This window comes from Brassica napus, chromosome C5 (assembly GCF_020379485.1).
Source record: "Brassica napus cultivar Da-Ae chromosome C5, Da-Ae, whole genome shotgun sequence".
NCBI lineage: Eukaryota > Viridiplantae > Streptophyta > Magnoliopsida > Brassicales > Brassicaceae > Brassica > Brassica napus.
The window spans coordinates 6,772,884-6,833,831 of NC_063448.1; the positions used below are offsets into that span (position 1 = coordinate 6,772,884).

The 60,948-nt window shown below is 37.1% G+C and overlaps 5 protein-coding genes and 3 long non-coding RNA genes across 8 annotated transcripts in view; 3 read left to right on the forward strand and 5 right to left on the reverse strand.

Moving 5' to 3' along the window:
• The window catches only part of LOC106401960 (2-oxoglutarate-dependent dioxygenase DAO-like), a 1,896-nt gene extending 197 nt beyond the window's left edge, over positions 1–1,699 (reverse strand). The window contains exons 1-3 of the mRNA XM_048758053.1: positions 1,107–1,699; positions 349–670; positions 1–254 (exon numbers count right to left, since the gene is read on the reverse strand). The exon at positions 1–254 is cut by the window's left edge and continues 197 nt beyond it. Of these exons, the coding sequence (XP_048614010.1) occupies positions 9–254; positions 349–670; positions 1,107–1,450 (912 nt within the window). The 5' untranslated portion in view covers positions 1,451–1,699 and the 3' untranslated portion in view covers positions 1–8. The remainder of the gene's footprint in view (positions 255–348; positions 671–1,106) is intronic.
• Positions 1,700–14,445: 12,746 nt separating this feature from the next.
• Positions 14,446–16,785, forward strand: LOC125587041. The gene is made up of 2 exons (XM_048757149.1): positions 14,446–15,363; positions 15,463–16,785. Exons 1-2 carry the CDS (start codon positions 14,446–14,448, stop codon positions 16,783–16,785), a joined length of 2,241 nt encoding a protein of 746 aa, XP_048613106.1.
• A 60-nt stretch (positions 16,786–16,845) lies between these two features.
• On the forward strand, positions 16,846–17,404 carry LOC125587475. Its single transcript, XR_007323764.1, has 2 exons — positions 16,846–17,222; positions 17,359–17,404. It is a non-coding gene; the product is annotated as an uncharacterized LOC125587475 (long non-coding RNA).
• A 13,170-nt stretch (positions 17,405–30,574) lies between these two features.
• Positions 30,575–32,546, reverse strand: LOC125587476. The gene is made up of 3 exons (XR_007323765.1): positions 32,256–32,546; positions 31,175–31,241; positions 30,575–31,085 (listed from the first exon to the last, which is right to left on the reverse strand). It is a non-coding gene; the product is annotated as an uncharacterized LOC125587476 (long non-coding RNA).
• Positions 32,547–34,885: 2,339 nt separating this feature from the next.
• On the reverse strand, positions 34,886–37,882 carry LOC125587042. Its single transcript, XM_048757150.1, has 11 exons — positions 37,879–37,882; positions 37,643–37,768; positions 37,190–37,425; positions 36,715–36,964; positions 36,423–36,537; positions 36,229–36,353; positions 35,930–35,999; positions 35,734–35,815; positions 35,515–35,658; positions 35,313–35,432; positions 34,886–35,221 (listed from the first exon to the last, which is right to left on the reverse strand). The coding sequence occupies exons 1-11, from the start codon at positions 37,880–37,882 to the stop codon at positions 34,886–34,888; spliced, it is 1,608 nt and encodes a 535-aa protein (XP_048613107.1).
• A 2,434-nt stretch (positions 37,883–40,316) lies between these two features.
• Positions 40,317–41,564, reverse strand: LOC106430970 (2-oxoglutarate-dependent dioxygenase DAO). The gene is made up of 2 exons (XM_013871767.3): positions 41,126–41,564; positions 40,317–40,968 (listed from the first exon to the last, which is right to left on the reverse strand). The coding sequence occupies exons 1-2, from the start codon at positions 41,473–41,475 to the stop codon at positions 40,404–40,406; spliced, it is 915 nt and encodes a 304-aa protein (XP_013727221.2). The 5' UTR covers positions 41,476–41,564; the 3' UTR covers positions 40,317–40,403.
• A 2,803-nt stretch (positions 41,565–44,367) lies between these two features.
• Positions 44,368–44,936, reverse strand: LOC125587477. Its single transcript, XR_007323766.1, has 3 exons — positions 44,816–44,936; positions 44,658–44,715; positions 44,368–44,524 (listed from the first exon to the last, which is right to left on the reverse strand). It is a non-coding gene; the product is annotated as an uncharacterized LOC125587477 (long non-coding RNA).
• Positions 44,937–54,790: 9,854 nt separating this feature from the next.
• On the forward strand, positions 54,791–55,884 carry LOC125587478 (photosynthetic NDH subunit of lumenal location 2, chloroplastic-like). Its single transcript, XM_048758055.1, has 2 exons — positions 54,791–55,370; positions 55,622–55,884. Exons 1-2 carry the CDS (start codon positions 54,903–54,905, stop codon positions 55,718–55,720), a joined length of 567 nt encoding a protein of 188 aa, XP_048614012.1. The 5' UTR covers positions 54,791–54,902; the 3' UTR covers positions 55,721–55,884.
• Positions 55,885–60,948: the final 5,064 nt, after the last annotated feature.

Sequence of the window (60,948 nt, forward strand, 5' to 3'; positions counted from 1 at the left end):
TCTTATAATTATTTGAGGGTTATAAACTGGAAAGATTCGCCGTCATGCATGTTGTTGCTTAGCCTAATCTTCCTTAGTTCTCCATCGCTGATAGGCTTGTATAGACGTGGATGTTCAACATCCACAAATTCACTTGGAGGTTTAACAACTTCATCCATTGGTATTAATAGGAAGGTGGAGATGGTAATCCTCATTTTTGCTTCTTTGCATTGCACTCTATGCTTCACATTGCACAGCCTCCCATTGCTCCATATCTATTAAGAAAGTTACAAAAACCAACAACTAAAACCGAGTTTTTGTGGTTTAAAGTCAAAACATTATTATTAGTGATGATTTTTTTTTTCTTACCTTAGCCATGTCACCAAGGTTGACAGTAAGTGTGTTTGGTGACGTGTTTATGGGGTAATAGGTTCCTGAAGAATGGTCCATGGCCTCAAGTCCACCAACATTGTCATCACCGTGAACAATTGTTAAAAATCCAGGATCCGTGTGTGTTATCAAACCATTTTTACCAACTGTTTCAGGATTGAAATGATATTTGCTAATCCGAAACTGGCTCGGCCATTCTTTGCATATATCGGGATCCGCTAATTCATAACTCTTTGCTAACAACCTTGTTAAATCTTTTGCAAGACCATCCATAACTTTGCCATACTTCACCATGATCTCTCTACAACCAAAAAAAAAAGAAAACAAAAATCCGAGAACCGTCAAGACATATAGGATCAATGATCCATCATAAACCGGATATTTATTTAACAAAACCATTGAACCGAAAAGCAGCTTAGGTACACATAACAAGAATCCTTGGAGGCAAAAAGAATAAAAACAAAGAACAGATGTAAGACCATCTCATATTATATATATAGACAAAGAATTTTATAATAGAGATCTCTAACATATATTATAGTGTATTAATATATTTTATATTTAAAATGGAATATAGAGAAATATTATTTGCTATTTAAATATAGAGAAAATAGAGATTACTATTTTTGTAAAAAAATGGTTTGAAGTAGATTCCCTTTATTATATAGATAAATATAGAGAAGATATACTAGAAATATTCTAAACGACAGTCATATAGGAGTGAAAAGCAAACGAACCTTTGTTCAGCAGAGGCCTCAAGTTTGTCACAAAAAGTGTTGATCGCTTGTGGAGAGGCGACGTCAAAAAGACCGAATGATTCATAAAGAGGATTTAACTCACTTCTAGACTTGTAACCACTTGCTAGTATCACATCAGTGTTTCGTATTTTCACCTCGTGTGGACGTTCATGGAGATCTGTAACGGTCTTCTTCATCTCAGACAGCAAAGACGAAGAAACTCCATGGTTCATCACCTTGAAACATCCCCATCTCTCACTCGCCTCACGTATCTGCTGGTTCAGCTTCTCATCCGGAACCCCTTTCAAGTCTATTGTCGGAATGACTTCATTGAGATCAGCCATTATGTTTTCTCTCAGTAACTATAGGATAGGTTTTGTTTTCTGTCTTCAGGACAAGCCATTGCACAAACTTATATAGAAGACCATCCTCCAAGAGAATGACATAACTAATGATGTACGGTGTATGAATTAAAGTGTATGAACGGTGACATTGAATCCAGTACCGTGCGAAGGCTAGGAGGGGCATGAAGCAAAAGTAATTTATTTTATATCAAACAATAGTATTAAATTTTTTAATATGAACTAGAAAATAGATTGTTTTCTATTTTAAATTTGACATTATATTTAAGAAAAAAGTAATCTTATGAAAATTAATGGCAAACATTAAATTTGGTTACAACTGAATTTTTTATATATAAACTCAAATTATATACAGAAAAGTGTTTTCGACATTTAAAAAATAACGAAGAAGAAATTCATATCCGCAGCAACTAAAAAAATGATAGTATTATTAATTAAAAAGTATTACTATGGTTTTTCAATTATCATATTATCATTTTAATTGTACGATTATTATGAACATGGAGTCTCCAAAATGTAGTGATGTGAGAGGGGTCCAATGCCTCAAAAATGATAAGGTAAGCACGGCTCTGTTTGAATCTAATCAATGAGGTTGTTGGATTCGTGATCGGACTTTCAGCAAATCAGAGGAAAAATGTTTATAAAACTTTATGATCGCAACTAAATGATGAAGTGTCCAAAAAAAAAGAAGAACGTGGTTCACGTGTTCGTGATCGGACTTTCAGCAAATCAGAGGAAAAATGTTTATAAAACTTTATGATCGCAACTAAATGATGAAGTGTCCAAACAAAAAGAAGAACGTGGTTCACGTGACTTGGACAGATAATAACCCATCAGCCATGTTAGGGCATTTCCAATCCATACCTATTTTTTTTTTTATAATTTCCACAAAAATAGAGTAACTCTATTATACGGTAAGTTTTGCTTAAATGGTTTACTCTATAATAGAGTTACTTTATTATAGAGTAGAAAATAGAGGGAATTGATTTTTCCACTTCAATAAGGAGTGGAAAAATGAAATCCCTCTATTTTCTCTATTACTCTATTATAGAGTAAACATTAGAGCAAAACTTACGTTATAATAGAATTATTTTATTTTTGTGGAAATTGTAGAGGAAAAAATAGGTATGAATTGGAAATGGTCTTAAGTGCACGAGTTGGCACATGCGTGTGGATCAAGACAGAGTTACGATAATTTAACATAATCGCATGTGGTTGGTAGGTGAGTGCCACCATCCCTAATATTTAGAGCACCTCCGATAGGGGTTTTACCCATTGGAGTTCTAAAAATTCATATGTGTATAAGTATATGTTGTATATGTGTATGTAGGTGTGAGGTCTATTATTTTGTGGAGAACCCCACCCTTAAGGTTCTTAAAACAAAGCTTTTAAAACCTTAAGGGTGGGGTTCTCCACAAAATAATGGACCCCACACATACATACACATATACAACATATACTTATACACATATGAATCTTTAGAACTTCAATGGGTAGAACCCTCCATTGGAGGGGCTCTTAGTGGCTTATATTTTCAAATGTGACCTTATATTTTTAAAATAATGGTATATATTTTATAGTCTTACTTTTATTAATATTTAAATTTTGAAAATGATATAAAATAGAGGAATTTGAGCACATATACATAAGAAAAAGAGGAATTAAGTTTATACACATATCACCACTTTGGCTATGATATGTTATATATTGTTATGGAAAGAGTCAAAAATACCCCTTCTTACGCGTGTAAATGTGAATTATTACTTTTTCTCTTTATTCTGCAAACTGAAAAGTGTTTTTTTTTAAAACTCTTGCTAGCGACAAAGAAGAGGAATTTGAAGAGAGTGCATGAAAATCTGAGTTCGAAAATAGAAAAGTTGAAACTAGCGATGAACGATTCGGTCGTGCATCGTAACTACGATATTGAAAGTTAGGGTTCCAGTGGTTCTTTCAATTTCACGCCAGCAAAATTGAGTTTTCAAAACCAATGAATCAAGGTAAATTTGTTTTGATTTCATATAGTCTAAGTTTCAAACGATCTCGTCCTGTATTGACAAAAATTAAATTGGTAACATCTGTTTTTTTCAGATCCTGTCAGTTTAAGTGTTTTCTTCGTTTTTTCCAACAGAAAGTTCAGGTTAGGGGTTAAGGAGACAATGATGTCGTGTGATGATAGGACTATACTATATGAGAGATGTTCATAGTATAGTTACCCAAAAGAATTTAAAATAGTGTGATCTAGATACGTTGTGCTTCCATGATTGTGTTGAATGGGGTGAGTGATCTGCCCTATGTTTCCCTATGTTAAATAACACATAAGAGAATATAAACATATTGTATTGGAAGTCATTTGTGTGTTTGTTAATGTGTGACCATACTACATTGAATATAATATAGCCTACTGTTCGCGTTTTCTCATACACCACCATTCCGTCATATATGTTTTGTTTAGTGAAACCACGTTCATGCTTATTATGTTGCACATGTTATGCATGCATCAACCATGCAATAATGCTGGAGGATTGCTTGCCGGATCTGGAAATCCATGTTCCATCAACCATTTCTGCCCCCATGTTATGGTAAGAGGTTATATCGCTTGGCATATGCGACATCAAGTGCATCCATTTCCAAAACTCCATGGCCTGCCAGTGCGGATTTCTCAGACAAGCACTGTCTTATAGTTCAAATACTGTTCTTATTCCCCGTAAATGAAGCTTTCCTAGTTTTCATCTGTGGGACAACCTTTTTGGACCCGACCTTATGCATTTCTTTGTCATGCAACACCCAAGCTTTTGTTTATTCTCTTGTCTTAAAAGTACATATCTTTCGTAGGTTCCCTATTTGATATGGTTCAATATCTCTCATACCAGACATTCAATACGTGGGAACTTATTCACCTTTTCATAGGAAAGTGAAACCTAAACAAAATTGGAGGCCAATAGTTTGTTTGGCAAAGTGCCCATACTATATTGACGATAGTATAGTCTATTTTTATTTATTCACAAACCAGACATGGAGAATTATCACTTGCGGTAACTGCCACCACGTTATTCATAACTCCGTTGCACTTGTTACTGATGCTTATAATGCTTGCAATTTACAGCTTACATTCAAATTGAGCGAATAATTACAGTGCTTTAAATGATTAAGTTTGGTGTTAAGTTATAGAAGTGGCGGACTATTCTATGCATAGGCTTAGTACAACAAAATTAAGCGCATGGTTATTACCTTTCGTTGGCTTCCACAAGCGCACGCGCTTGCAGGGCGATTTTCGTCAATTTTTGACGAAACCTGTCACTTCGGTGGGCATGTACTGTAGCATGGCTATATTGTACATTTTGTTGTCTCTTATGAATATCCCACAAATTCTCCCTATAAAATATATGAATAATTAATTAAAATTGTAATAATAAACTCGATCCGCTCAAGAACCGTAATTCCGTCTAGTTTGTAACTTATAAGAGAAAAGCGAAAGCCTATGGACTCCAAGTAAACCAATTAACTAAGTCAAAGAGTTCGAAAACGAGCCCGTAAGAGCATGATTATTGGGGGTTCTGAGGATAGAGTTCTTAACGGAATATAAGAACCCGTCTCTTAACTTTTAACTAAAAAAACTAAAAACCGGTTATTAAATATCTTATTTAAGAACCGGCTCTTAGCTTTTTTAGTTAAAAGTTAAGAGACGGGTTCTTATATTCCATTAAGAACCCCACAATAATCATGCTCTAACGGAGACAGCCAGGGTAAGTATCGTGTCCACAAAGAATTCAAATGCAATATTATTCATACATATATATTATAAAAATCGAAGAGACAAAGACACATCTTTGTTTTACATTCTTTCAGAAATCCTAACAACATACTGTCGTTAGGTCATTTCAGTCCTTCGTGAGTTATATAAGCTTGAGAGCTTCTTCGTCATGCAACTTCAAAGTGATCCTAAGCTTTATTAGTTTTTTCATAGGTGACAGGCTTGTCTAACCGCGGGTGTTCAGCTAGCATCCACGTCCTCGTTGTTGCTTCTTTGCATTGCACTCTATTCCTTAGGTTGCACAGCCGCCCATTAATTACTTCATTGTAGTTGTTTGATAGCAACCGTGTTTCAATATGTGTTAATGGGAAAGAGCATTCTTGAGAACTATCCGTGGCTTGAAGTCTACGTGGCTAATGATCTAAACGTGAATCGCGTGAAATGGCTAAAAGAATTAGATAGGAGTCATCAAATTCAAACACAGATGAATAAATTATATAATCATTTTTCTAGAAAGGGCCTGAAACAATATATGCATTTCGTTTTCACCAAAATCATCAATAGAGAGTCAAAGATTTTCTTGCTTTTGACGGGCCATTTGATATACGTATAATTGTTATTTTATCAAAAAAATATATATATATTAGTATATACAAACTTAACATATCATATTTGTATCTTTTGAAATATTTTATTTTATAACATATTTTTCTGAAAAATTGCATATGATTAATTTTTTTTGTATATGTGTAGTAGTTGTTTTATATGTTTAGGATGATAATTTTTGAGATATAAAGGTAATAATATATAATCTAATACTAATTTATAATATATATATATATACATATGTATATATATATATTTATAATTGAGTCGGTTTCAAAGTGATTGAATATTAATTTTAACTAATAATAGCTACCAATATAATCTATTCCAACTTGTAATTTATATTCTAGAATGAGTTATATGTTTATATTTATTAATTGTAAATTTGACATTTTAATATAATCTCAAAGGCAATGTGTAATATTTTGATAAACTCATAATCTAAAATATTGAAATAATTAAGGCAAAGCCCATACACTACAAGAAAACATATTTTTTACGAGGGCGGTATTCGTTGTAAATTCGTCGTAATAGGGGCTTTACGACGAATTAACATCGATACGCGTTTCGTTGTTAAACGCTCGTCGTAACGGAGGTTTCGTCGTAAAGTCCTAGTTACGTTTACGAGGAAGTCAATTCCTCGTAAAGCGGAAGGAAACTATTCGTCGTAATGCCCTCGTAAACGACGATGTAAATACCTCGTAATAGTTCGTTGTAAAAGCCACGTAAGGCTTCCACGTAAAGTCGATGTAAATTTTACGAGGACTTTACAACGACTTCATGTAAATTCCTCGTAAACGTTACGAGGACTTAACGTGGAATTTTACAACGAATTTACATCTCCATATTTAAAATATTAATTAATTATAATAATTATATAAATTTTATAAAACAATAATTTTAAAATTTAAAATATTTGAAATAAAATTAAATATGAAACCAAATAATTTTTTTTTTAAACTATAAATTCATTAATTAAATAGAATTTAAATTTTTTATACAAAACAAAAAAATTAAAAAAGGAAACTAAAGGCCAACATCATGGTCATCGAAGTAGTTGGCTGAGGGGTTCGGGTCTGTAGACGTTCCTGCTTCGGGATCCGGCTGGCTCATCCCGAGAGCTGCTCGTCTCTCCGCCAAAGCTCTCTGCAAAGTTGGATTTCCCACCGCCATCACATCCAGCAAACCCTCGAGAGAGTCCAAACGCTGCTGCTGGGTATCCATGCGAGCCTGCATCCGGTCGTTGTCCTGGTCCCGTCTCGAATAGTATGACGAAGTCGCCCTTGCAACTTCGTTAACGGAACCTATTCCAACCGTCCTTCCCTTCTTTCTAGGAGCCACCTATATGTATATATATAAAACCGTATTTAGAGTTAATAATAAAATAAAGAAAAAAAATTAAAATTATTAAATTTTACCTCCTCGAAGATCCGGTCGACCTCTACGGTTGACAACTTGACGGGTAATCCATCTGCAGACTGTTGGGTAAGTTGCGTCTCTTGCTCTTCAACCCGAGACGCCACAGCGTTGAAGAGTTTCTCGGATGCAGGATCCACAAAAACCCCATCTGGTGAGGCGTGAGTCATCTTGAATAAGTCCGAGAGAGATGGCAAAACTCCCGTCTTCTCCAACTAATAAACAACAATAATAAATAAATTAAATATAATTAATAAATACAAGTTTAAAATAATGAAAATTATAAATTTAAATAAAACTTACAGCTTCGAGACGAATTCCGGCATGGGGTTTTTGGCCGGATCTATGAACCATGGGCAAATGGCCATCTTTATCCCTCGTTCTTCGGGAAGCGGAGCAGGAGTTGGCTTTGCGGATGGAGCTGGGTTCGTTCCAATAGGTGATGAGGCCATCCCATGCTTCCTTTGTGACCCCGCTCGGCTTCCCCTCATAGCCGTAAATCTCCCACTTGTCCTTCCAATCGGAGACGGTGTTGCAAAGACGAGTTTTCGCCTTTGCAATAAATTCGCTCTTCACCCTCTCGGTGATTCCTACGGACCAGTTCCACCTTTGCTGAAAAAACAAACATTTTAAAAGATTAGAAAAACAAAATAATAATTATTTAATTAACAATATAAATATTAATAATATGTAAATATAATTACCGCAAAACATTTAAACCACGTCGTCTTGACGTGATCGGGAGTCATGGTCCAGTTGGGATAAGGGCCGTCATAATATATATCCTTTCATCGTCTCTGAAACGCTCCGGCTAAAACGGTTGTTAGCCCCAAACCTGCAAATATAACAAATTTGTTAAAAAAATTGATCAAAGATTTTAAATTTAAAATTAATAATTTTATGTACTTACCAATAAGTACCCGGGTGTCTATCGGGGTCCAGAACGTGTAAACCCTCTCGTCCGGGCTGGGCAAGCAAATCCTCGACGGTGTATCTTGCGAATGGTGCTGGCACCCGCAAATCGGGATGAACTGCAGCCGGTGGGGCAGGCTGATCCGGGGCGACAGGTGGAGCTCGTGGGGGAGGCATCTGAGATGGAAGAGGAGGAGGGGTCGAAGGAACTCTCCGAGATGTGTGAGAGTCTGGAACTGTCCCGGAAGAAGACGATGGACCGCTAGAGGAAGATCCATCGCCAAACAAATCCGCATATGTAGGTGCAGGAGCTGCTGGTCTCGGTCTAGGAGCCATCTAGAAAATTTAAAAAAATTAAATTAATATATATCCTAAACGAATTGTTTAAAATAATTTTCTAAACTAATCATCTAAACTAATTCCGTTAACTAATCACCTAAACTAATTCCCTAAACTAATCACCTAAACTAACAACCTAAACTATAAAAAAAAAAAAAAAAGATAGAGAGAGAAAGTTACCTTAGAGGGGGAGAGGAGTTAGGGAGGAAGATACGAGCAGTGCTCGTATCTTCGACTTCTCCCATATATATAAAAACGGTTTCCTCGTAACATTACGACGAAGTTACCAGGCCCGTGTTTTTCCATTTATGACGAAGTTACCAGGCCCGTGTTTTTCGATTTATGACGAAATTACGTCGAAACATTGGTTTACGACGAATTTACAAGGCCCAGGTTTACGACGAAGTTACCAGGCCCGCGTTTTTCCATTTACGACGAAATTACGTCGAAAAATCGGTTTACGACGATTTTACAACGCTTAACCCTAAACACCGAGAATGAAATCCCTAAACCCCAAAGTCACATATCATCTAACATCATATCTCTTCTTCTCTACTACTTTGTGCTCTTTCTCCAACTTAAACTCTAAAACCCTAAAACTCCAAATAATTTTTTAAAATTAACACAAATACATATTATATAAAACAACATTTGTTACACATACATTAGGATGGTAAAAAAACAATATTTCTTTAAACATACGTTACAATAGAGAAATACAACATCAGAGACATATATTACATCACTCTAAATCGTTTTCGTTCTCATCAATATTACATCACTCTAAATCGTTTTCGTTCTCATCACTATCATTACAATCATCATCGTCGCTTCTCTCGAACTCGTCTTCACGTGCTTCATCTGTCGCATCTTCGGGAATATCTTCATATTGAAAGTTTTGCGGGTCGATCAAAAGGATTTCATCAGTTGGTTGTTCTGGTACCTCAACTTCATTGATAGCGTCTTCTTCTTGCAAGGGCGGTTCTTCTCCAGCGACAATGCGTCCACGAGGTGTAATTTTGATAGCAGCTAACCAGTTTATCCCGGAAGTTCGAAGCCGAGGATAAGGAAGGAAGCTTACTTGCTCGGCTTGTGAAGCTAAAATGAAAGGCTCAAATTTGTTGTATCTTCTCCCAAAATTGACATCCACAACACCAAATTTGTTATACCGAATCCCTCGGTTCACAACAGGATCGAACCATTCACATTTGAAGAGGACGCATTTTAGCTTCAATAACCCCGGAAATTCCACTTCAATAATCTCCTGCAAGATCCCGTAAAAGTCCGTTTCACCTTTCACACATATTCCGTAGTTACTCGTTGCCCGATGTCTCCCATACTCGTATGTGTGAAAGGTAAATCCTCGTGTGAAATACATAGGTGATGTGGTGACCTTTGCAACTGGACCTTGAACCAATTCGTGAAACCATACGGGATAATAAGGATCGTCGTAATCAACCTGCAAAAAGCAGTTATTCTTAATTAATATTGAAGTATCAAAACACTTACTTAATTAATCAATGTATGAGATATATTACGTACCTGTGATTTTAACCACTTGACAAAGTGCTTATCTTTACGTGTCTCCACATCAGTTGCAGATATTCCTGGTATTGCTTCTTCAACTTGAGATACAAACATGCTGCAAATTAAACAAATAATCAAGTCATACATAATTAACTGCAATTCATATAATTAACATTCACAAAAATATTTACCTTTCAAAGTAACGGGTCATTGCATCCTCGCAGTTGAGCAGAATATAAGTGTGGGCACTATGTTTATCCTCTTCACATGACCACCATACTTCTTTCGTTTTACCACCAAACCTTGCAATTTCGCAGAAAATGTCAGGAACACCATCAATTGGATATGATGTCGGTACTCCACCATCATCATATCTTCTAGGAACTCTTTTCCTCGTACGAACAGTTGGAGCAAAGTAGTATGATGTGAAGTTAGATGTTTCGGCTGTCAAACTTCCCGCAACTATTGAACCTTCCACCTTTGCAAGATTTCTTGCTTTCCCCTTCAAATGTTTCATCTGTCGCTCATACGGATACATCCATCCGTTGTGAACAGGTCCACGAAGCAATGCTTCATATGGTAGGTGGACAACTAGATGCTCCATGACGTCAAAAAATGAAGGAGGAAATATCTTCTCCAGGTTGCACAATATGATCGGAATGTTATGATGAAGTTGTTCGATGACTTCTTCCTTGAACGTACGTGTGCTGAGATCTCTGAAAAAAGCGCCGATGGCTGTATATTGCAAAAGTAATCAAATTAATAACATTTCATAACATATGTATATATATTAACGTTTTATAATTACCTGCAAGTGCTTCATGGACATTTGCTGGAAGGAGCTCGGCAAAAGCAAATGGAAGAAGTCGTTGCATAAACACATGACAATCATGACTCTTCATTCCGGAGAACTTTTGACCTCGTTCAACACATTTTGACAGATTTGAAACATAACCATCAGGAAACTTAACTTCTGATGCAACCCAGTCAAACAAGGTTGTTTTGGCTTCTGATGACAACCGGAAGATGGGAACAGGAACGTTTCCATTGCTCTTGATATGTAACTCACTTCTTGAGCAAATATCAGGTAAGTCCATCCTTGACTTTTTGTTATCTTTTGTCTTCCCAGGGACGTTAAGTAATGTATTCATGATGTTCTCAAAAAAGTTCTTCTCAATATGCATGACATCCAGATTGTGGCGTAAGAGAAGATCCTTCCAATAGGGTAGCTCCCAAAATATACTCTTCTTATGCCAATTGTGAGACACACCATATCCATCAGGCATATTTCCAGGAACATGCCAATTTCCTCCAACTTTAACTGTTTCCTGAGCTCCGTAATAATCAATGTCTGCTTCGATCTGCTGGCCGGTGAGATATGGAGGAGGACCGTCTCTGACAATTTTTTTGTGCCGAAACAATGTCTTATTTCTTCTGTACGGATGGGCAAGTGGAAGAAAGCGACGATGACAGTCAAACCAACAACTCTTCCTACCATTCTTCAGTTGAAAAGCATCCGTCGATCCAAGACAATATGGACAAGATAATCTTCCATGTGTTGTCCAGCCAGACAACATCCCATAAGCAGGGAAATCACTTATCGTCCACAGCAGAACTGCTCGCATCGTAAAATTGTTTTTCAAGGAACAATCGTACGTCCACACCCCTTCTGACCACAATTGCTTTAGCTCTTCTATCAACGGTTGAAGAAAAACATCAAGAGACCGTTTTGGATGCTTCGGCCCAGGGATTAATATGGTCAAAAATAGAAATTCTTGTTCCATGCACATATCCGGCGGTAAATTGTACGGCGTAAGAATGACTGGCCACAAAGAATATTGTCTACCAGACATTCCAAATGGAGAAAATCCATCGGTGCATAACCCAAGATAGACATTCCGAATATTTGTAGCAAAATCTGCGTGTACCTTGTTGAAATGTTTCCACGCTCTTGCGTCTGATGGATGTGCAACCTCACCATCTCTCTGGACATGTTCCGCATGCCACCTCATCGATGCAGCAGTCCTCTCAGATTGATATAATCTTTTCAATCTGTCTGTAATTGGTAGGTACCACATCCTTTGGTACGGTACCCTATTCCTCCCACGGCCTTGCGGTTTGAATCGTGGTTTTTTGCAGAATCGACACTCTTCTAACTTGTCATCTTCTTTCCAGTAGATCATGCAGTTGTCGATGCAAACATCAATCATCTCCGAAGGCAACCCAAGACTATAAACCAATTTCTGAATCTCATAATAAGATTCAGCAGACACGTTGTCTTCTGGCAAATACTCTTTAAACAACTCCGCCCATGCATCCATGCAATTCTCAGGTAAATTATGATCCGTTTTAATATTCATCATCCTAGCTGCTAGAGACAATTTAGAGAGACCTTCTCTACAACCAGTGTAGATTGGTTGATTTGCAGCATCTAGCATTTCATAAAACCTTTTTGCATCCAAATTAGGTTCTTCTACATTTCCAGTTCCATCAGCTATTGTTGTAGTTGTTTCTAAAAATGCATCACTAATCATATCTTGAACCCTATCATGATCTACCATCTGCTCATGATCTTGATGATAATTATATCCATTATGCAAATGATTCGGTTCTTCACTATGATGACCATCCTCAAAATTATTATTACTACTACTAGCTTCATTTCCCCCATAACCCTCTCCATGTTGATACCAAATGTAGTACTGTGGTGTAAATCCTCTGTTTACTAAATGCTTCCATACAGTTTCACTACGTGCAAATTTTGAATTCTTGCATTTCCGACAGGGGCAGAACATCTTACCGCTTTCCTGTGTGATCGGTGTACAGCCCGCCTGGTGCATGAATGTCTCTAGCCCGCTCAGAAATGCGTTTGTCACCCTCCCGTCGGAATCTTTGTGCAAATACATCCAACTCCGTAACTCGTAAATACTACCGCCACCGGCCATTTTTTCTTAGATTTTTTTTTCAAATCTTTTTTTTTCTGATTTTTTTCGGATTTTTTTTCTCCCGTTTTGTGTTGTGAGGAAGAGAGTTGTGGGAAATGACATATATATAGAGAAATTTTCGAGTTGGGTAGTTGAAAAATAACAACGATTTTACAAGGAATATTTTACATGGATTTTACATGGTTTTAACATATTATTTACAACGAATTTACGACGAAATTAGGTAAGTTAAAGCACATTGAATACACGTTTTCACCTAAATATAACGGTAACATGATTCGTTGTAATGTCGATGTAAAGTTTACTTTTCGACGTACTTGCGTCGTAATATTACATGGCGTTTACGACGAAATTTGGTTTCGTTGGTTTCGTCGTAATTGCGTTGTTAAGCCACCAGTTACTATTTCTAAGACGACGATAAGGAACCTGTGTCGTTCGTCTGTCTGCCAATTCAGTGGAATGACAAGGAGAAAGTGGACGGAAGTGCAGCTGGTTTGTACTTGAGAGGAACCTTTGACGATGGTTGGAGGTTCCTTTCAAGTATAAACCAACTGCACTTCCGTCCACTTCTCCTTGTCGCTCCACTGAATTGGCAGACAGACGAATGACTCATGTTCCTTATCGTCATCTTCGAAATAGTAATTGGTGGCTGAATGAGGAACATAGTCTAAACGCCATCAGGTTCGAGAGGAAGAGAGTTGTGTGTTGTGAAGAAGAGAGTTGTGGGAAATGACATATATATATAGAGAAATATAACAATGATTTTACAAGAAAAGTTTTACATGGATTTTACATGGAACATTTACAACGACTTTACAACGAATTTAGGTAAGTTAAAGCACATTGAATGCACGTTTTCACCTTTATATAACGGTAACATGATTCGTTGTAATGTCGATGTAACGTTTACAACTATTTCGCATTCCACGTACTTTCGTCGTAAACTTACATTGACTTTACGACGAAATCCTTTCGTCGTAAATTACCATGGAGTTTACGACGAAATAATGTCTCGTCGTAATTGCGTTGTAAAGCCCATGAAAAGTTACGAGGAAATAATTTCGTCGTAAACCGCCGTTGTTACTACTACGTTTTCTTGTAATGATATACTTAAAGATAGTTTAATAGATATTAATGAATGGAACCCCAACAAATTTGCAAATAGAATGGGCCACCAAGAAATGGTTCATCTCATTTGTAGCCCAACAAAACTGAACATATATCTTTGGTCTTTTAGACCGCTCGGATTTAATGGGCCACCAAGAAATGGTTCGTCTCCACCCTTGTGCAATGTTTATTAAAAAGTGATATCCAAACTCCTCTCCCTACGCCTGAAGCCTGTCCTCAAAGAGATCATCTCAGAGAATCAGTCTGCTTTTATCCCTGGCAGAGCAATTACAGATAATGTGTTAATAACGCATGAAGTGCTGCAGTATCTCAAGACCTCTCAAGCCAAAAAACAGTGCTCAATGGCAGTTAAAATGGATATATCAAAAGCATATGACCGCGTCGAATGGGAATTTGTGCTACAAGTAATGACAAGACTAGGCTTTCATTCAAAGTGGATTAACTGGGTGATGCAATGCATTTCGACAGTATCATATTCCTTTCTAATAAACGATTCAGTATATGGGAAAGTGAAACCTCACCGTGGTATAAGGCAAGGAGACCCGATCTCTCCTTATCTCTTCATCCTGTGTGGAGAACTCCTCTCTGGCCTGTGTAGAAACGCTGAGCTTGATGGAACTATGAGGGGGATCCGCGTTGCTCGAGGCAGTCCCCGGGTAAATCATCTGCTGTTTGCAGATGACACTATGATGTTCTGCAACTCATCATCGGAGAGCTGCCTGTCTCTGTCCAAGATCCTAAATGAATATGAAAAGCATCTGGTCAGAAGGTCAACATATCCAAATCTTCTATTACCTTCTCTGTCAAAACCCCACAAGAAACAAAGTCAGCAGCAAAACACGTCAGCAGCAAAACACATCTTGGGGATTCAAAAAGAAGGTGGGGTGGGGAAATATCTAGGGCTCCCGGAGCACTTTGGTAGAAGGAAGAGAGATTTGTTTACCTCAATAGTCGACAGGATCAGACAGAGAGCCTCCAATTGGTCTACGCGATTCTTATCACGAGCTGGCAAACTCACCATGCTCAAGTCTGTCCTAACAGCTATCCCAACCTACGCCATGTCGTGTTTCCAGCTTCCTATGAGCCTCTGCAAAAGAATTCAATCTACTCTTACTAGGTTATGGTGGGACGACACAACTGACAAGAGAAAAATGTGCTGGGTTGCTTGGGATAAGCTAACCAAACCGAAAGCCTCTGGAGGATTAGGATTAAGAGATATACAAATCTTTAATCAAGCACTACTGGGAAAGGTTGCTTGGAGAATCTTAACTGTACCTAATTGTCTACTAGCTCGCGTACTTACCGGTAAATATTGCCACAAAAGGAGCTTCTTAGAGGCCCAACTCCCAGCGGTATGCTCACATGGTTAGCGAAGCATTCTCCATGGCCGTGACTTACTCCAAGAACACCTGGGTAAAGCCATTGGAAATGGTCAAACCACAAAGGTCTGGAAAGATTCATGGATCTCCCTAGACAACAGCATCAAACCAATGGGACCAGTCCATGAATCTGCTCTCGACCTGAGAGTATCAGATCTCCTCACGAGTGATCTCCTTTGGAATAAGAAAAGGATTGATCAGTTCTTACCAGCTTTCAGTACGCAAATCCAAGGCCTAAGACCAAGTAGGAAAGGAGCTGAGGATGCCTATGTCTGGACCCCTCTCACCACGGGAATCTACTCAGCAAGATCAGGGTACAATGCAACAGCACAGGCTAGTCATTGCCCTAGTGCTCCCATCTCTCAACCTGAGGCAGAGTTTAATTGGTTAAAGGACATTTGGTCAACAAAAACATCTCCAAAGCTCAAGCTTTTCTTGTGGTCGACTATTCAAGGAGCTTTACCTTTAGGGGTAGAACTACAGAAGAGAGGATTAAACGCTGCAGCCCTATGCCCTCGGTGTAAAGAAGTTGAAACTGCAATGCATACATTCTTCCTCTGCCCCTTTGCCAAAGAAGTCTGGAACCATGTCCCTTTCAAAACGCCAGTTCACATAGCTGAGGATATGGACTTCAAATCTGCAATAGTCAAATTCCGCCAAGCTCTCTGCCTCCCCCCCATAGGGGTCCGATCCCCCCTCCTTCCATGGGTCTGCTGGTCCCTCTGGACGGCCAGAAACAAGCTCATCTTCGAAGACAAAACCAACCCTCCCATCGAGATCGCCATAAGAGGCCTAGCAGCAGCACTGGAATGGGATCAGGCACAGGCGGTAATGATATCAAAGACTAACCCAAACATACCGCAAAGAGCTGCTCCAATCAGGTTGATTAGTCTAGATACTGAGAACCCCTGTTTCGTCGACGCCGCCTGGGACTCCACAGCTAAGCGAGCGGGAACCGCATGGATTCTTAACAAACACCTCCCGCACCATGCCCGATCAGGTTCACAGATCTTCGACAACGTCAACTCTCCCCTTATGGCTGAATCGCTCGCTCTCCGAAACGGCATTGAGGAATTGATCAAAGCGGGAGTACAATCCACAACAGTCTTCTCGGATTGCCAAACGCTCATCAGAGCTATCGTCAACAAGAGTCAGATCAAAGAGGTTTACGGCGTTCTCCAAGACATCGATCGCCTCTCTTCTCTCTTCGTCTCTATCTGTTTCCAGTTCATCCCTCGTTCTCAGAACAGGGAAACTGATTTCTTAGCTAAACAGGTCCTTCAGGCCCACTGCTGTTTAATTCCCTATGTTTAAAACCTGCCTACGGGCCCAACTCTTTTCCGTTTTTTAATATGATAACCGTTGTTCAAAAAAAAAAAGACCGCTCGGATTTAAAATAAAAAACAGTAAAGGCAAGAAAAAAAAAAGACAAGAGATCTAGAACGGTCTCTTAATCGACAAAGGATGAGATGAAGAGAAATTGTTGTCGATGTTGAAAATCAATGATGTACGACTCAGATTTAGTAAAGAGGATATCAGAATCTCGAAATATTAAGGTATACCATCGTTTACTCATCCGCAATTTGTTTTCTTCTATATGTAATAGAAAGAGTCCTAATCGAGTTATTTGTTGACAAATCCTAACATGCAGGTGGATATTAGATCTGAAATATTATTAAAGAGAACAGATGAACACCATCACTGTTCACCTCTTGGAGATGTCGAACATCTGAAGAAACCAGGAACATAAGGTGAGCATTTAAGAAGATTCTTCTATATTATTGTCAAAACTTGGTGACTTGTTGAATTTAGCTTAGAAAAGTCATAATATAAGCATATGAAGAAAATCGATTTCTTCACATACCTGATATGTTGTTACTGTCGCAGATATCGTTTACCGCTTTGAGAGGGACAACACGATAAATCTAAGCCTGTGCAGGTCTCGCAGTATAATCGTTTGAGCCATTATTCAGTTGGAAGACATGGGACAGAAACATGAGCATTAAAACTTTATAGCTAAGTATTGATTCTGGAGAATTTAGACTGTGTATGCACTGCAAAAGCCGAAATTAAAAAAAATGATCAAACACTGGTCACGGACTCACGGCACTGTGATCTTTTCGTTATTCCACTTTTACCCTTATGTATCTATCAATCTATATCCTATGAGATATATTTTGTGTCGGAACGTAACCTATCTCACACGCCTAATAAATCACGAAAACTACTGAAGATAAAAAACCCCTTGGTAAATAAAACGTAAAAGCAGCAGTTTTATATCTGAGAACACAGTTACTACGAGTGAAGAGGAAAAGGGAAAACAACGGAACAATACTACGAATCCACCACCACCACCTTCTCTTGTTTCACCATCACCACCTCCGGCTATAGAAACCTCAACTAATTGCATCGTATTTTAGCCGTCACTACAACGTAACCAAAGAAGATATTTTGCCACCAATCACCTTATCACCATCGTTATCTTTTCCTCACATGATTCGTTCCTTTTTTTTTTTTGTACTGATGATTCTTTTTTTCTTTTTATCAATTATACTGGTGATACAAGTATTCATGCGTAATGGAATGTGTTGATGTGAAAAGTGTTTGCTTTTGTGGTATATGAAATGGACGCGCTAAACTAGTGAGGTTCCTGAGAAAATTATTTGTAGTACCTTTTTCACCCAGATTTGTATGATAAAGACAATCTATGATAAATAAAAAGTTAGTTGTTAATAGTTATTGTTATACGTTAAGATCTAGACGAAGAATGTCAGGTGTGTCATAAGTTTCCAATTATCATTTTCTTAGTTTCCAGGTTGAAGTTGTCTTTCGTGTGTAATTCTTTTCAGTCAATGATATCTACTTAGTTAGATGTTAACATATATTGTGCATGTTATTAATAGCTGAAAACATAAGACGTTAATTTTTATTGTCTCATTTACATGTTACTAACATAAAATACATTTTGCATCTTCTCTTAACAGTTAACTGAAATTATACATTTTACATCTCTTAACAAATTATTATCCTTTGAGAATAATCTCTGTAAGCAATCCATCCTATGTCTGGACCAATATTTCAGCTGTTCGAAAGCTACTGCTATTGGAAATTAGGCAGAAGGTACATTATGGATATGAGGTCAAGGTGTGGAAGGATCCTTGGATCCCTACAATACCATCTAGACCGGCTCGCTCTGCAGCTCCAGTTTTGCACCCGAACATGAGAGTCAGCGACCTTATTGATCAGGAATCAAAGGAATGGGATATTCGACTACTGGAGGATTATGTTGCCCCTGCGGATATACCTTTTATAAGAAGCTTGGCCATAAGCTCAGCTCATCGTCGGGACACTTTCTGTTGGAGCTACACTAAAAATGGTCAGTACACCGTTAAATTTGGATATTGGGTAGCTCGGAACTTATTGAAGGCTAAAGAAGAGAAGGAAGTAATGGAGCCCAGCATAACAAAGCTTCATGTCTTTGCTTGGAAGATAAAAGCGCCTCAGAAAATATGTCATCTTATATGGCAATTGATAGAAGGTCATGTGGCAGTAACGAGAAATTTGATACGGCGTAATATGAGATGTGATAACTATTGTCCGCGATGTGGAGAACTAGAAGAGTATGTTACTCATGCAATCTTCGAATGCCCACCAGCCCTACAAGCTTGGGCCCTATCAGCAACACCAACGAGTCCAGATATCTTTCTGGTGCCGAGTGTCTATGCTAATATGGATTATCTATTCTAGAGAAATAACAGCATTGTCGAGCCAAGATTAGATAGGGACCCTTATCCCTGGATAATCTGGTATATTTGGAAGACCCGAAATGATAAGCTCTTTAGGGGAATAGACATGGATCCACTGGAGCTAGTTCGTTATGCAGAAAGTGAGTGCCAAGCATGGTTCAACGCCAATGAGATGGTGTCACCTATTCCACAAGTTCAAAATATTGAGGAACCCCAAGTCTTAAGCTTGGGTAATATATGCATGATAGATGGGTCTTGGACATCTTCATCACAATTCAGTGGGTGTGGATAGGTATGGATGGATAGTTTGGAGAAGGTTCAACTTATGGGCACCAGGAATCACCCGAGACGAGAGTCTGCATTGCATTCAGAAGTGGAAGCGCTACGATGGGCGATGGAGAGTATGCTTCAGCATTCAACATGTCAGAGTTTTGGGACGGATTGTAAAGATTTGATCGTTATGATTAAGGAGTCTCATGCTTGGCCAAGCTTTGCAACATAATTGGAAAGGATAGAGACTCTGAAGATATGCTTTCCGGACTTCAAGATCACTCATATCCCACGAGCGCAAAACCATATTTCAGACCTTTTAGCTAAGACTGTGAGGTCTTTCTATAGAGATTTATGTTTTATTGGTTGTTCTATTCCGGTCTGGCTACCCAGACCACCTCAAGCTTGAATAATAGAATTTCGTTGTAAAAAAAAACAAATTATTATTCGTTAAACCGAATATTTAGTATATACGTACTCATGTTAGATGTCTAACTATTATGTTAGCGCCATAGTAGTAAACGATAATGCTTTCTTAGCTATATATCTCATGCCTAATATTATCACCTCTTTGTAATAATCATGTTAATGTAATGGTTAGAGGTTATTAGAGTTAGCTATAGTACTAATTTAAAAGATAATTAAGCCTTAACTATATCATACTAGATTTTATCTCGTTTTCATATTATCCCAAAACAACATTTTATTCATAAAAGTGCATATATACTATTTAGATGCCAGACGCTACGTACGAATGTCAAATTAGAGATTGCAACAATTTACGTGTAATACAGTTGAAAATGTGTGGTCAAAAGCTCTCTATTACAAACCTACAAGTCGAACAGAAGCGTATACTACCAAGTGACATATCTACTTAGATTTAGAATCAGGTTTCTCTCTCACTGTGTGTACACACATTGGGGCCATTTCCGGCATGACACCTAATTCTACTACAGGGAAGGAAGGGTTTTCAGCAGCTTTGTGTAGAAAACTAATATTGGATGTTTTTGGGTATATTAATCCAATTCTCTCTTGATTCTATGTAGTGAATTAATTCATAAAAGACAAAGATCGCATTGTTTAAGACATATATCTTTTTTAATCCTTTACATTTGTTTCCAACGTACTGTGATATATTATGTTTACTTTGTTACTTGTATAGGACCATATGTTTATTACATGAATCACCCAATTGAAATACTGAAGGGAAGTGATGATATTTCTCCAACCTTTCTGCAATTATATAATCTGTAAGTAACTATTAACCATTTCTCAGAATTTTAGAAGCTATAGGAATGGAAGTGACTATCGGTAATTAGGATTGAAACTGAAGTTTGATTGATTTGGTGTTATTGTTTTAAATAGGGGAAGTAAATTATTTTCTGCAGCGTAGAACTTTTCGAAAAGTTCAAATTTCATGTTAGAAATAATAGAGACAAGTATTGTCTGTAAGGAAATGTTATATATTTAAAAATATTTAAAAAGTCAAACCTGTTGAAGAAATCTTAAAAATCTATTTAACAACAAACATAATATGTTTGTTTCTAAGGCTTCACATCCTCATCAATAATCTGCCTTCCTCATTTGTCAGAGGAAATTTTTTATTTCATCTATGTATGGAACTTTTCCAAAAGTTACAATAATAGTTTTATTGATGTGTTATTAGTCTAAACGTTTTATTCCATGGTTTCACCTGAATGTTTTGGATTCAAGAATGTAGAACCTTCACATGAACTAATTTAGTAGTGTGTCGGGGCCTCAAGTCTTGAACGGTCACTTTTTCATTAGAAACACTTGATGTTTGGATTTGCTTTTGTGTAGCCATTGCTTTGTTTGATGGTGTGGATTTGATTAGGAAGAGGTGATTGCTATTTATAATAAGAAGAGGTCGAAGGGGAGATATGTTTGTTTTCCGTGTAACTTGATTCATACTCTAGATCATATCTCTCGAGATTTTATTGTTTTGATTTCAATATGAATAATTGTTAATATTAGGAAGGTTCAGTCCCTAATTTAAAATCCCAAGTTATCATGTGGGTATTGCACAAGGAACATGAGTAGGTGTAATTCTTTAAAGCGTGATTTTAGGCAAATCGTATAATCTTCTTACTCTATATATTGGGTTACATTTAATATAGGTATGAAATAGTGAAGCTTTGCCATAATCTACTTTTCCGATTTTTAATAGAAAGAGGAAATCAGGGAATGAGCTGAAGAATAAAGACTTATTCTTGGGTTCACCCCCTAGGGTGAACCTAGAGGTTCACCAACCAATAGGATTATGTTATTTCATATTCGATATCTTTTAAAAAAAGAAACAAAATATTGTCAAATTATATTATCTTTTTAAAATTAAAAGGTAAAAAAAATAAATAAAAAATAGTAATAATTACAAAAAAAATATTTTTAACGTCGTCAGCAAAACATTAAACCCTAAATCCTAATCCCTAAACCATAAATCCTAAACCCTAAACCCTTGGGTAAACCCTAAACTCTAGGATAAATCTTAAACTCTAAGATAAATCTTAAACTCTAAATCAAAATCACTAAACACGAAAACACTCAAGGGTTTAGGGTTTAGGATTTAGGGTTTAGAGTTTTAGGGTTTAGTGTTTTTATTTAGAGTTTAGGATTTATCCAAGGGTTTAGGGTTTACCCAAGGGTTTAGAGTTTATCCAAGGGTTTAGGGTTTACCCAAGGGTTTAGGTTTACCCAAGGGTTTAGGGTTTAGGATTTAGGGTTTAGGGATTAAGATTTAGGGTTTAGGGATTAGGATTTAGGGTTTAGGGTTTAGGGTTTAGTATTTTGCTGACGACGTTAAAAATATTTTTTTAATTCTTTTTTCTGTAGCTGCTATTTTTTTTTTTACTTTTTTTTTTAAAAACATAATATAACTTGATAATATTTTGTTTCCTTTTTTAAAAGATGTCGAATTTGAAATAATGAAATCCTATTGGCCGGTGCATCTAGAGGTTCACCCTAGGGGGTGAACCCAAGAATAACTCAAGAATAAATATACTTGGAATAGATTTGGCATTCCAATTCACTACAAGAAAACACAAATTTAACGACGGCCAAAATCGTCGTTATTTCCTCGTAAAAGAAGAGTTACGAGGAAATGGCGATAAAAGGCGTTTCGTCGTTATATGTTTGTCGTAAGAGAAGATTCGTCGCCATTTCCTCGTCCATTAGCGAGGTTATATTTTCCTCGTAAAGAAGAATTAAGTTTTCCTCGTAAAGACCACGTGGGCTTTCCACGTAACGCGGTCGTTGTGCTTCCTCGTAATAAACTCGAAAAGGATTCGTCGTAAAAGACCCGCAAAAACCTCTAAATATATTCGTCGTAATAAAAACGTAAAGAACACGAAAATATTTCGTCGTAATTGAATCGTAAAGTATACGAAATAGAATCCACGTAAAATCCTCGTTAATAGTTCCTCGAGATTTTGTCGTTAATTTTCCTCGTTAATACATCGGGAATTAGCGACGAAATTACTTTGTTTTCTATTTACTGAATTTATAAATAAAAATAAAATAAAAATTATATTTATTTAATTTATTAATAAAATTTTAATTGAAATTAAATCGAATAGAAAATTTTTTTTGGCCGAATCAAAATGAAATTATATAATATATAAATAACTTTTGAATTTTAAAATACAATAACAAAAAAAAAATCTAATGCTGCATTGCCGCGTCGTAGAATTCCTCGCTCCTTCTCGAGAGATCTGCCTCGTTGACTTGCACGGATGTCTCGCCTGGAATGGGGTTTTGTTGTTTCATGGTCCTGAACAGGGCCTCCCATTCCGGATTTGTGGCCGCTATGACGTCCAAGAAGTTCTCGAGACCACTCATACGAGCTGTGAACGACGTTTTTGTCGAGGCCAACTCGTTTTGTGTCGACGTCAGCTGATGTTGTGTCGTCTCCAACACGTCGCGCAGCTGAGAGACTTCATCATCCCGTCTCTGGCCATAAGAGGAAGTCGCTCTCGGAACATCGTTGACGGAACCAATCCCCAACACACGTCCCTTTTTCCTAGGAGCGACCTTAAAAAACAATAAAATATATATTAAAATTTAAATTTTAAAGTAAAATGGAATTAATAAAAAATTTATATAAAATTTACCTCCTCGTAAATTCTATCCACTTCTATTGTGGATAAGACGACGGGTGATCCGTCGGCGGACTCCTGCGCCAGCTGGGTCTCACGCTCGTCAATACGAGCTGCCACATCATTGTAGATCTTCTCAGACTTCTCATCTACAAATCCGCCCGCCTTGTTCTTGTGGGTCCGATCGAAAAGTTCCATAAGAGTCGGTAAACGTCCCAACTCCTTGGCCTAAAAACAGTTAAGAAAGTTTTTATTATATATATATATATATATATTAAAAATCAAAAAGTTAAATATTTAAATTACGTACCATTTCCAAACGGATGCGGGCGTGTGGCTTTTGGCCCGTACTATGTTGCATCGCCCTGTGGCCGTGCTCATCTACCGAGTTACGGGAGGCGGAGCAAGACTGGGCGACTCTCATGGCATCAGGATCCCTCCAATAACGGATGAGGCCATCCCACACGTCCGTGGTGATGGTTGAGGGTTTGCCCCGCTCATAGCCCTTCACGATCCAGTCACCCTTCCAGTTGGAGACCGTGTCCAACAAACGTTTCTTCGCCTTGTCGATAAACTCTTTCCGCACCTTCTCAGTGACCCCCATGGACCAATTAAATTTTTGCTGCAAAAAAAAAAATATTAATAATTAGTTTAGAAAAATAAAATTTAAAAAAATATAAATCAGGAATAAATTGTAAAAACTTACAGCGTAAATCTTGAACCACGTCCTTCTGATGTAGATCGGAGTGGATTTCCAGTTGGGAGAAGTGACCTTTAATCGTCTCGGTTACTTCTGTTGCAAGGCAGTTATCAACCCCAAACCTGAAAAAAAAAAAAAAATTAAAGTTTTAAATATTTATTAAAGTCACAAATGAATTTAAAAAAATTAATGTGACATACATACCAGAGAGTTCCGTCAGGTCGGTCGGGGTCTATGATCGGTAAGCCTTCTCTGCCTGGCAAACCGAGAATGTCCTCAACAGTGTACTGAGAGTAAGGACAACTCGGTGGCACCATCAAATCAGCATGAACCTGATTGGCGGGCATCTGAGGAGGCACATGAGGAGCTTGCATCGGATGAGGAGCTATCGGAGGAGGCACATGAGGAACTGATGGCGATGCCGTAGAAGAAGGCGAGACTCTCTGAGAAGATTGAGTCTCGGGGACGGTCTCCTGCTGACCCGAAGAACCGGGAGCTGAAGAAGAACCGAGAAGTGAAGGCGGGTCTAACCGACTACCCGGTGGACCGAACATCTGCGAGTAGTGAGCAGTACGCTGGTGCTTGCGAATAGTCTGCAAAATTTAAATTTCTAAATTAAAGTCAAGAGTAAAAAAAAAATTATGAACAGTATTAACTACGTAATTAATAAAATTACGAAACCTAAATTTTCTAAACTAATTTCGTAAACTAAATTCCCTAAACTAACCACCTAATCTAAATTCCCTAAACTACTTAGAGAGGAATGAGAGACTTACCATGGTGAGAGGAAATAGAGAGGCTGTAGAGAGGAAATAGAGAGGAAATGAAGAGGGCCTGCGTATTTGAAAGGTTTAATACGTTGAAAAACAATTTTACAATATCTTACGTATCAAATATGAAAGGTTTAATATGTGTTTCCAATATCTTACGTATCTCGTCATATGTGTTTCCAATATCTTTTTTCTCTTTTTTTTTTAAGTTTATATAAAATAGAAAATAATTTTTTTTAGGGTTTGCACATTTGGGGTTTAGGGATTTGGGTTTCATTTTAGTTTAGGGTTTATATTTACCGACGAATTAACGACGAAAAGTAAAATAAAAAGCGAACCTCGCTCATTCCACGTAAGTTCACGAGGCTCTTACGACGTTTTGGTCTTACGTGGAATAAGCGAGGTCCGCTTTTTTAATTATAAAGCGTCTCTTATTCCACGTAAGTTAACGAGGCTATTACGACGTTTACTGTTACCGTGGAATATGCGAGGTAATGTATTATAAATCGTCGTAAAATTCCCGTGAGGTAACGTGGAAATTACGACGACTGTCTCTAAACCCCTAAAACGAAACGCCAAACCCCAAACCACATCTTCTTTATCTTCTACTTCATATATCAAACACTTCTATCCTTTAACCTCAAGCAATTCATTCTAATCCAAACCGAAAATTATAAAAACACAATTCCTTTACTTATAATTAATGTCGATATCTTATTTATAAATAAACTCCCATTATCTTTAATTATATATAATAAATCAAACTCATACAAATATCAAATACATTAATCGGATTCATCGACATTCTCGTCATCACTTGAAACATCATCATTTTCATGAAACTCGTCTTCAACAGCTTCCTCCGTGGGATCTTCGGTAAGATCTTCATACTCGTGATTATGCGGATCAATGAGAAGGATGTCATCAATTTCTTGTTCAGGTTCATGAACTTCATTTATTTGTTCTTCTTGCAATGGTGGTTCTTCTCCTATGATGATTCGTCCTCGAGGTGTAACTTTGATCACGGCTAACCAATTTATACCCGACTCTCTCATCCGAGGGTATGGAAGGAAGCTAACTTGGTCTGCTTGTGAAGCTAGATGAAGGGCTCGAATTTGTTGTACCTCCGGCCACCGTTGACATCTACAACACCGAATTTGTTCAACCGAACACCTCTATTGACGACGGGGTCGAACCATTCACACTTGAAGAGGACGCATTTTAGCTTCAATATCCCTGGGAATTCGACTTCAATAATCTCCGTCAAGATTCCGTAGAAATCTGTTTCTCCTTTCACACAAATTCCATAGTTACTGGTTGCCCGCTGTTTACCATACTCATATGTGTGAAAAGTATAGCCTCGTGTGAAATACATCTGTGATGTGGTGACCTTTACAAGTGGAGATTGAATTACTTCGTGTAACCACTTAGGATAATCTGCATCGTCGTCATAATCAACCTATTTAAAAATAAAAAGAACGTTGAAATACAAATCATTCATGTATGAAAATTTTAAAAGTATTTGATTAATACATGATTCTTCAACCACTTAACAAAGTGTTGATCTTTTCTTTTGTCTACGTCACTTGTGGATATACCAGGAAATGTTTCTTCGACTTGTGAAACAAACATGCTGTAAAATCACATTTTACATGAATTAATCTCTCTCAATTATATAATGTATACTCAATTTAAGTTACCTTTCAAAATAACGCATCAATGGATCCTCGCAATTGAGTAGAATATAGGTGTGTGCACTATGAGCGTCTTCTTCACTCGACCACCAAACCTGTTTTGATTTCCCACCAAGTCGTCCAATCTGGCTAAAGATTTCTGGAACACCAACAACTGCATATGTGGGCGCAACGCCACCATCATCATATCTTCTTGGAGCTCTTCTTCGGGTACGTACTTTTGACGCAAAGTAGTACGATGTGAAGTGAGAAACTTCTTCTGTCAAACTTCCAGCAATTATAGAACCTTCAACTTTGGCGAGGTTCTTTGCTTTTCCCTTCAAATATTTCATGGCTCGCTCGTACTGATACATCCATCCGTAATGTACCGGTCCACGAAGCAATGCCTCATATGGGAGGTGGATAGCTAGATGCTCCATCACGTCAAAAAAGCCTGGAGGAAATATCTTCTCCAAGTTGCACAATAAGATAGGAATGTTCTCCTGAAGCTGTTCTACGACTTCTTCTTTAAGAGTGCGTGTGCTCAAATCCCTGAAAAATGCTCCAATGCCTATTCCAAAAACAATTAAACACATTGTTAGTCAAATACTATTATTGTAAACTAAACCAATTTAATATTATTGTCCTATTGTAAACTACCTGCAAGTGCTTCATGTACGTTTGTTGGAAGTAGCTCCGCAAATGCAAATGGCAGAAGTCGTTGCATAAAGACATGACAATCATGACTCTTCATCCCGGAGAACTTTTGACCCTTTTCAACACATCTTGAAAGATTTGAAACATACCCATCAGGGAACTTCACTTCTGATGCCACCCAATTGAACAAAACCGACTTTTTTTCTGAAGACAATCTAAAAATTGGAACGGGAACTTGGCCATTGCTTTTTATATGTAACTCACTTCTTGAGCAAATATCCGGCAAGTCCAACCTCGATTTTATGTTGTCTTTTGTCTTCCCTGGGACATTCAATATTGTATTCATGATGTTCTCAAAGAAATTCTTCTCTATATGCATCACATCAAGGTTGTGGCGCAGAAGAATCCTTCCAATATGGTAACTCCCAAAATATACTCTTCTTGTGCCAGTTGTGATGAACACCATAAGAATCAGGCATATTACGAGGGACATGCCAATTACCACCCCAGCGAACTGTTTCGTAAGCTCCGTAGTAGTCGATTTGCGCTTCAATTTGTTCTCCAGTTAGATATGGAGGAGGAGTGTCTCTCACAACCTTTTTGTGCCTAAACAAATTCTTGTTTCTTCGGTACGGATGGCCAACTGGAAGAAATCGACGGTGACAATCGAACCAACTTGTCTTTCTACCATTCTTCAGTTGAAATGCATCTGTCGTTCCATTACAATATGGACAAGCTAATCTCCCATGTGTAGTCCATCCAGACAACATCCCATAGGCAGGAAAGTCACTTATGGTCCACAAAAGCATAGCTCGCATCGTAAAATTCTTCTTCGTTGAGCAGTCATACGTCCTCACCCCTGTTGACCACAAATCCTTCAACTCTTTTATCAGTGGTTGTAGGAAAACATCAAGTGACCTTTTTGGATGCTTCGGACCGGGTATTAATATGGTCAAGAATAAAAACTCCCGTTGCATGCACATCTCCGGTGGCAGGTTGTATGGCGTAAGAAAGACTGGCCACAATGAATATTGTCTCCCTGACATTCCAAATGGACTAAATCCATCTGTGCATAATCCGAGGTACACATTCCGGCTATTGCTAGCGAAATTCGGATGTACTTTGTTAAAATGTTTCCAGGCTCTTGCATCTGATGGATGAGTCATCTCACCATCCGTCTGAGTATGCTCGGCATGCCACCTCATCTTTCCAGCAGTCTGCTCCGATTGGTACAATCTTTTCAATCTATCTGTAATTGGTAGGTACCACATCCTTTGGTACGGTACCCTATTACGTCCCCTTCCTTGCGGCTTGAATCGTGGTTTCTTGCAGAATCGACATTCTTCCAACTTCTCATCATCTCCCCAGTAGATCATGCAGTTGTCGATGCAAACATCTATCATCTCCGAAGGCAACCCAAGACTATAAACCAGTTTCTGAATCTCATAATAAGAATCAGCAGACTCATTGTCTTCCGGCAAATACTCTTTAAATAAATCTGCCCATTCGTTCATGCAACTTTCAGGTAGATTGTGATCAGTTTTAATATTCATCATTCTAGCAGCCAATGACAATTTAGAGAGACCTTCTCTACAACCACTGTAAAGTGGTTGATTTGCCGCATCTAACATTTCATAAAACTTTTTTGAATCTATGTTAGGTTCTTCATCTTCATCATCATGAGCTACGAATGCATCAGTTACCATATCATGAACCCTATCATAATCTACCATTGCCTGATCCTCCTGATGGTAACTATGTGCATTATGCAATTGATGATCAACCGGTTCTTCTTGAAAGTTGCTATTACTACTACTAGCTTCATTCTGATCATAACTATAACCTTCTCCATGTTGAAACCAGATATAATAATTTGGCGTGAAACCTCTATTTACTAAATGCTTCCAAACATTTTCACGATTTGCCAACTTTGAATTGTTACATTTTCTACAAGGACAGAATATTTTACCGCTTTCTTGGGCGAGCGGTGTAGAATCTGCTTGATGCATAAAACGCTCCAACCCAGCAAGATATTCTTTCGTCACTCTCCCGTTAGCATCTCTATGCATATACATCCACCTCCGCAACTCGAAAATATTTCCCAAGCCCGACATTTTTTTCACGTTTTTTTTTCTTGTTGGTGTGCTTAAAATTATGTTCAAACCTCCATATTTATAGAAAATTTTCGAATCTGGTAGTTGAATTTTGCTACGAATTTACGACGAAATATTAGGTTGGTGGCAAAAAAAACGTGTTAAGTTGGTGGATTTCTCGTTCTTTCCTCGTAAGTTATTTCCTCGTAAAAATCATGCTAATTTTACGACGAATTTGCGACGAAACACATTTTTCTCGGAAAAACCACGTCAACTTACGATGATTTTACGAGGAAACGCATTACTCGGTATTTTACAAGGCCGTTACGAGGAAACTTTATTTCCTCGCAATTTCATCGTTAAGTCAACGTAATTTCACGAGGATTAGTTTTCATCGTTAAATTTCCTTGCTAAAACTGTGTTTTCTTGTAGTGATTTAATTACCTGTTTTAAAATTGATTACAAAAATTAGGGGATGAGTTGAAAAATTTGAATAGATATGGTATCCAAACTATATACAAATTTATTGGTTGTTGAAAAAATAATTAGATTTGTAAATAAATATTGTTATAAAAATTTGAAATATACCATAGTAAGTTGTGGTCAAATATATTTTAATATTTTTGGTTTGATTAAAGTGTCGACCATTATATATTGCATTTTGTAAAGGAGACAACATATATGTAGGTGTCATGTATAATCTAAATATAATTTAAATAAGCTTATTATGAACATTGATTTACATTTCTGTTTATCTATGCTAGAGAGTTTTTCCGGGCGTATAATATTATTAAATTGAAATAAACTTGCGTATAATGCTTTTTTTTTTAAAGGATGGTTAAGGTTGAAGTTATTGATCCAACTGTTGTTATATTATTTTGGTAAATGGTGCTAGACGTAGCTTGTATATCTGAATTATTAGTTTTTATCTTATTACTATATAAATTTCTTTTTTTTTGTATTTTAATCAGTTTTATGTTATACCAAATATCCTTCGATATTATAAAATATGTTTACAACTTATGAAATAAAAATTGACTTTGATAACTAACAAAGAACATTAGCATGTCAAAGTAATTTGTTTTAATATTTTTTCATGTCTATTTTAAACTTATAAATGGTATGATGTGTTTTTTCATTCACATTTGAAACTTTGAATAATTTATATTTTTATGAATTAGATGAAATAGTTTAATTTCCTATTCTTTAATTTCTTCATAAACTTTATTTGATAAACTAATGATTGTTATTTTTTTTATTATGAAATCCATGATGTATTATTTTTATTTTTTATAATGGTTTTGTGTTGTAGTTTTTTGAAAATATATATTTTATAACTTAAATGTATTAAATTTAGGACAAAACAGCGAATGGTATAAGAAACATTAAATTGTAGCTATGATAGCATATATAGTTACTCTGCACCACATTTCCGGCGTTAATTCTACATCTTCAGTCATCTGCTCCAGACTATATAGTATCTACCTCTACGACCATAGTCCTCTTTCTCTAGGATCTCTGCGGTAATAGTTCCCGAAATAAAGAAACGTAGCATAGTACCACAAAGGTGGGAAGACAAACCCCAGAAGAAAGCTGTTGATTACCAAAGATCAGAAGAAATCAGCAGTGGTCTTTAGACCAATAAAAACGGAATAAACAAAGAGAGTACATAAACTACTCACAATAATCCAGTTTCCATCTCGCCTGCATCTTTTATAGCTGTATATCTCCTCTTTCCACAACACATCGCTTCTAGCAAAAACAGAGAAGCATCATCTCTTCTTAGTTCATGTCAGAATATGTTGAAATCTTATAACTATCCTAATGTGTCAAGCACTTGTAAGCAACTGCAACACCTATTATATACTCAAGCATATAAAGAAATATTTTGACTACATTACTCTGGACTTTTTTGGATTTAGACAATAATACCATACCAAAAAAATTACTGTCTTTTACACTACAACAGTTAGAGGATTCAGAGAGATGCAACTTTGCAAAAAGAACATATATTAGTCACATTCATGAGAAGAGTGATGGACCTAACAAAAAATCAGTTGGCTGCTAAACTAATACAGCCTTCTACGTCCTCTTGCTCCAGTTGTGTCATCTGCAAACCCATAGATTGGGAGACCTCTTCCTATAGGGTCTTCGTCTCCTGGTAGCAAAGGAACCTCCTTTTGAAGCATCAAGAGTTGGTAGATGAGGTTTGGGAAAATCAGGTTTGTGTCCCAGTCTGTTTTGTGAGTCATCTTGATAACTTGGTCATACACAAGATCACCAAAGTTAATTGGCTTGTGTTTGGCTACAGCATAAAGAAGACGGAGTCGATTTTTCATCATTGAGTCAGAATCATGACCTGGAAGCCAATTCAGTTCACAAACGCGGTATAGAACTTGGAAAGGATTGTTGAGACTGAACCCTGTCCATCCGGAGCATTGGCCTCCAGTGAGGTGTGAGATGGCTTGCTTCAGAACAACTTCTCTCCACCCAAAAGATCGACTAACAGATGGTGTCATCATCAATTGATTGATCACAAAAGGGGTAAAGTGGAACACATGTCCCCGAATTAGAGCACCTTCATCATTGAAGGGTTTGTTTGAGATAAACTCTCTCACAACCCTGGGGCAGAACGGATGCACATGCATCACAGTGTAAGACCATCCTATTCTATCGATAACCCTAAACGTATCATCTAAAGAAGGGTCCTTAGGATCTAAAGAACCTTGAACCGTAAAGCCTCGGAGAGAAAGATAGAGGTACCCGATAGAGGCTTCGTGATTATGATAACGGCGAGAATAACCTCCGATGGCCGGAACCGTACTGGAGAATAACCGACGGCTTCTTTGGAGACGTTCATCGAACGATTTGAACGGGACTTGAGGTCGGTACTGATAGCTTTCTCCGAATGGGTAATCGACCTCACTGAATTTCTGACGCCTTGATCAATCAGTAGAGGAATGTCTCGGCTCTATCGTGGCGGTGAGATTTGATGAGATCGCAGTTGAGAGATGTAAGACGAATGTTCCCGACTTTCCCTCGCGTAAGAGGAAGATGAAGCACTCAATTTTCCAATTGAAATTGTTGACATTTGGGTCGTTTTCATATAAAATTACAATTGGGCCTGGTCCGAGAGTTAGTTGGGTTTTGAAACTTATGAAATGGAATTTGACTTTGATAATTACAATGTAATTTGTTGTTAGTCTCGTTATCTATTTTGATCTTATATATGGTATGATGTGATTTTTTGTATTTTCCATTGTTTTGCTTTTTATATATATATATATATATAAATATTTCGTTTGATCTTCTTTTTTCGCCAAGAAAGAAGTACATTCAATATTTGAAACTTTGAATAATTTATATTTTTATGAAATAGTTGAAATAATATTAATGGTATTGTGACCACCAGTACTAATTTAACTACATTGTTATGATCAGTTTTTAAAATATATTGTATATTTTTTTATTGTATATATTTTGTTATTGTAATTAATATATATATACATCAAACGAAATATTTATATATATATATATATATATATATATATATATATATATATATATATATATATATATTTTTAAATAGACATATACTTGGGATTTGGGTGTAATGTAAATTTTATGTAGATTTAGCATAGTTTAATACGTATAGCATTTTTAATTTAATAATACTGGTATAGCATACCAAAGACGCGTATTAAATATTTGGAGGTCAATATGAGATGTTTTTGGTAAAATGACCCTAATACCCTAGATATATAAAAATTTAAAAATAAAAAACCTAAAAAAATAGAAAAATAAATATTTTTTTTAAGTTTTAGATTATATGTTTTCAAATTCGAAAATTTTTAAAAAATATTTTAAATTTTTTCGATTTTTTTTATTTTATTTTTGTAATTCGAAAATAATTTTTGAAACTATTTTTAAAATTTTTATTTTCAAATTTTAAATATTTATTTTTTATTTTATAAAATTTCAAATCTCAAACTCAAATCTCCACCACTTAACTCTAAAATTTCACCTTTAGTATGACTCTATATTTAACTCTAAAATAGAGTAATTCTATTAATTTTATGTAGTATATTTTCCTAATCCTGGAAATAACAAAATCAAAAACATTCGTTCTACAATTTGTGTAGTTGAGTTTTATATGGCCGGAACAAATATATGCATCTAAGTAATAATATTAAAAAATTTAAAGAATAATATTAATATAAGCTATGAGCAATATCTGTCACTTTCTCAATCTATATAGTAGGGTTTTTTATATATGATGATCATCCGTTTGCAATATCATATTATTGAAGAAACAAACATGCATGTATTTCTTATCTTATTATATAAACCTTAGTTTTTTAAAATTGCTAAGTAACATGATCGCGACACATGACAATTATTGAAGAAAAGAGTATTAGGCCTGGAGTACTCTTAACTGGGCCTGAGCTTAGTTTCTTTATGAATATGATAATGATGATCATCTGTTTGCAATATCATTTCTATCATCATGCAAGTTATAACATAGAATAATGATCCTATATAATCACTTTCAAAACAGGGCTGACTTTTTAGTCAAGGTGGTATTAGAAAAAAGGTGATAAAGAATACAGAATTGAGTAGTAAGGAAAACTTTGATAGTGAGTAAGGATTTGTTTTACCTCCAGTATCCACAGGGGTGGTAGGAGGCTCGCTCTCCATTCTCCGTACGTGTAGAAGCGTTTTCGAACGTGTAGCCAAGAAGGTTTGAGATTTCCTTGTGCTGTGTTTCTTGAAAGACTTTTCTCGCTATGAGGAAGATGGAAATTGGATGTGATTATTACTTACGTTTTGGAAAAAAAATTTAATCATACCAATGCGGTGCAATAAGTTTGTCAATCACGTCGTTTATGGTAAGTTTGTAAACGTTACGATTTAGGTAATATTATGTTTTCTTCTTTACCTTATGTGATTATAAAGATGGAAATTGGATGTGATTTAGGTAATTTAGTTTCTTATGTTTGATTAGCCGGTAATTAGGTGTATAGTCAATCCTTAAGGCTATGTCGTGTATCCTTATTACAATTTAACCAAATTCATATAAATTTTGTATGATGCTACATGGTTGCTCAAAACCAAAACCGTAAATGCTTAGAACACATTTTTTTTTCTTAAAAAATCTATTTGTGAATGCATTTGTAAATGTACAATGCAAGACATAAAACAATCAAATTCGTGAAAGCTTCAAATCCAACAAAACTAAGAAGTTCAAACATCAAACTTAAGGTAAAAACATTAAGCAGAGACAACATAGATTGTAAGAAAGATAGTTTAATGTTGCAAAAACAAAGTCTGAGATTAAAAAAAAAAACAAAGCATAGAGTTTTAGTAACCATAAAACCACGATTCAACACATCCTAGCCACATCTGGCTCGCTTGGGATCTTCTGCCTCAACATTATCAGCAGCCTTCTTCACTATCCCAATGCATGTGGAAGGATCACCATCAGCAACTCCCTTCTGCAAAGTTTCTTGCAAAGTTTCTTGGGCTTCTGGTACAATCATATTTCCTTCTAAATTGCCTTCAACTTCTTGATCTTCTGGGGGGAGGACCTTTGTCACAGTCAAAGCTTGGGTCTTGCCTGTCAAATTGTGATCTGATACCTTCACAATGAATTTGCGAGTCTGTCCAATGGTACCGATAAGAGCCTGAGGTACCGGAACCAAGTGGTCATCTTCTACATTCTCATTAGCCTAATATACATTAAACAATTGTCACTATATATATCTAGCTATCTTGGAGAATATAGTTTCAAATAACAGAAGCACACAGGTTTGTAAGTACCTCGAAATAACTCGCAACCAACTCTGAAGCTTTCCTTCCAGATAACTCATGTCCAGCATCACCGAGGAGCACAAAAGACGCCTGATCATCATTATCATGCACGGAGATCTTGGCCAGGTACTTGTGTCATGCGCAGAGTTATAATGAGTGCATTAAAGTATAAGAATAAGTACAGCTGAGTCACTTACTGTGCAACACCAACAATATCGGTTTTCCCACATTTCTTACACATAAGGGTGGTAGGCCCTTTGGTTGCCTTAGTGTTGCACCCACCACAGCCTATGTAATACCAGGATGAACCGTGTGCAACATCAGCAATGGTTGCTATGCACTCAAACCAAGCAACCTGCAAGATGTTAAACAATTAAATAAGAGATTAAGACTATCATATTGAATGCGTTATTCATTGATACTATATAACCTTGGCATCTTCCTGCTTCATATAGGAAAAGAGCTCGCCTATGGTCATTGTCTCAGTCTTAGTGAGAACTTCTGCATTAACTCTGTTGGCAACAGCTAAGTTCGCGTTCATCATGAAGCCAACATCCAAACATCAAATACAATGTGGAATAACAGCGGCCAAAAATTAAATAAAGAATGCTTACCAAGTGAGATACTCTTCGGTTGCTTGAACATCAGTGTCCAAAAATACACGTGATGGCATCATAGAGGAGAGAGCTAGGGCACCTATAACAGATCCATTGTTATAATACAGATGCAAAGTTATAATGTAAAATTAGATGTAGAAATATGTATATCTCTAATATTTGCTATCTCCGAACCTATCGGTTACTCATAGCTAATATGCCCTAACTTATACCAAAAGTAGTTCTACTACCAAAGCTAACCTAACCAGATAAGATTCCTTGACCATCCTATGTACTGCTTAAACAAAAAAAAAGTGGCTAATACGGACCTCCAAATCGTTTCGGGTTTAAAGTAGTGACTAAAACAACACGTGCGGTTCCTCCAGATGCTTTAAATTTCTCACTAAAATCCGAGGCAGCCTTGTCCCATAGGTACAACTTCATCACCGGACCACTATAACATACAAAACACGTGTGTTAAGAGAGACAACATATGAATATAAAAAAATACAGATTAGCTTACTCATGTGTTTGAACATGGAGTAGGACACGGCGTGATGAAGCTATCTCGGGATCATCTAGCATGAGACTATCACTGAGAACCTGCCCATTCACAAGCTTGATGTGGCCAACATAATCTGCAAGATAAAACAAACAAACTCAATGCTTTATATATCATAAACCCAACAATGAAGCCTAAAATTGTAAGTGTAGATCAAAACATTATCCTAGACAAAGAATGCTGAACATACTTGATCGATTTAAACACATTATATAACAGTGGGAACTTACCTAAAGATCCCCTCTCAAGTTGCAGGCAGCATCGAACTCTTCATATCCATGGATCCGGAACCGGTCCTCAGGGAAATAAACCGGACTGTCCGTTAGATCAGAGAGGACAGAAGTCGATGAGAATGTGATGGTGAAACTTGGTTCCGCAACATGATACAAAGTCTTGTTGTTAGACCCAAAAAAACTGTTGAGTCTGTAAATGCCACCAGCTCTCATGTGTGGCAAATAAGTATCTATCCTCCCAGCTGGGATGAAACCCTGGATGACAGTCTCCTGTTATCATCAGTAAAGAAATTAAATCAGAAATGCTAGACAGGAAATCTTGGAAACGCATCAACAACAAAATTATAGTTACTGTACTATCAACAAAAGCAAACACTTGCTATAAATTCATTAAAAAATAAAATAATAGAACGATAAGTTTGAATCTAAAATATTTATCAGCATCTTGTCTGAACAATTTCTAAACTAAACTGTGAGCAAGAATTCGGGTTATACCTCTTGGTCGATGAGAAGCATCTCGAGACCGATAAGCACCTTTGACACAACAGTTCGAGCTTCCCAAAAGTGGATCAACCGAAACCTCAGCTCGCCGTCATGAGGTCCGTATTTCACATCTTTGAAAGCCATCACTTCGGCAGAGACAATGGCTTTTCCCCTGACGCCAGAGGAGACAGCGGCTTTGCCTCTAACACCTGAAGAGACACCAGTCTTCGTGCTGTGAATGATCGTACCTGCATAGGAATTCAAACGTTGCCATCACCAAAAAAGGGAACTAAAAATCCACAATTTCACATGCTTTTCTATTTCCTGTAGTATAAAAATTATCTATTAAAAAAAAATTATTTTGTTCATCTCATTGTTTTAAACCACATAGCTTCAGACTCTCTATTTTTTTTATGGTAATCAAACGGATTCTATAATTTCATAAGGAAATATAAGGGTTCTTACCATTGAAATTCTTCGATTTAGGTACGCCGATCAAGACGCCGGAAGAGACAGCGGTTTTGCCGCTGACTTTGGTCAGACCGGAGGTGACCGACGCTTCGCCTTTGGCTTGCTTCGAGTGGGGATCGCCTATTGAGTGGCCGGATGAGAGATAGGTGTTCCGATGGGTTTGATTGGTCCGGGAGAGGAGTCAGACTCAACGCCTTTTGGTTTCTCGGAGGTGGATTTTCCGTTGGAACTCATTGCAACGAAGCTTAATCGAAATAAGACTCAGATCAAGAGTTGTATAAACAAAATCTGAAAGAGAAAAGGCGGATTAAGAGTTTTATAAACTAAATCTGAAGGAGAAAAGCAAAACGAATCCATAAATGAGAGTAAAGAGAGAACGAAGTGGAAGATGTATTGATTGTTTAGGGGTCAGATCGTGAAACAGATCAAAGAAGACGAAGAGCAAAGGGATGAAGAATCGACAAAGGGGATGAAGAATTGATTTGGGTTATTAGGGTTTGAGAAATGCGAAAGGGAGAGGTCGAAATGGTTTGGTCGCCGTCTGTGTCTTTCTATGGTCTGAGGGGCTTGAGGCCCATTCGTATCAAACACGGTTGTTTAAAAAAACACGGTAAACCCAAGAAAGGCAAGACACATGTGACATGGCAAAAACATGCTCTCTGATTGGCTGATTAAATTGTCCTACGTGGACATGCTGGTTGAGGCTGATATTCAGCTTTTATTACTTATATTGATGTTATATTCATCTTGGTTAGTGTTTTCTTTTTAGGGTATAGGGTTTGAAAAAGAAGATGATGATTTTGATGGGGTTTTCATATGGTATAGGGTTTGATCATGGAGATATTTCGATGGGCTGAACATTCATTTCTGTTTGGATTTAAAAAATGCCTGGACTTACTCGGCAATGGGCTTAAAAATGATTTGATATGCTTTAAAGATCAAAGACTTCTGATTGGTTTAAAATAACTGGCGACATTAAAAAAAATTTAAAGGCAATGGTAGAAGATCGTAATTAACTTGAAAAGACAGGAGCAGAATCTCAAGAGGATTCTGCTTGCTTTCATAGTATACAGTATAGATTATAAAAAGCGGTCTTGTTAATGAGCTTCACTTAATGGGCCGAGTTTTCTTTCTTGCCATGCGATACGTTGAAATAATTAACATGTAGCGTCTAATCGGAAAGAATGAGTAGACCAAAAAACAGAGAACCAAGAGAAGTATTTGTCTGTATTACATTGCATCCACAAAGATACCAAAAAATATATTTTAATATTTTTGGTTTGATTAAAGTGTCGACCATTATATATTGCATTTTGTAAAGCAGACAACATATATGTAGGTGTCATGTATAATCTAAATATAATTTAAATAAGCTTATTATGAACAATGATTTACATTTCTATTTATCTATATGTTATATTCATCTTGGTTAGTGTTTTCATTTCAGGGTATAGGGCTTGAAAAAGAAGATGATGATTTTGATGGGGTTTTCATATGGTATAGGGTTTGATCATGGAGATATTTCGATGGGCTGAACATTCATTTCTGTTTGGATTTAAAAAATGCCTGGACTTACTCGGCAATGAGCTTAAAAAAGATTTGATATGCTTTAAAGATCAATGACTTCTGATTGGTTTAAAATAACTGGCGACATTAAAAAAAAAAAAAAAGCAATGGCAGAAGATCGTAATTAACTTGAAAAGACAGGAGCAGAATCTCAAGAGGATTATGCTTGCTTTCGTAGTATATAGTATAGATTATAAAAAGCGGTCTTGTTAATGGGCTTCAGTTAATGGGCCGAGTTTTCTTTCTTGTCATACGATACGTTGAAACAATTTACATGTAGCATCTAATCGGAAAGAATGAGTAGACCAATAAACAGAGAACCAAGAGAAGTATTTGTCTGTATTACATTACATCCACAAAGATACCAAAAGATATATTTTAATATTTTTGGTTTGATTAAAGTGTCGACCATTATATATTGCATTTTGTAAAGCAGACAACATATATGTAGGTGTCATGTATAATCTAAATATAATTTAAATAAGCTTATTATGAACATTGATTTACATTTCTGTTTATCTATATGTTATATTCATCTTGGTTAGTGTTTTCATTTCAGGGTATAGGGCTTGAAAAAATAAGAAGATGATTTTGATGGGGTTTTCATATGGTATAGGGTTTGATCATGGAGATATTTCGATGGGCTGAACATTCATTTCTGTTTGGATTTAAAAAATGCATGGATTTACTCGGCAATGGGCTTAAAAACAATTTGATATGCTTTGAAGATCAAAAACTTATGATTGGTTTAAAATAACTGGTGACATTAAAAAAAATTTTAAAGGCAATGGCAGAAGATCGTAATTAACTTGAAAAGACAGGAGCAGAATCTCAAGAGGATTCTGCTTGCTTTCGTAGTATATAGTATAGATTATAAAAATCGGTCTTGTTAATGAGCTTCACTTAATGGGCCGAGTTTTCTTTCTTGCCATGCGATACGTTGAAATAATTAACATGTAGCGTCTAATCGGAAAGAATGAGTAGACCAAAAAACAGAGAACCAAGAGAAGTATTTGTCTGTATTACATTGCATCCACAAAGATACCAATGTGAAATTATTCATTTTTATATATTACGAAAATCCATAGGACAAAGACACATATTTATTTCTCAATCTTAGGTAAACATAACAAGAACACTCAAGTTTTCCGGTTATCACAACCATCAGAATCTGTCATTTAAGTCTTTATCATTCATAGATTATAAGCTTGAGAGCTTCTCCATCAACCAACTTCTTGATCGTTCTAATGTTTCGTATCCCTTCGTGACTAATAGGCTTGTATAGTCGCGGATGTTCAGCATCCACACACTCACTTGGTGGTTCCATATCAGTCGTTGGTCCTAGTAAAAACGAGGCGATAGAAAACCTCTCGGTTGCTTCATTGCATTGCACTCTATGCTTCAAATTGCATAATCTTCCGTTGCTCCAGATTGTAGCCATGTCCCCAAGGATGATAGCAAGCGTGTTTGGCATCGGGCTTATGGGAAAGAACTTTCCTGAAGCATTGTCCATGGCTTCAAGTCCACCAACATTCTCATCGGCTTGAAGAATCGTCAAGAAACCAGAATCTGTGTGTAGGTGAAACCCCAGTTTCCCGACTGCTTCGGGTTTAAAATGATATTTGTTAATCCGCAACTGGCTCGGCCATCCTTTGAAGAAGTCAGTCTCAGCCAAACCGTAACTCTCTGCTAACCTCCTTGCTAAATCCTTTGCAAGTCCATCAGTAGATTTGGCATACTTCACCATAATCTCCCTGAAACCTCAAATCCCATCAGTAAATAAATTTAGAAGAACAAACCCTTTCCAACGAGACTCGAACCTATAACCCCTTTAAACACTTACTACATAATCTAGGTCAACTACGAGTTGATACATGAACCCTTTTAAGACCAGCAAAAATAAAGAGAAACCTTTGATCTGCGGAAGCGTCAAGCTGGTCACAAAAAGTATCGACAGCTTGAGGAGAAGCCATGTCATAGAGACCAAATGTTTCATAGTAAGGATTGATATCATATGGAGCCCTGTAACCAATCCCTAGTAACACATCAGTGTTGCGCACTTTCACCTCGTGTGGACGTTCGAAGAGATCCATAATGGTCTTCTTCATCTCAGACATCAAAGACAATGAAACTCCATGGTTCATCACCCTAAAGCATCCCCATCTCTCGCTCGCTTCACGGATTTTCTGGTTCAGGATCTTATCTGAAATGACCTCTTCCAAGTCTATCGTCGGAATAACTCCACCGGTCTCCGCCATCATTCTCTTCAATATGGAGAATTTGAAAAGATGTATTTTCTCTACTCAACACCAATCGAAGGTCTAGTGTTTATATAAAGAAGATAATTAGTTTCACCAAAAGACATTTTTTCTGATCAAATCACTAAAGTAGTCTGAATTCGATAAAGAAGTGCAGTGAATCAGAAGAAAAGGTTTTTTTTTTATATAATCTTCAACTGACTAATGATCTAAAACGTGACGATTCTGACAGTTGAACATCAATTTGCGTTACGATAAGGCTAAATACACAACACGTATCCCTTTTGCTACTTCTAATTACACATCAGTTATGTCTGAAACTGAAGAAAACTCAGTAATGAATTAGGCTGAAAGAAATAAAACACAATATGATTTTGATTTATTCTGGGTAAACCATCAGTTACGTCTCAATGTGACTTTCTTCTTTATACAACTAATAGAAGAATGAAAGTTAGTAACCGATGTTTCCACGCGTACAATAAAACAAAGAACGATTTTCACGCACCTAGTTCTAAAGAAATCTTCTTTTTTTTTGAGCAACTAGTTCTAAAGAAATCTTCAAAATGCATGAATTCGGTATCCAAGTCTAGCTGGATATACACCTGATGTGAAATTCATTTTCTTTTCTGGTTAACACATGGGGGTTACTCAATAGTATGTATACTAGGTAATAACTCACGTCTTGCGCAAAATGTGATTATTAGTTTCGTTTAATTTGGATATTGGTTCGGTTTTAGGTTGTTTTTTTTGTTTTTAATCTCCTAAAATATAAATATCATTTTAAATCAATATTTATTTGGTTTGTTCGGTTAAAATATTTGATTTTTTGGTTTTTTTCTTGTGATAATCAAAAATTACTATTATTTGTTTGTTTTCATGTTATGAATCTTAGATAGTCGAACCAATGGTTTAATATTATAGTTTCTAAACGGATAATAGTTAAAAAAAAGAAAAGAAAATTATTAAGACAAATCATTTTACTACAATTTGGTCGATAGTGAAAGAAGCATTAAGAAAAAAAATATTTTAACTTCCAAAAAAATTAGATATTTCAGTTGTGGTAAATACTTAGTTATAAAGTGCTAACGTCAATGTGCACATGTATGTGTATGTAAAAGTATATAAAGATGGTTGATAAATATATAAAGATACTGTTAATTAATATTAAATAATATTTTTTCAAAATAATACATGAATAATAAAATTCTTAAAACGAAATTATTTAAAAACAAAATATTGTAAAATTTATATAAACTATAATATATAACTTATATATAATTCTTTAAATATATGTATATATATATGCATATAACTGATCAAATTGGATATCAATTCCTATAAATACAGATATTTGCGATTTACTTTTTTTAACAGATATTGCATTTTAGTATTTGATTTGCTTCGTAGAGTAACAGATATCCGGATTTTTCGGTTCGAATCAAAACGGATAACGAATCGAATCAAAATTTATGAATAATTTGTCCAGCTCTATTCATAAACAGTAAAAATAACGTAAAAAGAACCATGCATGTGAGTATATTAAAAAAAACGTAAAGTACATAGTGTGAATGCATTTATTATAATGATTGGCTGAGAAACTCTCTACATGTAACATGTGTCCATTTTAGTGTGAACTCATTTATTACAATGCTTCTACACGTGACATGTATCCAGTTTAGTGTGAACGTATTTATTACAATGATTCTCATTTAATATATAAGGGATGTTTTACGTCCTAATAAATCTTAAATATACACATAATGTAGATACTATTCCATTTAATATACATACATATATATGCAAAATCCACAAAGTTCTTAAAATGTATTTGAAATATCCAACTTCTTAAGTGTTGAAATATTTAATGATGCTGTTTCATCAGCGCTCTTTCATTACTAAAACGCACGAGGTAAAAGCATCATTATCCCAAATACTCATTTAGGGTCTCTTAGCTATGTTTTAATACTTTTAAGCAATAAATGTGTGTTAAGAGACTCCGTTAAGAGACCCGAACATTTATGTGCTCCAATGCAAGTCTCTTAATTAAGAGTTTTTAAAAAATATATTAAAAGGTTAGATAAGAATGATAGAAGGTGAGAATGGATTTTGACTTTGGTGAATAAAAGGTTTGATGAGAATGATAGAAGGTGAGAATGGAACTTGTTTGGTGAATAAAATGTTTGTTGAGAATGGAAGTTGTTTGGTGACTTTGTGAATAAAATGTGACGCAAATACAAGATACAAAAGACAAACTGAAGCTGCACGCAAGCAAAATTATATAGAGAAGGTGAAAAGATACCAGATACAAAGATCAGTGTGAAGCCGTAGAGCACAACTCAATGTTTATAAGATCAAAAGGTTAAGCAAAGAAGAAAACAAAATAAGAAACCTTGTCGGAGTTTCTTTATAATAACATTGGCATCTGGCATTGTTCCAACAAATACGCCACCAGGACGAAGAAGCGCTGAGACATTAGCCAAAGCTCGTCGTGCACGTGCCTCAGTAGTCCATGAGTAGTGCATAGCAAACTACAATTTAAAAATGACTTAGGATCTTTAACTACACAATTGACCTCATTCCACCAAACGCTACTCGCATAAAACAAAATTCAATACATCTATCATCTGGAATAACTAATTTGGAACAGCCTAGTTACAAAGTCGAAGTATATTCCGTGACCAGTGTAACCAAACATGTTATATGAAAACTCATACAGAATCTTGAGGGGATACAGGTAAATGAAATAGAACAAACCTGGCAACTGCAGATATCAAAAGGGGCATCCTCCTCAAGAATCTTGTCTAGTTCAACCTGCAACCAGTGAGTTTGAGTTCACTGATACACATCTGCATCTGATAGTATCTGTCTTAAACTACTAAAGGAGCTGACCTTATGTAATGAATCAGCAGAAGACATTAACTTTGTGGATCAACGTTTCTTTCAATACTTGTGATTACAAACCTTTGTTGAGACGAACAGGCATACCCTGCTTCCTTAGAAACGGTTCCATCTCATGCGTGAATTGTTCTAGAGGACCTTCCTTCAGCTCAACCTGATCAATTCAAAACAGAGTTGTTCAGTAATTAAGATTAAATGAAACATACAAAGTACTTGAAATAACGGGGTCAATCTTGTTTGTTGATCTAGAGACAAGCATATATAAAGCTGGCATTAGTTCTATTTACATATCGTTTCTACTGCAGTGCTTCCGGTCCTTGAAAAGTCTGAATCCTCATAAGCGTTCTGCAATGCAATAAGAATTAAGTATTTTGAGCTGTTACTAAAACAATAAGCAAAGCCACGAGATAAATGGATACATTTCAAGCCCCTCAAATAAATTTACCTTTCGACCTCTTCTTTTGGCATATCTGTAACAAGAAGTCCAGCATCACCATGAAGCAGCTGAAACAACATTCCACAACATATGTTAAAATGTAAATGGCTGTAAAAAAAAGCTAAATAATATAAGACATCCATCATAAGCAGCAGAGCACACAAACTTGGAGACTTTAAAGATGCCAGGACGGATTTCATCAGAAGCCGAACGACCAAGAGCAACCTGCATCACTTTGTTCGAACCGAGGAAGAACCTGAACCAATAAGAAACCAAACAATATCACTAAACAACAAATCAAAGATTGAATGAAACCGATGCTAATCTATTCATGATTACAACAAAATAGAGAAACATACCTTCCATTGTGTCTAAACTGGTTTCTAAATTCCTTGAATTTGATATTTCTCATGTTTTCAAAAGAGAAAATGTAGACAGAAGTATATTTTTCAACAGCCTCTCGGATTCCATTTACAATAATCTCCTGGGAAAATTGCCAAATATTACTCACAACTTGATTTCAAACACAAAGGTAAACTCAAACTTGAATCAAATGCAAAAGAAACATAAAAGGCTATTGAAATTACAACCAGCCCCTTGTGAACAAACAAAAAAAACAAATTTTTTTTACGTTTCTAACCCCCGTAAGTCGTCTGGTCTAGTTCTACTTAGAAATAATTTAAAAATTTTGTAAAACATATTTTGATAAGTGAAAAATTGAAATCATGTAATTAACATATGTTTTAAGAGATATAAATTAAGATATAATAAAATTTAATTATTTTCAACATAGATGAGTGAAAGTAGTGAGTCATGATATTCTTTGGTTTAGGTTTTGCCAACATATGTTGTAGTATTGTATGTGTTCTTAGGGTTAGATTTTGGAAATTATAAATGTTTTTTTGAAAATTTTAAATTTTACCTAAGTGTGTTTATTTATATGTATAGTAAACACTATTTAAGTAGAACTGCGGCTTTATAACGTGGTTAGTTAGTTAATTTAGTCAATTTAGTTTAGTGGTTAAATTTAGGGTCTGGGACGACTTACTAGTAAGTCGTCTGATGTACAGTATTCAACAGAGTAAGTCGTCCAAACCGGACCGAACCTTTAATTTTACAATGTAATTTTAAACCTAACCGGATTATTTACCGGCCATATATAAGGTGTGTTTTTTTATTCACTGTTTCGCGAAAATCAGAAAACCCTAACGCCGTTTCTCTCAAAGGCGATTTCGAAGGTGATTTCCGTCGATTCTCTCTAATCCATCGTTCTCATCATTCTCACCGCCGGTTATCTCTCCGCCGTTATCACCGTCGTTCTCACCACCGTTCTCACAGTCGCTTCCTCTATTTAAGATCCGAGAGGAAACCCTAGCGCGCATTCTCTCAGAGGCGTCTCGTTAAACTCCGCCGCCGGTAAGTTATATCTCTTACTGTCGAGTGATTGATTGAGGAAAAGATGAACATAAAACTGGAAGTCTTTCAGCTGGAAAACTTGCCAGACGACTTAATTATAAGTCTTTGATTGTTTGAGATGGTTGTCTTTGATTGTTTTGCAGGCAAAAAAATGGAGATGCCAGAACTCCCCCGTAGGATATATACATTAGGGGAAGAGCCCCCCGTAGTGCATAGCATTTCGTATCATACTTGTTGGACGTTGCATGCTGCTTTAAATAAAGCTCTTCATGATGACGAATATGAAGAGCTGAAGGAGTCGAAGTTGGGAGTTTTCATCAAGTTCCAAGAGCTGGGATTTAATTGGGCTTCAAGGCTGGTTCACTACATGCTCGGTTTCCAGCTGGACCTAAAGAAGAAGTATGAGCTGTGGAGTCTCGTTGGTCCAGAACCTGTGAGGTTTTCACCGTTAGAGTTTGAAAACCTCACTGGTCTAAACTGCGAGTACATCGAGGACCTTGAGAGACGTCACTCTGTTGTTACAAAGGAGTTGACTTCTTTTTGGGAGATGTTGGGAGTTCATGTCAAAGCTGGGCCATCTACTCAGAAGATAATAGCAGCACTTGAGAGATGCGAAGGGTGGTCTCGGGATGATCGCAAGCGGCTCGCGTACCTTGCCATCTTCACTGGATACATTGAAGGGAGAAATTATTCAACCCCTACACGGGTTAGTCTGGCAAGGCTAGTGATGGAGCTAGAACGGTTTGAGAATTATTCATGGGGGAGAGTCGCGTTTAAGGTGCTGATGGACTCTGTGAAGGGCAGAGATATTTCGGGTTGTTACACTATTAATGGGTTTGCGCAAGCTCTCCAGGTCTGGTTGTACACAGCTCTTCCGGAATTGGGTGCTACTTTTGGTAATCCTCTCCCAAACAATCCGTCTCCACCGATACTGGCTTACAAGGGTCACAAAGGACGCAGACAGTTTAAAGAGACTATCCTCAGTTAGGTATATACTTCAATCTGGACGACTTCGCAGAAGACTTATAATTAAGTCGTCTGATAAGTCTTCCAACTGGACGACTTAGTAGAAGACTTATATTAAGTCATCTGGAAAGTCTTCCAGCTGGATGACTTATAATTAAGTCGTCTGGGAAGACTACCCAGACTACTTAATTATAAGTCTTCTATTAAGTCTTCCAGTTGGAAGACTTTCCAGACGACTTAATTATAAGTCGTATACTAAGTCGTCCAACTGGAAGACTTTCCAGACGACTTAGTTATAAGTCGTCTGTGAAGTCTTTTCTTTCCATCTTTCTTAATCTGTCAAATATCTAAGTTCATATCTTCTATTTACTTCAGACTAGGGTGATCAACTTTGTTCAAAAGGACATTGGTCAAATGTTTCCAAAATGGGAGTTTGATGTTGAGGACACACCCGCGGAGAACATAATTAAACTCATGTTTGTGAAGAAACCGTGGAAGTGGACCATGGATTGCTGGGAAGTCACTGGTACTTGGGCATATACAAAGCCGGCGGTTGTGAGTCCAGCGAAGAAAAAGGTAGTGAATGAAGACAGTCCAAGACCTCGGAAGAAAGCTCGTAAAGAGGCACCTGCAGAAGCTAGTGAAGAGGTAGCTGCAGAGGCTAGTGAAGAGGCAGCTGCAGAGGCTAGTGAAGAGGTGACTATGACTGTTGGTGGGTTGACCAAACAGGATATTAAAACCATGTTCAAGGACATAGTTGATGCCATGAGAGAAGGGTTTGGGACGTGCCTTAAGGAGATCAAGTATCTGTCAGAAAGGGTGGAAGCTGTGGAGAAGAAGGTTGGTATCACCACAAAGCAGAAAGGGACATCATCTCAAAACACTATCTCTCCACCTAAACCGAAGCTCGAACCTGGGGTTAGTAACGAATCTTCTCCCAACAAGAGATTGACTAGACAAAGTCTTAAGAATAAGAACTGAAAAGTTGTTTTTGCTTTGTTTCTTGTATGTCAGAACATGTGTGCTTTGTTTATAGTGTATGGATTTTATATATGTATTTTGTTTCATGTTTGAAGACACTCACTGGTTATTATTGTTTGAAATGGATCTTTGGTTATTATTGTATAAACCCATCTTGTATATTGCAGTATGAAAGTGTTAATGAGACGAACGCGGGAAGGAAGAGCTTGGCGGAGGGTATAGGTCCAGATGTGCCCGCAGTTGTGCCCGCAGATGCTAGTTCTTCGAAAGATAAAGCTCTAGAACTGAGCCTTGTTCTATTAGACAAAAATCAACCCACTGTTTCGGATTTACAGAAGAAGGATGCTAGATATCAAGAAAAGAGGGAAGCTGCTTTGGCACTCTGCCGTGCAAAGAGTGATCGAACAAGAAACTTGCTGCCTCACAGCAATCTCCTTATACGGCAAACAGCACGGCCAGAGTGATCATTCCAAATAAAAAGCTTTATCCAGGCTATAATCCTTTTGCACCAATTGACAAGAAGAAGTTGAAGGAGCTCGCTGATTGGTTGAAAACTTGTCCGTAAGTGTTTGCTTTTCCCATAATAGCATGCTTTTCCCATAATAGCTTGCTTTATTCTACAAAAACTGATTGCTTTTCAACATTTTGTGTTTGCAGTCATTATAGAACAGCTCTCGATAAAAAACCACGTAAAAGTAGAACTTGGTGGTATCAAATCCTCCAAACCTCCTTAAAGTGGTTGGAGGACTGTGTAAGTCTTCTGCTATGACTTAGATGACTTACTGATAAGTCGTCTACATAGCCGACTTACCAGACGACTTAATTCGTCTACGAATTACTTGTAAGTCGTCTGGTAAGTCGTCTACGTAGAAGACTTACCAGTAAGTCATCTGATATCTTCTGACTTGTATCCTATTTTATATGCAGCATATTGATGCTTGGATTAATGTGCTGAGGAAGAGGTACGACGCTAACCCACAACATTTCAGGAGCGAGAGAATGTGCTTCCTTGATCATCTCTTTGCTCAGCAATGGAGATTCAGCATCAAGGATTTTAAGGACTCGGAGCCCGATCAGAACGGTTTAGGAAGAAGACTCCCTGGTGGGGCGTGGAATTATTATGCAGGCACTATACCATCATTTTGCCAATCGAACAAGGTTTGGGGGATGGATATTGATGATATCTATGCACCAGTGAACTTCGCCGACACTCATTGGATTGCTATGTGGATATTGATCCCTAAGAGGCACATAGTCGTCTTTGACACCATTTGTTCCAGTATCTCCCCAGACGGGAAGACTATGAGGGATAAGATGGCGGTGGATATATTTCAAGAGCTTCCTGACGCGCATGAGTTCGAAAACAAGGACATGGATGACAACCTGGGTGGGTATGACGGGTGATAAACAGGCTACGTTAGATTAATTTGTATGATAGATTAGGCTGATGTGTGTATTTGAACTTGATCCCTATTTTGTATTTGAACTTGATCCCTATTTTGTAACTATATTCTGCGCAGAAGACTTACAGTTAAGTCGTCTGGAATGTTGGAAGACTTAACTATAAGTAGTCTGGAAAGTCTTCTGAGCAGTGACCTTTTGTAACTATATTTCGGATAATATAAAGGGCAAGACCATCTCAAATTTGTTTGGAAGTGAAATTTGACAAAGAAGTTGACACAGATAAGTTCATAACACAAATTTATAGTACATAAACTAAACACTGGATGACTAACTGGACGACTTAATTGAAGGTCTTCTGGAAGACTAAACACAAGACGACTAACTTGAAGGTCTTCTGGAAGAAAAACCCTGGACGACTAACTGGACGACCTTCTGGACGACTTAATTGAAGGTCTTCTGGAAGACTAAACACTGGACGACTAACTTGAAGGTCTTCTGGAAGAAAAAACCCTGGACGACTAACTGGACGACCTTCTGGACGACTTAATTGAAGGTCTTCTGGAAGACTAATCACTGGACGACTTACATTGTGGTTTCGTATGGCCAGTTTCCTTGCATTTTGAGCATCTATAAACCATGTGTTGCTTCTGGGGTTTGCGTCCTCTCATCCTGGATAGCTCCAACCAAGATTGCCATCTTGATTTCTTCTGTCTTCCCGGACCACGCTTTACATCCGGAGGAAAGCATGTGCGTTCCTCAACTTGTTGTCCAACACAAGGATATATATTCTCTGAATATCCTGCAAACAGAAAATCCTTTGAGTACACTGGACATACAAGTGTGGAGATTTGCAAACCAGCAGATGTTCCACCAGCTATAGCATGAGAGCAAGGTATTTTCTCCACTGCATAGACACCACAATCACACTTTCCATGTTCCAAATCAACCACACAGTCCATTTTCCCACCTTTCACAAAGAATCGCCATCCATCAATTGGTTGTACTGTCATCGTATCCGCTATCTCCGATCGAACAGCAAGCAAATATTCAACACCTCGACTATGTTGAGTTGGGAGACTCAAAGCATCTTCTCTCCTTTTCCAAAACCACTTTCCTAGCTTCTCCCTTATGAACTCCAACAGGAACTGAACCGGAAATCCTCTAGCTCGCTTCAGAGCGGAATTAAAAGATTCATCGATGTTGCTTGTCTTTATGTTGTACCTGTCCCCCTGAAAATAAAGCCTTGACCATAGGCTGACGTCGGCATTCTCCAAATACGTTGCAAGGTCCGGGTTTGTACTCTGTATCTCAGCCATGTACCGGTCAAAATCTGAAACCATATGAGCATAAGCAGCACCTTTCACCAAGTACAAGAGATGTTTCCCTTTATACTTTTTGACAATGTTATCTTGAAGGTGATAATAACATATTCCTCGGGTTGCCCAAGGAAACACCTTATCACACGCACTTTTAATGGCCGCGTGCCGGTCAGAGACTATCACCAGAGGCTGCTCATCAGATACACAACTAGCCAATTTTGTGAAAAACCATTCCCAAGAAGGTTCATCTTCAGCATCTACGATCCCAAAAGTCAATGGAAATATCTGAAAGTTCCCATCTTGTGCGGCTACAACTAACATAACACCTCCATACTTCCCACTTAGGTGAGTCTCATCCACCACAAGGACCCTTCTCTGATACTTAAAACCTTTGATAGAAGCTCCAAAAGAGAGAAATAGATACTTAAATCTATTGATAGAATCAAGTTCTATAGCCGTGATAGAATCGGGATTTGCTAAGGAGATTTGCTCGAGATATGATGGCAGACGCGAATACCCATCTTCTGCTGATCCTCTCACCAATGTTTGTGCATATAAAAGTGCTCTGTATGAGGTGGTGTAATCAAGCGTCATGCCAAACATGTTCTTCATTGCATCAGTGATATGTTGCGGATTCAACCCATCAATGATTCCAACACGATCAATGAAAAGCCTACCAACATACTTCGGAGTACAATGTCTCTGCTGAGCGAGTCGGTCTTCCACTGAGCATGTATGTTTTTCCACATACTTTGTTACCCAAAACGTGTTTGTCCCATTTTTCACACTCGCTCTGACCTTCCATTGACAACCACTAACCGGACATGTTGTCACAAGGAGAGTTTTCGTTGACTTGTATATTCTGAAGGAGAACCTAAACCTCACTGCTATCAACCGCAGCTCTGAAAGCAGTGCATCCTTGCTAACAAAACTCTGGTTGACATAGATACTGTTACCATTCGATCTTCCTCCTTCAATCTTTTTGATATCTTCAAAACACATATCATCATCTTCCTCATCCTCATCTTCAACATTTCCAAAAACATTGTAATCCTCACCATTCTCGTCCGCTTCAGCAACAATAGAGATACCAGCATCCTCCTCCCCCATTGTCCTCCTCCCCATCGTCCTCCTCCCCATCATGATTTTCATCTTCAACCAAATCATCATCATCTTCAAAACATTCATCAGCTTCATCATCTTCTTCCCTGAACTCTGAAACCGTTTCCACCTTGCTACGGCTTGATACACAAAGCCGTACACCATGCATTTTGGTTATCTCGAGCAAGTTTCGAACTTGTCTATCACTTTGTAACATGAATAGGAGGGTTGTCTGGAGCCTGCATCATTTCTGCTGGTAATGAGTAGGTTATCTCCACAGATTATGTGCTCATGTCCAGGTTATAATCTTCTTGAGCCATTGCAAGAAGTTCAGCATGTGTCGAACCTTCCCCCAAAAAAATGATTCTCGCTCCTTTGACATTATCAACCACAAAATCTCAACGGCAATCGTTCAACAACCATTCTCCATACACTGCATGTAACTGACGCATCATCTACAAAAATTCAAAATAAAACACATTAGTAAACATAGAGAAAATGAAAGTTTACTAAACATTGTCGCAGACGACATACCAGTAAGTCGTCTGGGAGACTTACAAGTAAGTCGTCCAAACAGGTCATTTTTGCAATTGAATTTTAAATAGGACGGCTTACAAGTAAGTCGTCCAGCTTTCTTTGTTAAAAAAAAAAAACCTAGACGGCTTACCAGTAAGTCGTCTAGGATAAACGAGTTAGTTTTGTATATGACCGAATTGTGTCAAATATTTGACTTTTTCTGAACGACTTACCAGTAAGTCGTCTCCGGGAAAAAAAAATTCAATATTTTATTAAAGCTAGACGACTTATTTGTAAGTCTTCTCAGATTAGTTTGCAATTCGAAAAAGAAACTTAAATATTTAACTTTACCCAGATGACTTATTTGAAAGTCGTCCAGGCAGACGACGTACGAGAAAGTCGTCCAAGATAATCAAGGTTTGACCATAATCTAGGAAATAAATCTGGACGACTTTGCTTAACCTGGACGACTTTCAAGTAAGTCGTCTTACTTGACGACTTCCGCGTAAGTCATCTGGGAAAAGTTAAATATTTAAGTTTTATTTTCCAATTGCAAAAGTAACTTGAGATGACTTACAGATAAGTCGTCCAGATTTAATAAAATATTGAAATTTTTGTTTTCCCGGAGACGACTTACTGGTAAGTCATCCAGGAAAAGTCAAATATCTAACACAATTCGGTCAAATGCAAAACTAACTTGTTTATCCTAGACGACTTATCAGTAAGTCGTCTAGGGTATTCTCTAGATTTTCTTTTAATAAACAAAGATGACGACTTAAAAGTAAGTCGTCCGTTTGGCCAGAAGGCTTATCTGTAAGTCTTCTACAGCCAGACTACTTACGGGTAAGTCTTCTACACGAACAGATCTAGAAAAAAATTCAATTTCATACCTTAAACTAGTGAGATAACTTCCTTAGCACACATAGTCTTCTCCAACCACCCAGAATCTCAAACGAAAGTAACCCACCAAGAATAGTATGCTTGAATGGCTCTATCAACCATAAAAAAATTTGAATCAAAAGCTTGAGTTTTTGGATGAATATGGAGGCAAAGTGAAAGAGATGTTGTTTTTAGTTCATAACAAGTGAGAAAGAGAGAGTCTAAATCGAGTTTAGGTGCATTAAGAGCTTCAAATTGGTTGTTCATGGTGGTTGGGGTATTGATGTCAATGGCAATCTTGTAATTACTTGAAAATGATGAGAGTGAGAGAGTAAAAATGTCATTTTCGGAAAGAAAAAAATTTGATGGCATTTTCGTAAATATTATGAACTTGTGGGTGAATAGGACAAAAGAAAAATCCAAAAAAAAACATGGGTTAGTTTTAGGTTTGACTTTGAGTTTTAAGTTAATCTTGCAAAAAGCCATAATCTCTTTGTGCTCTCTTCCTTTCTTCTTTGTCTTCGATAAAGTAACTGCAACAATAACAAAGTTTTAAGCTTTATTCAAAAGGGCTCTTCTAAATGATCTTATAAACCCTAAACCCTTTGACGGCGGCTACAAACACACAAGAGCGATATCAAATTACACCAAAGGATTACGTATTCCGATATAGGATTCACATGTAAATTTCTCATAGATTATTTCAGTAGTCAATTGACGAGTAAAATCGAAAACGAAAATCAAATCTCTCAAGGGGAAAAAACATTGATTCGATCTCATTACAGCTAAGTAATTAAGCTCACTGATGATAAGAATTCACAGAGAAAAATCAATAGGGAGAAAGTAAGTTTGGAATCTGAGAGTTTAACGTACCTGAAGCTACCACTCAAGTGAGACATGAAGAAGCAGAAGGCGAGGAAGAAGTCGGGAGAGAGAGATGAGAGAGAGCAGGAGACGTCCATGTGTGACGCGTCCCATAAGGGACTTCTCCTCTAAATAAGTAATTTTCATTTATTTTTAATTATAATTATCTTAACCAACTCACTTGACATACTGCGATAATGATGTTCTAAGAGCATCCGCAATGGAAATACTTAAGTGGAAGTTCTTAGAAAAAAAATAATTAAATAATCAATGGATTTCATCAAAAGTTAAGGATTCAATCTTTAAAATTTTTAAATAAGAACTCTTTCTTAGTGAATCCTTGCACTATTTGCGGGTCCCCACGACATGTGGTGACTCGCGATTGGTTGATATATATATATTTTTTTTATCTGAAAAAGAAAAAAAATACTTAAAAAATCAAAATACACTTTTTCTAAGGACTCCTCTTTGGGTAAGAGCAGCGGGTGCTCTAACCTAGCAGAGCTTTTAGTCTTACGTGCTCATGTTTACTCATTTTGAAAAAAATAAAAATATAGGGATAACATTGCATGTTGTAAATAACATTTTTAGCTCCGCCCATTTCCTATCCTTACATATTTTTTAAAAAAAAAGAAGAAGAAAAAAAACAAATGAGCTCCTTCACCACCAAAACTCCGCCACCTTATCTACGCCGGCCAAATCACCATCGCCGCGTAAACCCATTATTCCCTGTCATTTGTTGCCTCGGAGAATCCCAACAAGACAGCTTTACTCGCCGGAGAACCCTGACATCGCTTATAACACTCACGGTCATCGTCCCCACTTCATCAGCATTAGCACAGGAGAAATGGGGGACGAGGTCATTCATAAAGGAGAAATATTTTCAGCCAGGTTTATCGCCGGAGGACGCGGCGGCTCGTATAAAACAGACGGCTGAAGGATTAAGAGACATGAGGGAGATGTTGGACCATATGTCGTGGAGGTACGTCATCTTCTACATAAGATTAAAACAGGCTTATCTGTCTCAGGATCTGACCAACGCCATGAACATCTTGCCGGAGAGTCGCCGGAATGATTACGTTCAAGCGGTAAACCAGCTTGTCGAATACATGAGTGAGGTATAAGTTAATTAATTAATGATTAATGCGTTTTATATAATGTTCAACGTTGACAAATATTATTTCTTCTGAAAATTTAATAATATTGACTAGCTATATAATTGTGAATCAAACGATATACTAATAGTTTCACATTTAACGTTGATTTACAAAAATTGATTCAATGCTAAACAAGCAAGTGGAAATCAAACTTAAAACCATATGATATTTCATATTTTTGTTATCAATAATAGTTTTGTAAAATGTTTTAGTTGGATTTTTACGTACGGACGCCAAAGGTGTACGAGTCGTATCTCTACTACGAGAAGACATTGAAATCGATAGACGACGTGGTGGAGCTTCTTGCTTAATTGTATTTGTATTGTATATATATATCTCTCTTCACATGAAATCTCTGTACTCAATATAAACGTGAACAAACTGAAGAAGCGGTTAGGACTTTGAATAGTGTATTGTAGTGAAGAGTATAATAAAATTGTAAAGAAAAAGTGTAGTATTCATTTTTTTTTTAACACATTCATTGTATTAAAAGTGAAAAGCTAGTTTTGGACGAGTCCATTACAGAGGGCTCTCTTGGCTAAAGAATCAGCCAAGGAGTTAGAGGAACGAGAAACAAACATAAAGGAACATGCGGTAAATGAAATAGATAGATTCTCAATGTCCTGGATAATTCCGAAGAGCTCAGCCGGAGGGAACTTCGAGTTGATAGCTGCAAGCAGCCCTTGACAGTCTGATTTAAGACAGATCATGTTTAAGTAACCGAGAGACTTGGCGTTGAGGATGGCTTCCCGAACGGCCAGTGCTTCCGCTTGTAGAGGCGATTTGACGTTGAGGTGAGTGCAAGAGCCATTAAGCAGAATACGTCCTTGGGGAGATTGAAAGGACCATCCGCATCCTGCCATTGGCGATCCCTACTTCCATGCTGCATCAGAGTAGACGAAAATAGTGTCGTGACTTGTCCTATGTTGCTCCTGGAACTTGATAGACGTATAGTGGTGGCCTTGGTTTGGTTGAGCATGTTTCCATTCCCTAGCATATCTGATGGATTGGCTAAACACCTCGGTGGAGGACAATACTCTGTTTTCAAACACAATTTTATTCCTAGCTAGCCATATTGCCCAACAAATCCAAGGAAAGAAATCAATTGAGACTCCTAGTGGAGGGAGGAAGACAGCTCCATGAAGGGAGATCAGAGCCTCTTTGAAGGAAAGGAACTCATGAATGATGACACTCTGTTTCAGTAGAGAAGAGGCACATACCTCCTTCGCAAAGGTGCAGTGTAAGAAGAGATGGTCCACTGTTTCAAGTTCTCCACATCTACAACACGCAATATTGAATAACATGCCATGCTTCCTAAGATTCTCGCCTATTGGGAGGGCTCCTTGTAGGATTTTCCACATAAACACCTTCAGTTTTGGTGCACAAGTTCCCGACCACACATGCTTCTGCCACTCCAACGTAGTCGAAGTCGAAGAGTCCAAGGAGAGTTGGAGTCGATCCCCACGGGAGAGTTAAGGAGAGACGTAGCCACAAAGTGTCCTGATTTAGTGTTATAGTCACCAGACTTCGAAGCTAACCAGGCATAGTAGTTTTCGGCCACCGGTGATACTTGGTTTGAAAAGAAGAATATCAGAGACGATATACAATGAAGACATACAATGAGGAAGGACCAATTTGTAATTTTGTACACCCAACATCATCCAATAGGAAATTCTCTTCTTGGCATTATATATAGGGAGAATTAGGCAAATACCCTTAGAACGGATCCAAATTGGAGGTTTGCCATTTGATTGACATATAAGACACATCCAATACATTTTGGTTCCTCCTTGGACAAAAATGCTCTTACGTTTGATGTTGATAGACAGAGGAGTCAGAGAGGTAAAGATCCTCTGGCAGATTTGTTAGGAGACTGTTGCTGGATATAGGTATGATGTTTGAACTGTTGTGAGCCACTCATTTTCTCCGATTTTTGTGTTGATACAAGAGAGTGCATCTCACGCACATGTTAAATAAAAGGAAATTTAGCAGAATAGACCTGACAAATAAACTGACATGTGGTCAGACAAATTTACATAAATAAAAATTTAATTATAAAATTTTAAATTTTAGAATCTCTCAACGAAATGAATTATCATATCGCTAACAAACCATATAACATCTAATTATATAATTATCAGATAATAGTTATGCTATGAAGTTAAAATCATTCATAATTTTATACAAAAGATTATTATTTATGTAAATCAGAGATAACAATTGACTGCAAGATGAAATATACAATTCGTTCTAAATTTTAATATTAGTGTTAAATTAATTGTTAGTGGTTAACTTATTTGTTAGAAACTAAACTTATGAAATAACTTTGTTTGCTGTAGATACATGATTTGTTAGTTGATACATATTCTTATAACTGATACATTGTTTGATAGATGATTTGTTAATTAATATATTGTTTGGTATATCAAAACATGTTGTATGTTAAAATAATAATACTTTTTCATTTTTTTAGATGATACTTGATACAACAATATATCAAAACATGTTGTATGTTAAACATGATACACATTGATACACTATTTTTTTCTCTTACACTTTTTCATTCTTCTCTTTTCTTTCATACTTCTCAATTCTCTTTCCTCCTGTTTTTTATCCCAATCATTGCCACCATTTTTCAAATTTTTGAATCTTTTCCTTTACTCATTCATCGATATCAAACTTCGTGTCACCTAACAAAACATATACCGCATAACAAAACATGTATAAGATAACAAATCATTTAACAAACAACGTATTTACTCACACCAAGTATCAATCCATTTATCAGCAAAACAAACCAAGAATCAAAAAAAATGTATAAGCTACTAAACCATTTACCAAAATATTTATCAGCTACACCAATCATGTATCAATTAACGACAAGTCTTTGGTATATGCTAACAAAATATGTAACATTGTATCAAATCATTTATCAGATAACAAACGATTTATAAAACAATATACTAGATAACAAATATTAGACCAATTTCAATTTTAGAACAATCAAAGTGAAAATAGCATCAAAATTATAATAGAAAATATTACATATAGAAAATAATAATTTTAAGAGAGAAATTCAAAGTTCAAAAAATTACTTGTGGATTGATAGGAAAAAGAAATGAGATTGATTTTGATTCAGTGACAATATCGTCGAAGATGGCAGAGGTTGCTGTTCTTTAAGCACTTGCGCACCTACGTCGGTGACAGATCTGTCACCTCAGGAGGAAAATCGGATTGGAAGATTGGAAGTGATGTAACGAATCTTCAGCTATCATCATTGCTAACAATAACCCGAAGATAGTGTTGAAATCAATATTTTCAAACTCAACAAAATTATGTTGTGATTATGTTCATCTTTGTCGTTGATTCTTCTTCATATTTTGTTGTAAAAGAATGGGGAAACTGTATGTTTTATTTCTGAATAATAAGTTCCCTTTATATAGGGGATACAAAGAACAGATAAATGAAAAGAGTACAAAACCTAATCCAAAAGGAAATAGGAAAACTAAAGATAACAAGAAAAGGAAAACGTCATAATCCTAAGTCGGTCTAAACCGACCGACTCTCTCTCCTCTTGGTCGCGGCCGCGGCTGGGCCTGGTCGTGGCTGTTGGGCCTTCTCTTCTGGTCTTGGTTAATAGCAATCCACTCCATGATTTATAACACTCCCCCTTGGATGCTAGAACCATATGGGTTTGTATCATGCACGACGTTGCCTCATTAAAACCTCTCTAGGAAAACCAAAATCCCAAGGTGGGAAAAAATGGAAACCGTAGTCAGGAAAAAGAGTACAACACATGACACTCCCCCTGATGAAGGCATCACTGAAGATCCTTCAGCTGGCGCATTCCTATCTGATGAACCAGCTTCTTGAACGTTGAGGTTGGCAGAGACTTGGTGAAAAGATCGGCTGAATTGTCACTGGACCGAACTTGAACCACTTGAACTTCTTTAGCCTTCTGCAGGTCGTGGGTGAAGAAGAATTTGGGCAAGATATGTTTTGTTCTATCTCCCTTAATGTATCCATCTTTGAGCTGAGCTATGCAAGCTGCATTGTCCTCATAGATGATCGTTGGCTCTTCCTTTTCCTTTCCCACGGCCAGGCCACTCTCCTTTAGGATATGGCCGGTCATGTTCCTCAACCACACAAGCTCTCGGCTTGCTTCAAACATGGTTATGATCTCGGCATGATTAGAGGATGTGGCCACTAAGGATTGTTTTGTGGACCGCCAACATACTGCAGCCCCACTGTGCATAAAAACATATCCTGTCTGAGATCTAGCATTGTATGGGTCAGATAAGTACCCAGCATCTGCATATCCGGCCAAGCTCTTTCCCGGCTGGTCGGTATAGAACAATCCAAGGTCCGTTGTTCCTTGCAGATATCTGAACAGATGTTTTATTCCGTTCCAGTGTCTAAGTGTCGGACATGAACTGAATCTAGACAGTAAACTCACGGCAAAACTGATGTCCGGTCTTGTATGACTAGCCAAGTACATTAAGGCTCCAATGGCACTTAGGTGAGGCACTTCCGGCCCGAGCATCTCCTCGTCCGGCTTCTTTGGTCCGAATGGGCCTTTTCCAGGTCTAAGGACCTTACGACCATAGGACTTGACAAGGAATGAGCCTCGTCCATATTAAACTGCTTGAGTATCTTTTATGTATATGTCTTTTGATGCACAAGGATTCCTTTGTCTACATACTCAAATTACAGTCCCAAACAGAACTTAGTTTTTCCTAAGTCTTTCATTTCGAATTCTTTCTTTAGACATTCGACTGTTTGGGAAATCTCTCCAGAGGTTCCTATTATATTCAGGTCGTCCACATAAACCGACATGATCATGAAGCCCTTGCTGTCGAATCTCTTTATAAAAATACATGGACTTATTGGATCGTTCTTATAACCCTCTTTCATTAGGTACTCTGATAATCTGTTGTATGATACAAGACTTTTCAAGGGTCTAAGATCAAATCAATGTAGTATAAAAGATTGTCGAACCAATCCTAGGTGATTATGATGCAAAGGGAATGCAAGACCATGCTTAATCTAAGTGCTACCAGTTTTTGAGATGATTTGAAACTAACTTACTACCTAAAATGCAATAAAGGCACAAGCTTTCTTTCTTATAAGAAGTGAGAACTCATGGGCTATGGGAACTGATCTTGGGTGATCAAGATTCAACCTAAAGGTGTCAACTTTTAACCAATTTATATTTTCCTTAGGCCTAGACACAATCCTAAGCAAACTCTATCCCTAGATGAATGCTCATTTACCTAGATAACTCAAGCATCAAATTCCTTTGGTTGAATGTTACCTAAGTAATCATTAATCTCAAGTCTACTAGCCATCTTAACACCTTTAACAACAAATCCCTTTGGCAAAGGATGTTAAAAGCTTAGGAGAGTTGGTTCAGGCATTTCATCAAACACCTTCCGGGTATGAAATGCCTAGAGCTCAACTTTGGAGAGGCCAACTCTAAAATTGCATTAAAAGCCCTCTACTAGCAAGGAATAAGATTGATCTATACCTAAAAACCTTA

What these genes read in the sequence shown, in the direction of transcription:
- LOC125587042 (XM_048757150.1), bottom strand. An exon ending in TGAAGCAGGAAGATGCCAAG is followed by an intron (nt 35,659 to 35,733) that starts GTTATATAGTAT and finishes AACATCTTGCAG; the next exon opens with GTTGCTTGGTTTGAGTGCAT. An exon ending in AATGTGGGAAAACCGATATT is followed by an intron (nt 35,433 to 35,514) that starts GTTGGTGTTGCA and finishes GCATGACACAAG; the next exon opens with TACCTGGCCAAGATCTCCGT.
- LOC106430970 (XM_013871767.3), bottom strand. Translation starts at nt 41,475, where the DNA reads ATGATGGCGGAGACCGGTGGAGTTATTCCGACGATAGACTTGGAAGAG. An exon ending in GACGCTTCCGCAGATCAAAG is followed by an intron (nt 40,969 to 41,125) that starts GTTTCTCTTTAT and finishes TTGAGGTTTCAG; the next exon opens with GGAGATTATGGTGAAGTATG.
- LOC125587478 (XM_048758055.1), top strand. Translation starts at nt 54,903, where the DNA reads ATGAGCTCCTTCACCACCAAAACTCCGCCACCTTATCTACGCCGGCCA. An exon ending in TTGTCGAATACATGAGTGAG is followed by an intron (nt 55,371 to 55,621) that starts GTATAAGTTAAT and finishes AAAATGTTTTAG; the next exon opens with TTGGATTTTTACGTACGGAC.
- LOC125587041 (XM_048757149.1), top strand. Translation starts at nt 14,446, where the DNA reads ATGGATATATCAAAAGCATATGACCGCGTCGAATGGGAATTTGTGCTA. An exon ending in TTGCTTGGAGAATCTTAACT is followed by an intron (nt 15,364 to 15,462) that starts GTACCTAATTGT and finishes TCACATGGTTAG; the next exon opens with CGAAGCATTCTCCATGGCCG.